The 72,089-nt window shown below is 37.9% G+C and overlaps 3 protein-coding genes and 1 pseudogene across 3 annotated transcripts in view; all 4 read right to left on the reverse strand.

Moving 5' to 3' along the window:
* Nucleotides 1-5,266: 5,266 nt before the first annotated feature.
* Nucleotides 5,267-41,638, reverse strand: LOC131955467 (uncharacterized). Its single transcript, XM_059319605.1, has 24 exons — nucleotides 41,613-41,638; nucleotides 41,156-41,280; nucleotides 36,366-36,525; nucleotides 35,565-35,631; nucleotides 34,861-34,966; nucleotides 34,129-34,217; nucleotides 33,686-33,809; nucleotides 32,525-32,653; nucleotides 32,079-32,360; nucleotides 30,578-30,781; nucleotides 25,698-25,838; nucleotides 25,496-25,605; nucleotides 25,189-25,292; nucleotides 24,418-24,542; nucleotides 23,383-23,512; nucleotides 22,702-22,835; nucleotides 15,393-15,521; nucleotides 14,401-14,571; nucleotides 13,622-13,753; nucleotides 13,186-13,368; nucleotides 12,235-12,334; nucleotides 11,535-11,621; nucleotides 9,985-10,084; nucleotides 5,267-5,458 (listed from the first exon to the last, which is right to left on the reverse strand). Exons 1-24 carry the CDS (start codon nucleotides 41,636-41,638, stop codon nucleotides 5,267-5,269), a joined length of 3,150 nt encoding a protein of 1,049 aa, XP_059175588.1.
* A 275-nt stretch (nucleotides 41,639-41,913) lies between these two features.
* On the reverse strand, nucleotides 41,914-42,960 carry LOC131955473 (E3 ubiquitin-protein ligase RNF113A-like). The gene is given in 2 exon segments (XM_059319612.1): nucleotides 41,914-42,480; nucleotides 42,483-42,960. Coding segments are annotated over 2 exon segments (981 nt in total). The 5' UTR covers nucleotides 42,958-42,960; the 3' UTR covers nucleotides 41,914-41,974.
* Nucleotides 42,961-55,940: 12,980 nt separating this feature from the next.
* The window catches only part of LOC131955472 (uncharacterized), a 22,919-nt gene continuing 6,770 nt past the window's right edge, over nucleotides 55,941-72,089 (reverse strand). The window contains exons 7-25 of the mRNA XM_059319611.1: nucleotides 71,683-71,771; nucleotides 71,294-71,417; nucleotides 70,303-70,431; nucleotides 69,212-69,493; nucleotides 66,692-66,895; nucleotides 65,577-65,711; nucleotides 64,889-64,998; nucleotides 64,538-64,641; nucleotides 63,109-63,233; nucleotides 62,637-62,766; nucleotides 62,138-62,271; nucleotides 61,760-61,894; nucleotides 61,443-61,613; nucleotides 60,321-60,452; nucleotides 59,419-59,601; nucleotides 59,226-59,325; nucleotides 58,604-58,690; nucleotides 57,706-57,805; nucleotides 55,941-57,489 (exon numbers count right to left, since the gene is read on the reverse strand). Of these exons, the coding sequence (XP_059175594.1) occupies nucleotides 57,298-57,489; nucleotides 57,706-57,805; nucleotides 58,604-58,690; nucleotides 59,226-59,325; nucleotides 59,419-59,601; nucleotides 60,321-60,452; nucleotides 61,443-61,613; nucleotides 61,760-61,894; nucleotides 62,138-62,271; nucleotides 62,637-62,766; nucleotides 63,109-63,233; nucleotides 64,538-64,641; nucleotides 64,889-64,998; nucleotides 65,577-65,711; nucleotides 66,692-66,895; nucleotides 69,212-69,493; nucleotides 70,303-70,431; nucleotides 71,294-71,417; nucleotides 71,683-71,771 (2,666 nt within the window). The 3' untranslated portion in view covers nucleotides 55,941-57,297. The remainder of the gene's footprint in view (nucleotides 57,490-57,705; nucleotides 57,806-58,603; nucleotides 58,691-59,225; nucleotides 59,326-59,418; nucleotides 59,602-60,320; nucleotides 60,453-61,442; nucleotides 61,614-61,759; nucleotides 61,895-62,137; nucleotides 62,272-62,636; nucleotides 62,767-63,108; nucleotides 63,234-64,537; nucleotides 64,642-64,888; nucleotides 64,999-65,576; nucleotides 65,712-66,691; nucleotides 66,896-69,211; nucleotides 69,494-70,302; nucleotides 70,432-71,293; nucleotides 71,418-71,682; nucleotides 71,772-72,089) is intronic.
* LOC131955474 (putative rRNA-processing protein EBP2) lies at nucleotides 67,668-68,910 on the reverse strand (annotated as a pseudogene).

Consider the following 72,089-nt stretch of genomic DNA (forward strand, 5'->3'; position numbering starts at 1 on the left):
GACCGTCCATTACAGCACTCATTAAATTAGAAATATCGGCCGTCTACTACATTACTTTTAAAACTAGCAATGACGGCCGTCTACCACGTCTCTGTTAAAACTAGCAATGACGGCCGTCTACTACGTCACTAGTGAACCTGGCTGTAATGTCCGTCCACTATGTCACATTATAACCTTTCTAAAATGGCCGTCCACTACTTCGTGACTCATTTGCAAATTACAGTTAATAAATCTTCTGTGTAATAAGTAATAGGATATAATACTGGTTAGAACATTCTACAATTAATCCACACATTTAATTAAACTACTGGGTAATTAATTAAAATTCCAAAGCGAGAAAATGTCGAAATGAGCAAGTATTACAAAGGTCTAACCGGTTGTTAAATGATACGTGTCGTACTACCATTGGTACATTTGTATGTAAGCTTGACAAGAATAGGCGGATCCAAATGATAAGTAAATGAGTGGCTTAGCGAATAACCGTCCCGAATGGCTAGCCCGTTTTGACCCATACAGACCGAGTAAGCAAGTTAAATAAATGCTTGTAACAGTGGCGTAGCGAGGTCGGGTGTCATCCGGTGCGGCACTTAATGGTGTCACCCCCCCAGAGGCATAGAGACCCTTCCCAGGGACAAACTTTCGATTTGCACCCCCCCTCGAGTTTTCGATTTGCACCCCCCCCCCCCCCTCAAACTTTCGATTTGCACCCCCCCCCCCCCCTCAAACTTTCGATTTGCACCCCCCCTCGAGTTTTTCTCTATATATTTTGCTATTTTTTGCCTTGGTGTCACCCCCCTAAATGGTGTCACCCGGTGCGTTCCGCACCCCCCCGCCCCCCCCCCCCCCCCCCCCTCGCTACGCCCCTGGCTTGTAATAATACAATGTTAGAACAAAAAAAAATCTCATTGTTCGTAGTTTGTGCTAAACTGAGACAGAAATAAAATTTAGGAGATGAAATCAAACAGTTTTCAATTGTCTAAAAATTTTAAAATCAATATTTTATATTGTTAGTATTCGGATCTCTATTTTCTCTTTAATCAGTAATTTCAATGGGTTTTGAAAAAGAATCGAGTTGTTTGTTGTTTTCAATTAAAACATCAAAATGCAACTTGTGTTTGTGGTTTATCGAAAAACATGTTTAAAAATATTTAAAATATATATTTTGCATGATATTTATCAGAATAGTGTAGAAAATTGTTTAAATTCATCATCTATTACCGTCGATACCCAGGTTAATTGGAGCCGCTAGAGATAGCCAGTCTCGTGGAACTTTCTCTGCTTCTGTCAATAGTTTTCTGCAGTGTGTATCTAAGTCTCTCTTAGCCTTCTCAGTCCTCTTTGATATGGACAAAAGAGCGCCATTGCTGTAACTTCGTCTGGTCTCATCTTTAGTACATGGCACATCCAGCGCCATCTTTCTTCAGTTAATTCAGTTTCTAAGTCCCCTAGTTTCTCTTGAGCTATTGAAGATTTTGCAGGGCCAGTGAATGTCATTTATCATTCATTGGTACTTACTGTGTTGACGGAAGAGATGGTTGCTTTCCAGTATTTATCGATATGCAAAAGAGCTGTTAGAACATTATTTATGAAAAAATCTGCAATCGTTTTTTTTTTCTTCGATAGCCGGGTTAATTTTTTTTTGGGGGGGAGGGGGGGGGGGATAACTAGCTTGGCCTTAGATATGCGTGTTTTATTGTCAGTAGTGCAGTTGTTATCATAATTGACAATGCTGTCTAAATATGTGAAATAGCATATATATATATATATATATATATATATATATATATATATATATATATATATATATATATATATATTGCTCACTTTAGTATCTATTGGATGCCTTTACTAATATTTAGGAAGAGACCCACGCTTTTCTTTATAGTGATTTAAATAGTAGTGTCTAATATTTAGGAAGAGACCCACGCTTTTCTTTATAGTTATTTAAATAGCAGTGTATAATTTATTTTCTACTTTTTAGTGCATTATTAAATAAAAGCTTGTTATTAAAACTTTTTAATGAATTTTTTGTCAGTACTTAACATGTTTTACTTATAATAGAGTTACATTACTAAAAACCATTGCGCGCCTATTGAACGTGAGGACGCGCTTTTGCCGTGATGACACGTTTTATTGCCTTTCTCTGCCCTGTTTTATCGTAGAGCCCTCCTGGCTCCATGCCCAAGAGGACCCTTATGACGAGGTTGGATAAAGTATTATGGGATGGCGTGGTCTACTTGTAAAGAACTAGACTGCTGACCCGACTAAAAACCATTGCGCGCTTATTGAACGTAATGACGCGCTTTTGTCGTGTAGCCCCCCCCCCTCGCTCCACGCCCAAGACGGCCGTGATGACGCATTTGGACAGAACTGCCTTCTAATTCAGTCCAAATTTTAATTAATTCATAAAAAATTAATTTGGCGACCAATTAAGTCAAATTGAACGTCACGATGCATTGTCTTCATGTCTTGACCCACGTACCAACTACGAATCGTATCTGTCAGTTAGAAGTGCCTGCAATTTCACACGGGCGTTTCGATCTAGACAGACAGACAGACTGACGACCGACTGACGACAGTGGAAGTGAGTTAAATAAACGCTTGTAAAAATACATTGTTATGCCAAGAGAATGGAAATACGGAGCCCGGGGCGATTAAGCTCACATTGTGTACAGCATACTTCCAATATGTGTACGGTGCATGCTCAAATTGCGCACGGTACAAAGCGTGTGTGGTATTTGATTGAAGTGTGTATGCCATTTAATTGTGTAACATTGATAAAAAACAGTATGTACCGCGTATACCTGCAACATGTATTTTATGAGCAGTTTTAAACTGCTTCTACTGTACACAACACAAAGGCTAGCCAGTGGGGGAGCGGGGAGGGGGTGGTGATCATTTCCTTGAATGTATTTATGGAAGGTGGCATTTATTCGAAAAACATTGTTTAAAAACTAAAAGTATCGCAAGAGTTGGAACTCACTGTGTAGAGATGGATTAGGGTAGAGGTGTGCGCTCCGTGTCGTGTGTAATTCGTACCACAAGCATGTCGCTTAATCTGATCGATAACAAAACCCCAGGAAAACGTTGAAATTATTCCATTTATTTTAATGAGGGGTAGGCGTGCAGTTTCTATCAGGGCATCTCGTTGGGTATGAGCACATATCCCCCCCCCCACCCCACACCCCGCCGAAGAACATCTACCACCCCCCCTCCCCCATCCCCATTCTTCGATGGAAATATAATTTATATTATAATTTATAACGAAAATATATACTTTTAGTGTCAGACCCCCATATACCACCCCCCCCCCCAAAAAAAAAGTATAGTGCCCCCCCCCCCTTCCCCGGTGATGAAACGATTGAAAGAAACACGATCTGCATGGTTGAAGGGTCTACCTTTTGTATGTATGACCTACAAATGCAATCAGACTTTTTCCTCACAGGAGAAGAAGGGGTGGAAGTTACTTGAAATTTTCGGAGGCGGATTGACTAAATTTTCTGGGGAGGGGTTGGACACTGGGAAAAGTATCTTTCCTATAAAATAATATTTTGTTAATGGGGACGGAAGGCCTTCTTCGGGGTGGGTGGGTCTGGGTGGGGCTCCGCTCCCCAAACCCCATTTTATCTAACTGCCCCCCCCCCCACCACATTTCCGTAGAGTCGACTGAAATAAAATCTAAATGCGACTTTGTCATGTTTGAGCTTAGGTGCGATGTTTAGCGCTATGACTACGACTATATTTAGTATCAATGTGCAATAACTACGTGTAGATCAAGGTTAAATCCCGTTAAAATGTCGATTAAAAAAATATAAAAGTATAAAAATCCATTTTCAATAAGATTTTTCGTTTTCGGTAAAATTTGAAGTTGTGGTGTTAATTTTGGTTTTGGTTTTGGTTTAGAGTTTAGAGAAAAAGGCAACACTATCAACATAGTGAGCGCCCGTTGTATTTCTCCCACAAAGGGCCATTTATATCGTCCTATAAAAATGGGGCTAAATCTACAGAGAGAAAATAAAATGCGATGGCAGCAAACTGAACAAAGGCTTTGAACACTATGGATATGTTACATTTGTCAACAACTCTGTTTTGCTAAAAATTAAATCAATAGAAAACAGCGATAGAACAATGTGACCTACTTAGGTCTAGTAATGTTTTATTTTTAGTTTGACTTTTGTTATAATACCATATATGGTTGATGGTGCAACAACCGGTTTTTTTCCGCTGTCTTACTAAGAGAGTCTTAGACTCAGTAATTTTCCATCGAGAGATGATTGATTGTTTCAGACCAGATGACCACCTCAACCAATGGTCTTACGATCTGAAGGTGACCTTCCATGTTACCTAAGTCTATAAATAGATCGCCCACAGGTATCTCGGGGCAGTCCATTTTGACAAGGCAGTCCATTTTGGCCAGTTGATTGTGAAGGCAGTCCATTTTGACCATTTTGAACGTGAGAGAGCTTATGTCCTGAGTGTGCTATATATTATTAAGTTGTTTAAGTATTCTAGTATTATATTACTTGTGGCCAAGTGATTCTTGATGCTATAGCAGTGTTATGTGACCTGTGGCTATTTTTATAAAGTGTTAGAATCTGTGATAGTATTTATTCTTACGCTTTGTAAGTTGGGTTTTGTTATTTCTAAACTAAATATTTTATCTTGTTTAACCTAGTGTTCTGCCACAACTGTGTTCACTTATTAAAGGTTGTTTGCAGATTGAATGAGTTGTTAACTTCAATAGTTTCACTAGTTTTCCCTAGACCTCGAAATCGAGCCCTAGTGAGTTGTTGAGTTAGTTTTCATTCATTTAGGCTTTAGGTCATTTGCATATAACCCCAAGAAAGAATCCGGGAGCGTTCACCATCTATCTGGCTGGTAGATAGGTGTCCGTTACAACAACGTAACAGACATTACAAGTACTTAATTTACTGTTTTACTTAATCCATGTGTTTTCAACCAGTGTTTTTTTTTATCTGACTTTTTTCTCCTTAGTAGGAGGGGGCACTTGAAGTTTTCGTGAGGAAGGGCAGTTACTGGTAAACTATATTTCCTATATATTTTCTATTTTCGTTTAGGGCAGGGGGGTGGGGTCGGTACTTTTTTCAGGGGGGGGGGGGGGGGGATCGGAGAAACGTGTGTCGCTGTGTAGCTGGAGTGTCTGATTTAAAAAACACGTTATACATAAACAACATGTCGTCTACAAAATTAAAATTCAAAGACAAAAAAAAGCAACATATTTTTTTTTATTGACAGCCAAACGACTCTAGTATGGCTCCACTCTGAACCCCATGGAGGGCACCAGGCACTGCTTGTTCTTGAACTTTGTTTTCAACTTCAGCACAGGAAGTGACTCCACGATCTCGGCGGGAATCGACATGACCTTGACCTCTGCTGAGTAACAGTTGCTGACGCTGAGTGTGTCGGGGTTGAGGGAGTAGGCGCCAACCACGTCATTCTGGTGGGGATGAGAAGAAGTGGGTACGTGTGTAGACAAAAAAAAGACGGTAATGGTAAGACAAAAACAAGGAAGACAACTTTATTTTAGGGCGCCTTGTCTCACTGCATTATCTCCCCTAGCGTAGAGCCGGCAGGATGAAGACAAAGGAGATTTAATGAAAGGTGAATGAATGACATTACGGAATCTACCGGAATCAGTGTTTCTTCCAGACTTGTTTCTCATGGGGGGGGGGGGGCACTTGAAATTTTGGGGGGTGGGCCGTTGACTTTCTTCGGGGGGGGGGGGACACTGTTAAAAGTATAGGTTTTTTATATAAATTATATAAATTTCATATCGTTCGGGATGCCTGGAAGAAACTCTGACTGGAATGTCAGTAGTAAACTCATCATGCATGGACGCGTTGTGGAGGATAAATTAAAGCCCTAACGACGCCACCCCCACCCCCACCCCCACCCCCACAAGAATATGGGACAGGACAAGGGGTGCGGGACAGAGTAGTGTATGGTAACGCATTATATTTTACCTAGGGTTAGGGGCTAGGACAAAGGATAAGTGTTAAGGTTAGGTTTTTGGTTACGGTTAGGTTTCGGGTTCGGTTTGGGATTAGGTTTAGAGGTTAGGGTTAGAGCTATGGATTGTTTAAGTAAATAATCTATATATATAAAGCAAAGTGGTCAGGTGCCCGAAAGGGCACTTTCCGGTGCCGCAGGCGCGTCAACTTTGGCACGATGGTGCCTGGGGGCGAAAGAACACGAGGGATGGTGACGGTTCGGCAAAAAGTCTACGGTGAGGGGGTCAAAACTGACCTCGACTGACCGTCGCCTTATATGGGTTATATTACGAAAAAAAAATTCCTCCGACGACCCCCCTTGAAATTTTGTGAGGTAGTAGGAGAACGCCTTGGGGTGTCACAAAAAACTCGGCATGTCCGGGAAAAGTCGGTAAATGGGTCAATACTGACCAGTCGTATTTCCCTATATAATCTTTGTATTTTATGGGGAAAACAGGGAAATTTCAACACAATTTTTAGGTTACTTAACGTCTGTACATCATGATAAGTTTTTGCATACACTACTATAGATGACTAGGCCGTTTGGAAAAACTGTTGGTCAGACTCAAAGCCCTCGACCAGGGCTAAAAGATGACCGTGAGTGAAATTCTCCTTATATGATATATATATATATATATATATATATATATATATATATATATATATATATATATATATATATATATATATATATCATGGAACCTGTGTAGTTCTAATTCCATTTTAGTTATACATTGCGTACTTTCCAATAATTTCTCTGAGAACGTAATTAAAACAACAAACAACATTTTCCCTAAAGTTTGCATTACTGTTTAAATTTAAGCACTTCACACCTCATCCATCGCTAAATAATTAAATATTCAAATTCTCAAATGTTTTAAAAAACCTAAGCGAAGCTAGGTAGTATGCCTAGTAAGTTTATATATTGTACATAACACAAATATGTATAGAGTGTACATAAAACACATGGTTATACGTTGTACATTACACACTTGGTAATAGAGTGTATACCACACATAATGGTATAGAGTGTACATTCTTTATGACTTGATTTGGATTCAGTTATGGTTCGTGTCAGGTGCCATTCATTTCACGGTTTGTAAACATTGATCCTTTTGTCGCGACTCATCAAAGGTAACTATTGTTCCATATTCTATTGCTCCAGATGTATGCTGCATACCTCACTGATTCATTATAAGCCAATTAGATCTGTTTTACACAAGGATAACTAGCACTGATAAAGACTTCCTTTGATGTTGTATAGAGTGTACATCTCTTTATAATAGTTCAATAATTTTCTTACTTCACACTCAGAAAAAGTGAAAAACAGACATACATACGATACTTACAATTTGGCGCACAACACATTTACACAATACATCACAAGCAGGTGTACATAACACTAATACACACCCCACATACAAGCATGTGTACACAAGACACAAAAACTGTGCATTTAGCACATAAGATTATATAGTGTACATCACTTATATACTCATAGAGTGTACAACAAACATGTTATAGAATGAACATCACACACATGGTTGTACAGTGTATATTACACATAAGTTTATAGAGTGTACATCACACATAAGGTTATAGAGTGTCGTTATACCATGGTTATGGATTGTACGTTACTCATACGTTTAAAGTGTGTACATTACACAAATGTTTATAGAGTGTTCATAACACACATTATTAAAGAGTGCACATTAAACGGAAGTTTAAAGAGTGTACATTACACAAGCTTATAGAGTGTACATAACACACATGTTTATAGATTATACATCAAACACATGGTTATACATTGTACATTACACGTACGTTTAAAAAGTGTACATTACACTTAAGTTTATAGAGTGTACATAACACATATGGTTATAGAGTGCACATCACTCATGGCAATAGAGTGTATACCACACATAATGGTATAGAGTGTACATATGACTTGATTTGGATTCAGTTATGGTTCGTGTCAGGTGCCATTCATTTCACGGTTTGTAAACATTGATCCTTTTGTCGCGACTCATCAAAGGTAACTATTGTTCCATATTCTATTGCTCCAGATGTATGCTGCATACCTCACTGATTCATTATAAGCCAATTAGATCTGTTTTACACAAGGATAACTAGCACTGATAAAGACTTCCTTTGATGTTGTATAGAGTTTAAGTTACACATACCTTTAATGAGTGTACATTACACATAAGTTTATAGAGTGTACATCAAACACATGGTTATACATTGTACATTACACATATGGTTATAGCGTGTACATCACACATGGTTATAAGGTGTACATCACACACATTGTTATAGAGTTTACATTAAACGAAAGTTTATAGAGTGTACATTACACATAAGTTTATAGAGTGTATATAATACATATGTTTATAGAGTGTACATTACACACTTGGTTTTAGAGTGTATACCACACATCTATCTATATAAAGCAAAGTGATCAAGTGCCCGATAGGGCACTTCCCGGCGCCGCAGGCGCGTCAAATTTGGCACGATGGTGCCTTGGGGCGATAGAACACGAGGGCCGGTGAAGGTTTGCCGAAAAGTACAAGGAGAGGGGTCAAAACTGACCTCGACTGACCGGCGCCTTATATGGGCTATATTACGAAAAAAAATTTCTTCCTACGACCCCCCTTGATATTTTCTGAGGTGGTAGGAGAACGCCTTGGGGTGTCACAAAAAACTCGGCATATCTGGGAAAACTTCGAAAAGGGTCAAAACTGACCAGTAGTATTTCCCTATATAATCTTTGTATTTTTTGGGAAAAAAAGGGTGATTTCAAAACGGATTTTAGGGCACTTACCGTCTGTACATCTGGCTAATGTTTTGCACGCTCTTAGGTAAATGGCTTGAACTTTAGGGAAAACTGTCGGTTTCACTCAAAGTCCTCGACGAGGGCTAAAAAAGTGACCGCGAGTGAAATTCTCTTTATATGAGATCTATTACAAAAAAAAATTTCCTACGACGACTCCCCTTGAATTTTTGTGAGGTGGTAGGAGAACGCCTTGGGGTGTCACAAAAAACTCGCCATGTCCGGGAAAATTCGGTAAATGGGTCAAAACTGACCAGTCGTATTTCCGTTTATAATCTTTGTGTTTTATGGGAAAAACAGAGGGTGATTTCAAAACGGATTTTAGGGCACTTCCCCACTTTACATCAGGCTAATTTTTTGCAAGCTCTTAGGTAAATGGAGTGCCATTTACGGAAAACTGTCGGTTTTACTCAAAGCCCTCGACGAGGGCTAAAAAGTGACCACGAGTGAAATTCTCTTTATATGAGCTCTATCACGAAAAAAAATTTCCGACGACGACCCCCCTTGAAATTTTGTGAGGTAGTAGGAGAACGCCTTGGGGTGTCACAAAAAACTCGCCATGTTAGGGAAAAATCGGGAAGTGGATCAAAACTGATCAGTCGTATTTCCCTATATTATCTTTTTATTTTATATATATATATATATATATATATATATATATATATATATATATATATATATATATATATATATATATATATATATATATATATATATATACGTACGTATGACAGCTGTAGGTACATTCAGGCCAAAAGAGGAATATATGTGAGAATTTAGTTTATTGTTTGTTGTATTACATCTAGATTAGAGTTGCATTTGTTAATAAATACTTGCGGTGTAGTATATATACTGGTAAATAATTTTGCGGATAAGTTTCGATATTTGAAAATGGTGTGGAGATTGTGTGGATAAGGTATGGCGATTGTGTAGAGATTGTGTGGAGATTGTGGGGCTTTTGGGGACACGGTGGGGTGCTTGTGTGGTTTGTGTAGAAATTGTGTGGCTTTTGTAAATGTTGTGTAGCTTGTGTAAAGATTGTGTGGTTTGTGTAACTTGTGTTAGATTGTGTGGTTTGCGTGGCTTGTGTTAGATTGTGCAGCAACCTTTCCACCGCATAACCTTTAAGCACTGACTCACCTGTTTGACCCGGACCTGACTTGCACTAGGAACGTTAAACGTCCTGAGCCACTTGGGCTCACACTCGACACTGTTGGTACCTAGATGGATGTAGTCTGACCTATAAGACGTAGGTCAAATAGTTAATGTTACGAAGTGACTACTCGGAAGAAGATTTTTCTCCCCAACGTCTCCACTTAGTCGGCAAAAGATAGCTCTGCGCATGCGCAATGACCTATGGCTAGGGTTAGGGTTAGAATTAGGGTTAGGGGTAGGGGTAGGATTGGGGTTATGGATAGGGTTAGGGATAGGATTAGGGTTAGGATTAGGGCTAGAGTTAGGGATATGATTAGGGTTAGGGTTAGGGTTAGGGTTAGGGATAGGATTAGGGATAGGGTTAGGATTAGGGTTGGTGTTAGGGATCTGCGGTTGTAAACACATGCGTATCGCATGCGTATCTTATTCCGGCTAGCATCGGCCTTAATGTTATACTGTTAATAGATCAAACGTTAAGCGTTGATCTCTTCCCAAAGAGAACTACGTACAGGTTCACTATTCATGTATTTTTATTATGAAGTGCATGCACCAAAACAGTTATCAAAAGTGAAATTATTTTAAATAGAATAATACGCACAAAATAGATAGTTAATGATTGTCAGAGATAATTGACTATTGGTTACATTAGTACATCCCCACCATAACAATTTAGACTTATCAACGAAAGTCAACATTTAGTTTTTAACTATACATGTAAAATAATTGGCTTAAGCCGTAGATGGCTTTAGTAAAGAGGAAAAACAGAAGAACTACCTAACACAGAACGAACCCTAAATCGTAAAAGAAAGATAGGGGGGGATGATAAAATTATTTCATGTGTTAGAACAAAGTAGTTTCCCTTTACCCTTCCGCACATGAAGACAATTAGGGCTGTCACACCTTAACGAAAAAATAAAACTCTTGACCAAGTAGGTCAATAAACAGTTCTATGGCTCATGCAGGCTATATTGAGCCGTAGCACAGATTGGTGACCTACTTACCAGCCCTATTAGATCAACTACATCTGGTTAAAATATTTGATACCGTTATTTTTTTATTAAAACAAATGTATTTGTAAAGATATTTGTTTCCTTAGTAGTTACAATTATGGATTTCAAGAATTAAACGTTTTTTATTCTTATGTCTTTTATTTGACAGGTTTTAGTATAGCTATAATTAAATTCATTTTATTTGTCATGTTCTTAACACTTACTAAGTTATATTTTGTTATAGGTACATACAGATTTTAAAATAATCTAGAACTACTTCAAAGCATGCACAAAAGCTGAATCCAGCTGTTATATGGGTAAACTCATTTTAAGTTTACCGGCTCTATAATTTATCTATAACCTACATCTTTACACACTCTTAGTAAGGTGATCTTGGAATGAAATATAGAGAGCTTAACTTATGAAACCGCCCAGATGCCTCACTCTACGGTCAGCTGAGATTGCAAATATACACGGTCTTAGCTCCAATATGACTTACTCAAATGTGATTGTAAAATACACAAATGTAGCTTAAAAATGTCTTACCCCGATGGTCTGAAGACAATAAAGTTCAGGGTTCCTTTCTTCTCGCAGTAGTAGTACCATCTGGTTATGATGCCGTTGAACGGGATTCTGTTGCAAGATAACCTTGATTAATTCATGGAATTGTGGGACGGAGTGGTCTAGCGGTAGAGAGCTGGAATACTAACCAGTCAGTCTCGAGTTCAAATCCGGTTTCAAGTCAGTAAACCGTCCCTGAGTCCACCCAACTCTGATGGGTACCTAACTTACGTTATTGGGAAAGTAAAGACGGCTGGGCATAGTGCTGATCACACTATCTCTTCATATGCCGAGGTCACAGAAACAAGTAAACTCTACTTCACTTGCCCCATAGACCGTCAGGGAGAGGGAAACTTTACTTTACTTACTTAATTCATGGAATTAACAGTAAAGGGAGGAAAATGTTGGGTTTTTTTGTTGTTGTTTATTGATGGGTGATTCAAAGCATGATTACAACGAAGATTGGTGGTTATTGCTATTTAAATAATATAAGCGTTAATCCAGGAATCTGATATTTAATATTGTCTTCAAAATGATTCAAATCCAGAAAGAAAACAGGTTGAAAAATGAAGTCAACGGCCTACATTGCGTACCACAAGTCGACACGTAATACTTAAATATGTTATGATGGAATTATTTACAATACGACAATTAGAAAGAAGAAGAAACTATGAACGCTTCCCACATGTAATCGTCGATGTCCATGAGAAAAGCCAGTTTCTCAGGTAAAGTCTCCCTGCGGTTTCTGATCTTCTCCAGGTGGATGTCAACAGGTAATGGTGTACCTGTACAGAGAGATGTGTGGTGTTTAACTGGAAACTTCCAACGATTTATTAAAAGGCGAGAGTGATCTCCCCTAAACTTTCTCAATATACTTATATAACACAACGGGCGATGTCAACTCGAAATTCAGGCATGATTTTTAATCCATGTTTACTTACTTAAACTTTTAAAAAATAGAATACAATCTCGTGGAAATAAAAATTACGCACCAAGTGAACGGCAAACAAAATGTGTATAATAGTTCAGAATATTATTATATCTAGTACTTTATGAATCCTTTTCGTTTTTTTTTTAAAATCGGAAAGTACTACTTCCGGTCAACGGAACTTACTCAAAATTTGATAGACGGCAGAAAACTAGATCTTTCATTTATGTGTGAAATTTCGTTTATCTAACTGAAACAGTACTATAGTTATAGGCTTTTAAAAAACAAAAAGTAGAATAAGTCCCATTTCCGGTTATCAGTAATATCTGAAAAGTTGACACATAACTAAATGTTAGATATACTACTTAAATGTGAAATTTCATTAACCTAGCTGTAACGATACTCAAGTTATCGTGTTTACAGACACACATACATAGATACACACACACAAACACACGCGCGCGGAAAGATTTGCAAAGTCCAGTTTTTCCGACTTGATTACGCGTAAAACGCCAAAATTTTGATAAATCAGGATTTAGAATTTTTGCCCGATTAAAATAAGTTTTCTATACTCCGTATATGATGAAGTACTGAGAAGTACAACGGTGAAAACTGTCAAAATTTCATGTGATTTTTGTGCACGATTACGATACTTCCTCTATAGGCCTACCCTGTATACGAGAAAGTTATATTGTAGATAATACGTACTTTGACAATATGGTTCAGTTCCCAGCAGGGCACCGGAAGTGGAACACGCCCTGTGTAAGTCACCATCCACGTGATACAAATTATAGTTACAGGTGAAGTTCATGACCTGACCAGGTGAGATAACAGCTGATCGAGATGTTCTGATGTAAGTTAGCCCTACAGGATCAGAGCATCGAGTAGCTTCTGTAACAGGAGCAAGGCGTGGGGCGCTAAGTTAGGGTTTTGTAACAAGGATTATTGTATTGTTTAAGGAAAAGATAATGAAAACAATGTTTGAGGTACCAATGAATAGCATTTAAAAAAAACGGTTAAAACCCTGATGAAAATAAAATTAAAAAAAACAAACTTAAAGCCCATCCTTGGTAACGCTACGAAGGTAACATCAAAACCATCAGTAAGACAGGTCAGCCTTTATTACAAGACCTGACCTTCCTACCTGGACACCCTCCACATGACCTCTTGCAGTAGGTCAAGGCCGAGTTATTCGATCTTTTGTCTGAGCAGAACTCCGGGAATTTGGCCAGAATATTTTCACAGTTTTGGTATTTATCCTTACAGGAGCCAGTGGCTGAAACAAAAACAAGATAAGACGTGCCATGGCTTGGCTAGATTTTGAACGTGTTTTGCTCTCCGTGTTTGGTAAAACGTGGTCAAAAAAATGATAATTAAAAACGGTAATCTATACAAAGTTGTTAAACGTAACTACTAAGGTGTCACGAATGAAAATTACTTTAAAAGCTTTAGTAGTTTTAGAGTTTTGAATCTGAATAAGTTACGAATACGTTGGAGGTCATGATAGGATCCTTTGTAAGGTTGATCAGAGATTACGGCAGTGGTGCATGTAACTGACCACACTATCCCTTCAGAAGAAGAGGTCGCATGCACTACTGATGGTTAGGCTGACATTTACTGACTTTGCTCTCATTAGAGTTTAAGTGTAGCTTTTAGACTTCAGTAAAAAAAAACAAGGGATAGTCTACGTAGAATAAAACCCAGTACTGGCAGAATACAAAAGTATCTATGTATTAATTTTTAGTTTATTAATTCATAAGCTAATGCGAAGGTATTATAATTGCCATTCCAGTCTAGACCAGTTACTGTTTAATTCGTTAGAAATCATGTCTTTTACATTGAATTTTTTTCTATGAATTTATTTGAAACATTTTTGCATAGACCCAAGCCTAATATTTTAGTGAAACAGAAACAAAATCAAACCTTTACAAGCAAGAGCTTGGCCCGACCATCCAGTTTTGGTACATCTGATTACGTTTACTAAAGAACCGGAAGTTGTACAAGTGACGTTGATGACCTCCCCTTCCTTGTACACACTCTTCAATCCTCCAGCGGCGTACACATCAGATGGTAGGCTGGGTGGGCTGCATTTGGCTGATTTGTTAGGGAAAATTTTTCAACATATCAGACGATTTGATCATCCTGCAACACAGCTAGACTCTACAATCAAACAAATGCTGATAAATCTCTTTGAATGGAAATACGACGGCAGTGATTTCAATAGTGTTTAGTAAATACACATCTTATGTAGGTAAGAACAGGTTATTGTTTTTTTATCAACAAATACAATGTAATGATGTGTGTGTGTGTCAACCCCAAAAATTTTAATCCATCACCCAGACATTACATCAGGACTGGACTTCTTAGTTAGTCCACAAAATGAGATTGAATCAGACATATTAATAGACGGGGCTGATACTCGCGTAGAAGACTACAAACAATGACTTAGAAATCAAACCAAATTGCTGGAATATCTAGATTATTTATTTGATACATGCCAACTATATCACAAACAATAACTTGCGCAATCAAACTTAACTGATTATCTGAATAAGCTTTTAATGTTGAACTCAAAATCGTAGAAATATAACGGAGATTATCAGAATCGTTGTTCACAAGAGACTGAACACAGCATATGTTTAAAAGAAAGTACATAATCAGTAAAGTTTGATTATATATATATATATATATATATATATATATATATATATATATATATATATATATATATATATATATATATATATATATATATATATATATGGGGAAAAGCTGAAAAACCCACGGCCGTTAACAGCTTACGCAACTGTAATTCAGGCGCATAATCTATTCAGGCGCATAATCCCCTCCTCTCACCCATTTAATCGACTGCTGTCTCCTGTGTTCAACTGAACCCGTTATTATCGGTTACTTACCTGGTTTATAATTATGTATAGGAAATTTGCACGTGGCGAAACATCCATGGCGTTCAATGGCGCTTCTGCAAAATTCTGGGACATTCTGTTTCAGTGAAGAACATGTGCTCAGTATATCTACTGGGGCCTCTGAGTACCAAGAATAAATAAATTATATATATATATATATATATATATATATATATATATATATATATATATATATATATATATTGTAACGTTAACCTATCTATCAGCCAAATAGAAGGAGAACGTCCCCGGATTCTTTTTTTGGGGTCATATGCAAATACCTTACGGCCTAAGTGGATGAACACTTAACACAACGACCCACTAGGGCTCGAATTTAATGTCTAGGGAAGCTAGTGATACTATTGTAATTAACACTCATCCAATCTACATACGACCTTTTAATCAGCGAACTCAGAAGTGGCAGAACACAAGGTTGAACTAAATAAAATATTTAATGTATAAAATATCAAAACCCAACTTACACAATGTAGGAAAAAACACTATCACAGATTTCTACACTGTCTAAAGAACAGCTACAGGCCACACAACACTGCTGTAGTTTCTAGAATTACTTAGCGACAAGTAATATTAAACTAGAAGACTAAATCAACTGAAGAAAGCAAGGCACACACAGGTCTTAAGTACTCTCACGTTCAAATGGTCAGAGTCTATAGCCGGACAATATGGACGGCTGCCTGATCAAGGTAAAACTACCTCGTAGACTGCCAGGTCAAGATAAACTGCCTCGTGTTGCGCGTGTGCAGTGCAATTAAAGACTTCTGTGACAGGGGAGGTTATCCTCAACTCATGTCGCCATTGGTTGGGATAATCATCTGATCAGAATCATTCAATCAGATTTTAATGGAAAATTTCTATGTCTCAAACACCTTAATAGTCAATGGAAAAACCCCAGGTGTTACACCATCATTCCATATAAGGAATTATACAATGTCAAAATAAAAATGACTCGACCTAAGTAGGTCACATCCCCTCCCTTTTTGGAAGTGACAGATAGGTTCCACAAAAACATACATAAGGAACCAATCTGGCAATGAAATAACAAAAATGTTTTACAAATGTAGGCAATCAAAATCATAATACCAGATGAAAATATCCCTGAACATAAAAGGGAAGTAACTCCAACTTTTACAATTGGTGAAAGGGGAGTAACCCTTCAAAAAGTAATTATACATCAAAATCCCTCAGAAAAGGGTATTACAATATTTCCATGTGGATATTAAAAGTGGTAAACCCGCCAGGGTAAGACCTTTATTTCAATGACTAGCTACAATATCAATTGAGTCATATGAGACATTTTATTATAAAAGATTACATATAATCAAAAACCACCTTTAATTAAGGTTCACCTGAAAACAAACAAAATATTCAACAGGATTGGAATTTTGAAAAAAATTCAAAACTCACACCACTCATTTTCATATGAGTGACACTCAAACAAAACCTGTTTATGGTCCTAATGAACCACAAAGCATGTCACATGATCAATATGTACAACAAGATTTTACATCCTTGACAAACAATCAGCCACAACATTATTACTACCCTTAATGTGTGAAATTTCCAGATTAAAATTTTGGAAATATAAGCACCATCTCAATATTCTTTGATTTGTCTGTCCTAACTTAGAGGTAAATTTCAGGGGATCATGGTCAGAAAACACTCTGACTGGATTGGTTGAAGAAGAGACATAGACTTCAAAATGTTGTAATGACAAAACCAAAGCTAAAGCTTCTTTTTCAATAGTAGAATAATTCTTTTGGTTCTCATTTAACTTCCTGGAAAAAAAAGGCAATGGGATGGTCAATTCCCATGTTGTCTTCTTGAAATAGGACTGAGCCAATGGCTAAGTTGCTAGCATCAATGGCAAGTTTAAAGGGCTTGCTAAAATTTGGTGCAGCCATAACAGGAGCATTTGATAAAAATGACTTAATGGTTAAAAAAGCTTCTTGACATTTATTGGACCATTCAAATTCAACACCCTTTTTCAACAATGCAGTAAGAGGTTCAGCAATAGCTGAAAAGTTTTGACAGAACCGCCTATAGTAACCAGCCATCCCAAGGAACTTTTTGATCTCTTTACAATTTTTGGGAGGTGGTAACCTTACAATAGCATCTACTTTAGCTTCAATGGGCCGAACTTGGTTCGTTCCCACTTGATAACCCAAATAGGTAATTGAAGCTTTACAGAAATCACTTTTATGTAAGTTTACAGTAAAATTAACTTCAGACAATTTTCTAAAAAGGTTAGTCAATTGAACAATATGTTCTTCAAAAGTATTAGAAAATACAACTATATCATCTATGTAGGCCTCACATTGGTCTATGTCAGCAATGACAGAGTTAATGACTCTCTGGAAAGTTTGACCAGCATTTCGCATACCAAAGGGCATGCGTTTGTATCTATAAAAACCATTAGGGGTTACAAAAGCAGATATTTCTTTTGCACGGTCAGATAAGGGGATTTGCCAGTATCCTGAAAGTAAATCAATTTTGGAAATTATCTTAGCTTGACCAACTTTATCAATAACGTCTTCTATCCGAGGCAAGGGATAGGAATCAGCTTTGGTGAGCGCATTCACCTTCCTAAAGTCGGTCACAAACCTGAAAGATCCACCGTCTTTCGGTACTAGGAGACATGGGGAACTCCAGTTGCTGAAACTGGGCTCAATGATATCATTCTTGAGCATATAATCAATTTCATCTTTTATCAAAGCAGCTTTTTCCGGGTTAACTCTATAGGGGTGTTGTTTAATGGGTTTTGCGTCACCAACGTCTACATCATGAGGTGGTACTTTCGCTTCTTTGGGGACATCCCCAAAAATAGAGGGAAATGTCTCAAATAACTGAGACAATCTCTGGTTTTTCTCTGTGGACAAGTGCATAAGGTGGACATTCAAATTATCTAAAAAGGAAGAATTTACCAATTTTGGGGGTTTCAATTTATCATGTATCACATCATCAGAAACATTTGAACATACAGGTAAAGTAATTTTAGCTGTGGATTGAAAATTGTTACAATTATCATAATACTTTTTCAGTGAGTTGACATGATACACTGTCTGTTTCTTTCTTCTGTCGGGCGTATTGACAACATAGTTCAAATCACTTAATTTTAAATGCACAGTAAAGGGTCCACAATATCTCAAGGATAACGCATTGTTCAGATTAGGTACTAGCACAAGAACTTTGTCGCCTGGATTGATTGTTCGTTTACAAGAACTCTTATCATACAGTTCTTTCATTCTAACTTGGGCCTTTCTTAAGTTCTTGTGAGCCATTTCGCACACGGCTTTCAGTCGAACGTGAAAATCGTCGAAGTTTTCCACTGGATGATCACTGGTACCTGTCCAACGTTCGTGTATCAGCTTCAGGGGGCCACGGACAGAATGTCCAAACACAAGTTGAAAAGGCGAGTAGCCTAAAGAGTCCTGGACACAGTCCCTCGCGGCGAAAATAATCCAAGGAACAGACTCATCCCATTGGGTGTTACTGTTAGCGAATGTCCTTAGCATGGTTTTGAGGGTTTGGTGGAACCTCTCAAGTACGCCTTGAGACTGAGGGTGGTAGGCTGAGCTGGTGGTGTGGGTAACGCCTAGCTTGGCTAGCGCTTCCTGAAAATGGTGACTGGTGAAGTTGCTGCCTTGATCTGTTTGCACGATTCTAGGTAATCCAAAGGTAGTGAAGAACCGGGTCATGGCTCTGACTACAGTCTTTGCCTTAATGTTCCGTAAGGGAATCGCCTCGGGAAAACGGGTACTTGAACACATAAAGGTAAGTAGGTACTCGTTGCCCGCCTTGGTTTTAGGCAAGGGACCTACACAGTCCATGACGATTTTAGAAAAAGGTTCTTCTAATACAGGAATCGGACTCAAAGGGGCCTTAGGAATTGTCTGGTTTGGCTTTCCGGCCAACTGACAGTTCGTGCAACTTCTACAGTAACGCGACACATCTTTTCTCATTTTGGGCCAAAAGAACAGTTCTTTGATCTTCGCCGTCGTTTTAGTGACACCTGGGTGCGCTGACATTGGATGGTCATGTGCTAGTTTAAGTATTTCATGCCGATAAGGTGGAGGAACCCACAGCTGGTTTTTACCCAACCATGGTTCGGCTGGTGAGGCAATCACTGGTATAGCGCGACGAAAGAAGAGGCCGTTCTCGGAGAAATATTCTCCATCGTCAGATGATAGAGATTTTTCGACCGTTGCTTTGAGTTCCGCGTCGACTTGTTGAGCTTTAATGATGTCTTCCTGAGATATTCTCAGGGGTAAGCCCAGACTTGTGTTCTCTGGAAGCATAGACTCCAGTTTGGGAGTCGAATTTCTTGACGATGATGGCGGGTGTGGTTCAGACGTTGTGTCAGCCAATTGTTTGGTCTGGCTTCTTGTCACCGCACATGCAGGATACAGTTCATAATCATTATCTGGAACTGTTGACAAAGGGTCTGAAACCGTACAGGGGTATACTTTGCTTCCCGCAAGGTCATTCCCTAGAAGTAGGTGTACTCCTGGGACAGGAATACTATCTATCACACCTAAAATGACCTCACCTTCGACGAGATGATGTTTCAGGGCAAACTTGTGTAGAGGGACGACAGTAGATTTTGTCTCCACTCCCTGGATAATGGAAATCCTTCCGGTGTTCGTCTCTGGTGTAATGTCCATTGAACTTTTCAAAAGGAGTGATTGTGACGCTCCTGTGTCTCTTAGAACGGTGATATTCTTCTGAGACAACGGATCACCTGGTTTGCTAATGATGGCTTCGGCAATAAAAGATGAAAAGTCAACTTTTCTCGATCTCTCGAGATCGGTAGACTCGGAAGAAACTGGATGGTGGCGAGAACAGTCAAAATGTGACTGCACATAATGCGTGGAGACTTGACTACCTTCTTGCGGACACTTAGGGTTAGAGTCCTTTTGAATTCTAGAGTTCATAGTTGAACTGGCTGCTTGAGGGGATAGAGCATAGTGCGCGTAAGTACGCACCACCTCTCTGTTATATTGACGACGTTTGTAACAGTCCTTGACAAGATGACCAGGCCTTTTGCAGAACTGGCGTACTGCTCGACGATTGAGAGTTGATCTTGGTTTCTCTCTGGACTGTGATGCCTTCAAATGTTGGCCAACAGGATGATTGCTGCCAAAAAGGGGAAGCACGGGGTTGAGGCGGTTTCCTGACACTGGTGGTTTCTTATGCACCAACATATATGTGTCAGCCGACTCAGCAGCCTTCTGGATGTCAGTTATCTTGTTATCCAGTATGTGTAGTCGTATCTCTTCAGGCAGGGACGATAGGAATTCTTCCCTTAGGATAAGTGACCTGAGTTTCTCAAACTCAGAAACTTCTTCAGAGTGTAGCCACCTTGAGAATATTTTCTCCTTTTCAAAGAGAAATTCCACATATGATTGTGTGGGTAACTTGCGGAGTGTTCGGAATTTTGTCCGATAGGCCTCGGGCGTCAGTGCGTAGGCCTTTAAAATGGCAGTCTTGACCAAACTATAGTTATTTTGAACGTCGTGAGAGAGTGCCTGGTATGTTTTTGCAGCTTTCCCAGTAAGGACAGAACTCAATAAAGCAGTAATGGAGGTTTCGGGCCATTCACAAGTCTTCGCTAAACTCTCAAACGAGTTAAAGAAAACGACCAAATCTGTTTCATCAAATTTAGGAACTAATTTCCCAAATTTGGCAATCACTTGTCCTACCGACAACTTTTTTGGATCTACCAGAGAAGTGACATCACTAACTTGACCAAACTCTAATTCCAACCTCCTCTTATCTAAAGCAATTTTAGCCTCTAACTCCTGTTTCTCTAAAGCAACTTTCTCCTTCTCTAGAGTAACTTTCTCCTTCTCTAAAGCAATTCTAGCTTCTAATTCTACCTTCTCTAGAGTTTTCTCCTCGCGGAGCAACACACCAGCCAACAAACTTTCATCAAATACTCCTTCATTAATGAAATGAACAACAACTTTATCTCTCAACACCTCTGACTTCTGCGTAACAGAATAATCCAATTTCAATTCCTTAACAACACTAATCAAAACTTTTCTACTCAACTTTTCTACACCTTCAAAGGTAGGATTAGCCAAAAAAGACTCCATAACACTAACTTGAAAATCACAACAAGCCTAGATCCTTTAAATTAACACACCGTGTTGGGCCGTGTCCTTGACCTCTAAATGTAGGACGTGACACGTCTGCTTATTTGACCTAGATACTCTAGCCTGAGCGCGCGTTGTAAGAACACTGCGCTACTGGATATAAAAACAACTAAATCCAACTAACCTTAGTATTCAACTGATATAACCAACAACTGGAACGACAGATTAAATCCCGGACGAGCCCCCACTTTGTAACGTTAACCTATCTATCAGCCAAATAGAAGGAGAACGTCCCCGGATTCTTTTTTTGGGGTCATATGCAAATACCTTACGGCCTAAGTGGATGAACACTTAACACAACGACCCACTAGGGCTCGAATTTAATGTCTAGGGAAGCTAGTGATACTATTGTAATTAACACTCATCCAATCTACATACGACCTTTTAATCAGCGAACTCAGAAGTGGCAGAACACAAGGTTGAACTAAATAAAATATTTAATGTATAAAATATCAAAACCCAACTTACACAATGTAGGAAAAAACACTATCACAGATTTCTACACTGTCTAAAGAACAGCTACAGGCCACACAACACTGCTGTAGTTTCTAGAATTACTTAGCGACAAGTAATATTAAACTAGAAGACTAAATCAACTGAAGAAAGCAAGGCACACACAGGTCTTAAGTACTCTCACGTTCAAATGGTCAGAGTCTATAGCCGGACAATATGGACGGCTGCCTGATCAAGGTAAAACTACCTCGTAGACTGCCAGGTCAAGATAAACTGCCTCGTGTTGCGCGTGTGCAGTGCAATTAAAGACTTCTGTGACAGGGGAGGTTATCCTCAACTCATGTCGCCATTGGTTGGGATAATCATCTGATCAGAATCATTCAATCAGATTTTAATGGAAAATTTCTATGTCTCAAACACCTTAATAGTCAATGGAAAAACCCCAGGTGTTACACCATCATTCCATATAAGGAATTATACAATGTCAAAATAAAAATGACTCGACCTAAGTAGGTCACAATATATATATATATAATACATTTCTTTACTATTTGGACTGATAAATGATATTCTTAAAGTACAAAAGCTTAAGAGATTCTTTATAAATTTGTGTACAAGATTTTAGTAATTCAAATTAAATAACGTTTCCAAGGGAGTTGAATAAAATTTACTTAAGTTGCAGACGTCACAATAACGTTTATGACAAACGCTGCCCCTGACAAAAGTATAACACCAAGGCTGAAGGAGAGACCCGCCTGGATTTCTACAGCTACTTCCGCTTTCTAACAAGGAAATTCCTTTGAAACTGTAACAGAAGTACAGTCTTTACAATTCATGAACAGAAACAATACAATCAACAACCACAAAGGTAGTGATAGATAAACAAGAAGCATTTGTAAATAGTTCACCCCTGGATATTACACTATGGGTTAAATATTATAGTAGAAGTTTAAAGGAAAAGAGCCGTGTATCACTCTACCCTAATATCCATCATCATCTATTCCGATAAAGTAGAGCTCATCTGTTTCAAACACCTAGGGTTATTGTGGTTAGCATAACCGCCATAGCCTTTGTTTTCCCTAACGGGAGTTAGATACCCATTACAGCTGGGTGAACTCAGGGACTTTCAACTGACTTAAACCCGGGTTGTCAATATTTCTCTCAACCACTAGGCCACGCAGTCCATGCTCTAATATTACTCGAATTTTAAAGTAAAATACTCGGGCATCCTATATTTGCTATTCATGGCCTTCACGCCGAAGGAATTGTTTGCAGAGCTAAAAGCAATTAAATACTTCACTTTTTAACAAAACATAATATCTCCATTCATGCGATGTAATTCACCATCTTACCCATCAAAGGGGAAGTCATCACAAGATGTGGCTTTCTCCCAAGGGACGCAAGGCTCGAAAGTTTCTGTAACAGATTTCTCACCGTAGTAGTCTGCCCCTTTTGTCGCCACATCGTAACACATTTCCTCGGCTGGCATAAGGAAAAAATAATGAACGTGTAAGCAGTTTATTAACCTGCCTATTTATGCTAGGTACCTGAATCACGCTAGGAAAAGTAAAGGTGGCAGGACATAGTGCTGTTATGAATTTCTCAAGAAACAAATGAACTCTACTTCATGTGCCACATTTCATAATGTCAGACCATGTATTTATCCGAATGTAACCCTTACGCACACTTTGACCTTACATATTTACACTTAGACATGCACTCTAACCAAACTTACAAGATAGATCGTACACATCTACATAGAAATAGTTATTTAAAAAATAAACTGAAAGATTTCAGCAGGATAGACCACTCCATTTACTTTTTAACATCCGGGAGATTTAGTTGCATATTTAAGTTAGTTAGAAAAACATGTAAAGTGTGTCTGTCTCTATGTTAATGAAGTTAAATTTCTCCTGTCATGTGGAAGACTGAGAGGGTGGATCAAACTATCCCCCAGATCATACTAATTACAAGCTTTTATTTATCTTATTGTCTCAGTCTGTCTGTCGTCAGTCTTTCTAGATAGAAACGCCAGTTAGAAGTGCCCGAATTTTTGCTCGGGCGTTTTGCTTTAGACAAACTGACGACAGACTGACAAAAGAGACAATGAGTTAAATAAAAACAAGCTTTCATGTAATAATGTACTTAATTGTAGAAAATAAATTATACACTACTATTTAAATAACTTTAAACAAAAGCGTGGACACCCAACACTGTTATTTAAGAAGGGACCCACGCTTTTATTTATAGCTATTTAAATGATAGTGTATAATGTATTTTCTATTTTTTAGTGCATGATTACATACAAGTTTAAAAGTTTGTTATTAAAACGTTTTTTTTTATGATATTTTTTTATACTCCATAAAAGTGTTTAAGAATATTTTTACCGAGCACAACATCGACAGTGAACTTAATTCCCCTGTTGTTGGTTTTCTCCCATGAAGCCCAGTACTGTAGAGACAAGTAGTCTCCTTCACTAACCAACTGATAGGGTTGGTAGTCGCCGTTGATGCTGGAGAAACAAATCGTACATTTAACAGTCTTACAACGAAAATAGCGTTGCCATGGGTAACTGTGGTCAAGTGTAGATCTATGACGTTGTATACTAGACTGTGATGTCTAACAGACTAATTAGTCAACATAATAGCGGGACGTCGAGCAGAATAAGGTCATGGTGTTAACATGACGCCACACAGACTTACAGGATAGGGCCCTACCATGACGTCAAACAGACTTACAGGATAGGGTCCTGCCATGACGTCACAGATTTACAGGATAGGGTCCTGCCATGACGTCACAGACTTACAGGATAGGGTCCTGCCATGACGTCACACATACTTACAGGATAGGGTCCTGCCTTGACGTCACACAGACTTACAGGATAGGGTCCTGCCATGACGTCACAGACTTACAGGATAGGGTCCTGCCATGACTTCACAGACTTACAGGATAGGGTCCTACCATGACGTCACAGACTTACAGGATAGGGTCCTGCCATGACGTCACACATACTTACAGGATAGGGTCCTGCCATGACGTCACACAGACTTACAGGATAGGGTCCTGCCATGACGTCACACAGACTTACAGGATAGGGTCCTGCCATGACGTCACACAGACTTACAGGATAGGGTCCTGCTATGACGTCACAGACTTACAGGATAGGGTCCTGCCACTTGTGGTAACGTTTAATGAGAAACTCGTCGGTGACGTGTGGGTCAAATTTGTTCAAGGTCAGCTTCAGTCTGGAACCAACAGGTACCTGCATACAATAAGTATTTAACGGTTGTTTTTTTTTTTCTTTTCAACAAAGAATGTGTACAGATCAGCTGAACAAAACCTCCTTAAATAAGAGAACAATGTTTAATCCCTCTTTTATGAAAATATTTGTAAAAAAATTAAAATATTATAATGTCAGCATAATTAGACGGTCTCTTTTCGAATTCAAGTTTTAAAAAGTCTTACAGTAAAACTGTAAAAACACCGCCTGTCTGGCTCCCTCTTGGAACCGAACCCAGGTGTGGCGATGGTCACTGACTGTTTAGCCCTGTTCAGAGTGACGAATTGGCTGCAGCCTTGAGATGGGAGAAATGGTATGGTAAAAAACAGACATATATATGCTGTGTACAGTTTCGTATATTTTAACATGTACATATCGTAACCTCACCGTAGACAGGCGGCTGGTAGTGACACAGGTAATGTAGGAGCAGGAACTCCGTCTGGAAGAAAAAATTGAGGGGTGGTTTGGCACCATAGTCTAACGAATGATCTGTCCAAATTGTAATCGTGGAGTATGTGCTTTTCATACCTGACAGAGGGAAGAGATGATTGAATCACCAAGAAACTTTTAAACCTCATGAACTATCTTGAATTGTAAGCAGTTTACTTTTTAATTTAGAAAATAAAACAATTTTTAAACTTGTATTTTTATTGTGCTATTTTAGTAATTTCAAATGCAGATTCCAATAAATTTATAATAATCTATACAATAATAACGCACTAATAATATATTTTTAAAGACTTTGAATTATTTAATGTATTTTTAATGTTTTTTAAAAAAGATTATTATAATTATTTAGTGCTAAAATTACTTAAGTAACAAAAATCAACATTTTGAGGTAGCAGTTCACAAATTCAAATTGGTTGGTAAACATAACTCTCTAGTGTTAAGTACGTTTTTTAAGAAGAGACCCCCGATTTTCTATATAGTAATTTAAATAGTAGCGTATTATTATAATTATATTTAAAGAACATAATTTACTTTCTTCTTTTTAGTGCATTATTAAAGCTACTTATTAAAACGTTTTTATGCAATATGTTTCAGTACTTTACATTTTCAATAGTTGCATAATTAAAAAGTACTGCTCATCAAATGAACATGATATTGCTCGTATAATAGTGCGGAAAGGTTAGTAGCACAGCCTACTAATTTCAGAAAATTTAAATTAATTCATAAAACATAAATTAGGCCTCCAATTAAGTCAAATGTAAAGTCATACTATACTGCATTTTCTTCAAGTCTTAAACACGTGCCGAATTTCAGAGAAATTGGTCGGTTAAAAGTGTCCGAAATTTCGGTCGCACGTTTTGTCTATGACGACAGACAGATAGACAGGCACACAGAGGAAGCAAGTTAAATAAAAACGAGTGAAAACTAAACAAACAATATTTTGTTTGTAAAAATGTAAAAAATGTCCTAAAGAAAGTATGCAAACAACTACCCATCCCTATCTGCAAAATATAATATATACTCAACATTGTTCAATTTCAACCCAAGGTGACCCTATACATCAAGGGTTGACCCTCCACATTAAGGGTTGTCCCTCCACATCAAGGGTTGACCCTCCACATCAAGGGTTGACCCTCCACATCAAGGGTTGACCCTCCACATCAAAGGTTGACCCTCCACATCAAGGGTTGTCCCTCCACATCAAGGGTTGACCCTCCACATCAAGGGTTGACCCTCCACATCAAGGGTTGACCCTCCACATCAAGGGTTGACCCTCCACATCAAGGGTTGACCCTCCACATCAAGGGTTGACCCTCCACATCAAGGGTTGACCCTCCACATCAATGGTTGACCCTCCATATCAAGGGTGACCACCACATCAAGGGTTGACCCTCCACATCAAGGGTTGACCCTCCACATCAAGGGTTGACATTCCACATCAAGGGTTGACCCTCCACATCAAGGGTTGACCCTCCACATCAAGGGTTGACCCTCCACATCAAGGGTTGACCCTCCACATCAAGGGTTGACCCTCCACATCAATGGTTGACCCTCCACATCAAGGGTTGACCACCACATCAAGGGTTGACCCTCCACATCAAGGGTTGACCCTCCGAATCTACTCGTCAGACTCATGTTCTACCACGACATTTATCTATCTAATACTACTAAAACTCTACTTTGTTTACATGTTTGAATATTTTTTTTTGTTTGTCTGATCGATTATTGTGAATTGTTCTACTCTATCTGGAGAGCTGTAAAAAAGTATGTAGGTAGAAAATAATTTTTTTATTGCAGACAGACTGTTAATCACACGTTTATTTAAAGACGTTAATTAATTTATTGATTTATTCATAGGTAGATTAACCACATTTGTTTTAAAGTTTTAGAACAATGGCTTAACTTTGACTGAATAGTGATGTTTGATAACTCATTTTTTTGTTTATTTTTTTTTTCTGATTTGTTATTGTGGAGAATCTTCATTATGTGTAGAGCTGCAAAAAGGTATTTTGAGTGGTAGATATTGTTCCTTCTTAAACACACTGTTAATTACAAACTAATTTAAAGCCGTTTATTGATATATTCATGGGTAGATTAACCACAATTTATATAACAGTTTAGAACAATGACTTTAGTAATAGTAAAAAGATATATTTTCTTTTCACAACAATGTTTTCAATTATTTTTCCTAAGGCCTACATGTGAATGATAAGGTTGACTATCAGGACCAAGCGGGGCACAGGGCAGGTGAAGCAGAGTGCACCTGTTTGTTTGTCCTAAGCATATGAAGGGATAGTGTGGTCAGAGACATGCTCGGCTGGAATCGTTTTTTTAAACGATAAAAACATGTTGTCTGAGACTTGGTGGGACAGTGGGCAGGTGAAGTAGGGTTGAGTAAGTCACCTGTGACGTCAGTATATGAAGGGATAGTCCGAAATCGTTGTTTTCGGTGTTTTTAAAAAAAACAACATATTTTTGAATGTGGGGTCTGTTTTTTTTTTGTGACGATAAGTGACACTGCAGTAGCGTAGCGACGAGGGTGGGAGCGGTGGGGACATATGTCCCCGGGCACCGACCTTAGGGGGCACCAAAATGGGTTGGAAAAATAAATTGAAAGGTTGAGGGGGGTGAAAATCGAAAGTTTGAGGGGGGTGCAAATCGAAATCTTGAAGGGGGGGGGGGGGTTGGTGCACATCGAAAGTTTGAGGGGGGTGCATATCAAAATCTTGCCGGGGGGTTCAAATCGAAAAGTTTGTCCACGGGCGCAGAAAAGGGTCGCTACGTCTCTGAGTGACAGACGTGATATCATTTATGGATGAACCCCCCCCCCCCCCCGAAAAACACAGTTATCTAACTAGATAACGGGTAGTCTAGTATACTACTACAACTCAAGTTTGTTTACATGTTTGAATATTTATTTGTTTGTTTGTCTGATCGAGTATTGTGACAGCTGTTAATCACCAATTTATTTTAAGACGTTAATTAATTTATTGATTTTTTCATGGGTAGATTAACCACATTTTTTTAAAAGATTAAAAAACCACTAGACTCGACGGAAACAGTGACGTCACATGATGTGTTTATTTTTTACATCAATAATGGCGGCCTATCGAAGAAGATTGTGTTCCCATTACAATGTTTAACGCGTTCTAAAGCTAATTTTCTGTCGGCTTTAACTTTAACAATACGTCCGTTTGCTGTATTTATTACGTTCCAACACTTATATCAATTTTCAACTGTCTTTTTCATTTAGTTTTACGATAAATTTCTCTAGATCTACAATCTGTCCAAGAAAGTTATTTATAGATCTAGATCAGGAATCTAGGTCAAATCAAAGATTTATTAGTTATAGATCTAAATACAATCCAAAAAAAAAACGAGACTTAAGCAAACCAGTCGTAGATCTAGAATATAGATAAATCTATCTAGATTTAGATAATAATGAGTTTCTATATACTAAAATATTTTAGACCTTTATTATTTTGTATAAATCTTTGTTTCGACTATGCAAATTCTGAAATGCTGGATCCAGGGCCTATTTGCGTAGCTTAAGATTCATACGCGGCTTCGATACCGGTAATTTTGCTAAATTATAAACGTAAATTCTAAATATAACTCAGTCGTAGAGCTAAAATATAGATAATTCTATCTAGATCTAGATAATTTCAGACCTTCTTTATTTTATATAAATCTTTGTTTGGCTAATTTAAGATAAAATTTAATTTGAAAGTTACTACTACTAAACTTAGATCTAGATCTATGCGCGTAAATCAAGTTGCATAAGGAGACTCAAAGTATCAATGTATAGTATAAAAATTCATCTGTGACGTCACGAGTAAATATCTAAGATGATAGTGTAATCAGCTCACATGCGTGTGGCACAGGTTCTAGACCAATAGGTCAATGATAATTTTTTTTTTAAATTTTTATTTTATTTTTTAGATATGAATGATAAAGTTGCCTATCTGAACTTGGTAGGATACAGGGCAGGTGAAGTAGAGTTCATCTGTTTCTTTGTCCTAAGCATATGAAGGGATAGTGTGGTCAGAGACATGCTCGGCTGGAATCGTTTTTTAAACAATAAAAACATGTTGTCTAAGACTTGGCGGGACACTGGGCAGGTGAAGTAGAGTTGAGTAGGTCACCTGTGACGTCAGTATATGAAGGGGTAGTCCGAAATCGGTGTTTTCGGTGTTTTTAAAAGAAAAAAAAACATATTTTTGAATGTGGGGTCTGTTTTTTTGTGACGATAAGTGACACTGCAGTAGCGTAGCGAGGGGGGGGGGGGGGGGGCATATGTCCCCGGGCGCCGACCTTAGGAGGCGCCAAAATGGGTTGGAAAAATAAATTGAAAGGTTGAGGGGGGTGCTAATCGAAAGTTTGAGGGGGGGGGGGGTGCAAATCGAAATCTTGCGGGGGGGGGGGCTCAAATCGAAAAGTTTGTCCCCGGGCGCCGGGAAAAGTCGCAACGCCTCTGAGTGACAGACGTGATGTTTTTTGATGGATGACCCCCGAAACCCACAGTTATCCAACGGATGACGGGTAGTCTAGTTATACTTACTAATTGCCTACTGAAACTAGTACCTACTTTCAACTACAGTACACCATTTTCTATTTGGAACTATCTTGAACTATCGAATACTATGATATACCTTGAACTACAGAATACTATTTTCTATTTGGAACTTTATAAAATTTATAATTTGTATCATCTACTTTGAAATAGGTGACGCTAATGATATTTATCAGCTACCTAGAACTAAACGACACTAATGATATTTATCAACTACCTTGAACTAATGATATTTATCAACTACCTTGAACTACCGGACACTTGTGATATTTAGCCACCAATTTGAACGGCTCTGAGTTGGGCAGTTCGACCACTAGCCCGTAATGTTCCTTGTCCCTACAGCAGTAGTTGATCCTGACGATGTTGCCGTTGATGGTGATGTTGCCGATGTCTCCTATTGGGTGGCTCTCTTCAAAGGTCTTAAATTCTAGACCACCGTCCTCAAAAACTGAAAGAAAAACATAATTAAACTCTAAACCAAAGTTTTCAAAAACTGAAAGAAAGTATAACGAAACTCTAAAACTGTCTTCAAAAATTGAAAGAAAATATAATTAAAATCTAAACCGTTGTCTTCAAAAAATAAATTAAAAATAAACCGGGAGTGATCTCCCCTAAACTTTCTCGAATATTCTTATATAAAATAACAGGGGATGGGAACTCGGGCTATAGACATGATTTTTAATCCATTTTAAATACTTAAAGTTTTAAAAATAGAATAAAATCTCGTAGACAAATTAATTGCACACCAAGTGAACGCCAAATAAAAAAGCGCATAATAGTGCGCAATATTATTAGTACTTTTAAAATTTACATTAGTTTTTTGAGAAATCGGAAGTAGCGTAAATTACTACTTCCAGTCAACGGAAAATTTAACACAAGGTAGAGAATTAGATCTTTTATTTACATGTGAAATTTCATTTATCTATCTGAAATAGTACTCAAGTTATAGGCTTTTGAAAAATTCAAAGTAGGAAAAGTACCACTTCCAGTTATCGGAAATCGCTCAAAAGTTGATACGGATCTACGATTTTGATAAAATACTTATATATGAAATTTCATCAACCTAGCTGTAACGGTACTCAAGTTATCGTGTTTACACACGGACAGACAGACAGACAGACAGACACACAGACATACGGACAAGATTGCAAAATTATGTTTTTCCGTATCAGTGAGGTGTAAAACGTCGAGATTTGTAAAAATCTCGATTTTTTTTTTTGCACGATTACAAGACTTTCTCTATACTTCGTATATACGAGAAAGTAATATTTAAATTCTAAACCACCGTCCTAAAATATACATTTTTAACTCAAGCCTTAGGTTCTCACAATCTGAAAGAAAGAGGTGTTCATGCTTATCCAACATCCATCACAAAGAGAGAACCAGCTTAAATTCAAACCCTCCGTCCTTAACGAATGTCGTAGAAAAAAATTAATTGTTCATAACCGTCCACAAAAAATTAAAAAAAACCACTGTTTTATGATGTTCGATTTATAATTCAGAGTATAAGAACTAAGACGTTTGTTGTAATGTAGTTTTTTTATAAAAATTATATTAATTTTTTTTCATTTAAAAAAATTTAACTGCTCTACTGCGTGTAAAGAATATATATATATATATATACCCATGAAAATATGAGAACGTTTGGGGGGAAATATGTGAAATAAAATATAACAAGTAGCAAAATACTTCGTAGGCAGTCCTTTTTTTTAACCCACAATAATTTTTTTTCATGCAAATGTTACCTCCCCCACACTTTTGTCCCTTAGGTTTGACAATACAATAGTCGCCTCCCCTGGGCCATGTATTCCACTTGACATTTGCCGGGTTTACTGGGGTCGATTTTTTACACATGAGGAAGGTCATGGTTCTGTCCTTCTTAGAATATTTGTCTGGCGCAGAATCTATGGTCGGTGCCCACCGTCCTGACACTGGCAGACGGGCTGGTGTAGGATCGAATCCCGTCGGGCAGCGCTCACTTCCATACAGGACAATTTGAGTTTCAGGCCACGAGACGTTCTTTGATGCTGTATATATATATATATATATATATATATATATATATATATATATATATATATATATATATATATATATATATATATATTGTTTATTGAACGAGTAGTAACATCTATCTAACAGAACCGTAATTTCTATTGCCAGTTGAACATTAAACAGTATTATAACTCACGTCCATTAATGTGTGTCCTACAATTGGTGTTGTAATCCAACTCATCCGGACAGACACAGCGACACCGTCCATTGATCAACGTGTGGTAGCCTGGGCCACAGTCCGTCTGGTCGTTGTTGCAGAATAGTTCTGTGGGGAGGGGGGTGTAAAATCTATAGATATGTCAACCAAACTTAGACATCATGGGTAACCGTGTTAATTCTTTTTTTAAAATTCTGTCATTGAGCTGATTTCTGGTTTGGGGTTAAAGTTTGCCGTTGATATTTATTCTAATATTTAAAAGCGTGTGCTGAGATTTTGCTTCTCGTGTACCGACTTAACGCTTTATTCCACACTTTTAATTTTTGGAATGGTTTAACAATCATAGTTAAACTTGCAGGTGTGAATCACTGTTACACAGCCCTGTATATGTGAAACACTCTTACACCTGTATATGTGACTCACCGTTACATCTGTATGTGTGACTAACCATTACACCTGTATATGTGACTAAGAATTACACCTGTATATGTGACTCACCGTTACACCTGTATATGTGACTAACCATTACACCTGTATATGTGACTAACCATTACACCTGTATATGTGACTCACCGTTACACCTGTATATGTGACTAACAATTACACCTGTATATGTGACTCACCATTACACCTGTATATGTGACTCACCGTTACACCTGTATATGTGATTCACCGTTACACCTGTATGTGTGACTAACCATTACACCTGTATGTGACTCACCGTTACACCTGTATATGTGACTAACAATTACACCTGTATATGTGACTCACCATTACACCTGTATATGTGACTCACCGTTACACCTGTATATGTGACTCACCGTTACACCTGTATATATGACCTCACCATTACACCTGTATATGTAACTCACTGTTACACCTGTATGTGACTCACCGTTACACCTGTATATGTGACTCACCGTTACACCTGTATATGTGACTCACCGTTACACCTGTATATGTGACTCACCGTTACACCTGTATATGTAACTCACCGTTACACCTGTATGTATACCATTACACCTGTATATGTGACTCACCATTACAGCTGTATATGTGACTAACCGTTACACCTGTATATATGACTCACCGTTACACCTGTATATATGACTCACCGTTACACCTGTATATATGACTCACCGTTACACCTGTATATGAGGGTCAGTTCGTAGAAAACCACATTTTCAGCTGAAAACGGCGGTGCTGAGTTGAAGAAATCATCTCTAATTGGCATGTATGTCTCCAGGCCCATCAAATGCCACGCCTGGAGATAAGACACACCTTTAAACTATAGCGAGAAAGTAATAACTTCTCTAATATACAGTTTTGATAGGAAGTAAAAACCCAGACACAAATAAACCGTGATTGATCTCCCCTAAACTTTCTCGAATATTCTAATATAACACTACGGAGGATGGCAACTCGGGACATAGACAATATTTTTAATCCATTTTTAAAAACTGAAACATTTTAAAAGACCGACAAGTTTTATAAAACAACAAACTACAATAACAGACATGTGTAATTTTTTATTGAAAACCAGTCACATAATGATAAAGGTATAAAAATTATGTACTCGTTACCTCGTCAGGGTACATCATAATCGAGTCCGGGTCAAAAAAAGAGTTCACCAGGGTTGGATCGGAAATTTTAGCATAGTTGTATACAAAACCTGTTGAGAGAGAATACGAACAGAGTCTGGTAATCGATTAACCAATCAGCCTACAGCTAACAGACAAAGCAATAATGTTTTTTTTTTGTCATCCATGATGTGCTTGGTCGGTGAGGAAGTGGGGAGATGGGTGGGTAAAGGGGGTAGGGTGGTTTTTTACTATGGTTTAGGGGGCCCTGCCCCCTGCCTGTTCACCCCCCCCCCGCTCCCTATTTAAGTATGTAGGCCTACGACATGATGTCTAAGGGCTTAATGGGCTGACAAAGTTGTACCCTAGTGTTGTGGAGAAGTATCCGGGTAACACACGGGAGAGATAAATCCTGTTAGTCGCTTTTGTAAGCTTCTGCTGGTGGCCACAATAGGGCTGGTAAGTAGGTCACCAACCAGTTCCACGGCTCAATAAAACCTGCATGAGCCATAGAACTGGTTGGTGACCTACTTACCAGCCCTATAGTGACGGCCATGTAAAATATTTTAAATCTTCGGCACTTTCTAGCTTTCTAAAACACTATTGTAAAATTAGACCTCTATCGAACAGGCCACCGTTTATCTTTTTTTTTTTTTTTGTTGCCGTCTATGTACTTATAAAAGAATAACGTGTATAAAACCATTTAAAATGTCTACGTCTACAGCATCAACTCACTCTGCCGGATGTCCGACTCGTGTATGGTCATGTAGAGGTCTCTGATGGGGGCAGTTTGGCTGTGGATGACCCCGAGGGAGTGAAGGATCTCGTGGAGGTTGATGCCCTACAAACAGACTATACCATATTACACACACACACACACACACACACACATATATATATATATATATATATATATATATATATATATATATATATATATATATATATATATATATATATATATATATATATATATATATACATATACATATCTTTTGTCCGTGAGATATTTTGTCCTGAGATCATTTGTCCTGAGATCATTTGTCATGGAACCATATATATATATATATATATATATATATATATATATATATATATATATATATATATATATATATATATATATATATATATATATATAAGAAATTTCTATGTGGAGATACTGAGATGACTTAATATATACAAAGAATCTTTAGACGGTTATGGTAGGCTTATAATTTATTTTACATTAGTGGACAAAACTAATTGAAGTAAAAAATAACAAATGTCCTATTAACTCAACATCCAATATGACAGTTGCTTTGAAGAACCTTCCTCGCAATTTTGTGACATCTTACATCAGCTGACAATTGAGCTGTAATTCAAACTAACAAAAACGACACCAAACACAATATACTAGTTTAAGAAAGAGAATCCCGTCAATGAACGAGGAAACTTACAAAACCACTACAGGGGCTGACATCTTGAGGTCCCTGACTATAGCCCTGACCGTAACCTGAATAACAACTGAGATCAAAATGTTAGTGTCAGGTGTTAATTTAAGTCAGGCGTGTGTTCAATGAGATTTGTCAGGTGTTCATTTAAGTCAGGCGTGTGTTCAACAATATTTGTCAGGTGTTAATACATGTCAGTCGTGTAAAATTTGTCAGGTGTTAATTCATGTCAGTCGTGTGTTCAATAATATTTGTCAGGGGTTAATTCATGTCAGTCGTGTGTTCAATAAGATTTGTCAGGTCTTTATTCATGTCAGTCGTGTGTTCAATAATATTTGTCAGGGGTTAATTCATGTCAGTCGTGTGTTCAATAAGATTTGTCAGGTCTTTATTCATGCCAGTCGTGTGTTCAATAAGATTTGTCAGGGGTTAATTCATTTCAGTCGTGTGTTCAATAAGATTTTTCAGGTTCCCATAATAAGATGAATTAAGTTGTCGAACTCGTTAATTACAGCGTTGTGTGTGTTAAATAACTATTGGTATATGTTTAGTACGAGGTATTATAATGTTAACTAACTTATCCATTTATTTATTACGGAAAGTTAAATGCTAACTAAATATTGGCATATATAATAACATATATAACATATATATATAAATATATTGGCTTATAATGAATGTGTGTTATTAACTAACTAAAACCATTTTAAAAAAAAACAACTATTTGTACTTTCGCCTTTACACCTGGCAATATGACAGTGCTAAAATAGTTAAGTACTAAACAAGAATAAGACGTATGAGGCTTACCCAGCTCCTTGTATGAAGTGCATGTACGAGTTGGTTTTGAACCCGTGGCTGGTGAACCATGTGCGGTCATTGGGGTCGTAGGTGTTGGTGACGTCATGGAAAGTGAGACACAGGCGGCTAGAGATGTAGTCCATCACAAGTCTCAAGGTCACGCGGTCACCTTGACACAAAAATAAAGGTGGCTTGTATTTTACAGGTAAGTTCGTCAAATCGAGATGCAAAGGCAGTGATGGCTACAGCCTACCCCACGAGTGACTAACTCACCACCTGATTAACTCACCACCTGACTAACTCACCATCTGACTAACTCAACAACTGATTAACTCACCACCTGATTAACTCACCACCTGACTAATTCACCACCTGACTAACTCACCACCTGAATAACCCACCACCTGACTAACTCACCACCTGACTAACTCACCACCTGACTAACTCACCACCTGACTAACTCACCACCTGACTAACTCACCACCTGACTAACTCACCACCTGAATAACCCACCACCTGACTCACCTACCACCTGACTAACCCACCACCTGAATAACCCACCACCTGACTCACCTACCACCTGACTAACACACCACCTGACTAACTCACCACCTGACTTACTCACCATCTGATTAAATCACAACCTGACTAACCCACCACCTGACTAACCCACCACCTGACTAACCCACCACCTGACTAACTCACCACCTGACTAACTCACCACCTGACTAACTCACCACCTGACTAACTCACCACCTGACTAACTCACCACCTGACTAACTCACCACCTGAATAACCCACCACCTGACTCACCTACCACCTGACTAACCCACCACCTGAATAACCCACCACCTGACTCACCTACCACCTGACTAACACACCACCTGACTAACTCACCACCTGACTTACTCACCATCTGATTAAATCACAACCTGACTAACTCACCACCTGACTAACTCACCACCTGACTAACTCACCACCTGACTAACTCACCACCTGACTAACTCAACACCTGACTAACTCACCACCTGACTAACTCACCACCTGACTAACTCACCACCTGACTAACTCACCACCTGACTAACTCACCACCTGACTAACTCACCACCTGACTAACTCACCACCTGACTAACACATCACCTGATCTAACCACCACCTGACTAACTCACCACCTGACTAACTCACCACCTGACTAACTCACCACCTGACTAACTCACCACCTGAATAACCCACCACCTGACTCACCTACCACCTGACTAACCCACCACCTGAATAACCCACCACCTGACTCACCTACCACCTGACTAACACACCACCTGACTAACTCACCACCTGACTTACTCACCATCTGATTAAATCACAACCTGACTAACCCACCACCTGACTAACCCACCACCTGACTAACCCACCACCTGACTAACTCACCACCTGACTAACTCACCACCTGACTAACTCACCACCTGACTAACTCACCACCTGACTAACTCACCACCTGACTAACTCACCACCTGAATAACCCACCACCTGACTCACCTACCACCTGACTAACCCACCACCTGAATAACCCACCACCTGACTCACCTACCACCTGACTAACACACCACCTGACTAACTCACCACCTGACTTACTCACCATCTGATTAAATCACAACCTGACTAACCCACCACCTGACTTACCCACCACCTGACTAACCCACCACCTGACTAACTCACCACCTGACTAACTCACCACCTGACTAACCCACCACCTGACTAACTCACCACGTCACTAACCCACCACCTGACTAACCCACCACCTGACTAACTCACCACCTGACTAACTCACCACCTGACTAACCCACCACCTGACTAACTCACCACCTGACTAACTCACCACCTGACTAACTCACCACCTGACTAACTCACCACCTGACTAACTCACCACCTGACTAACTCACCACCTGACTAACTCACCACCTGACTAACTCACCACCTGACTAACACATCACCTGACCTAACCACCACCTGACTAACTCACCACCTGACTAATCCACCATCTGACTAAATCACAACCTGACTAACTCACCACCTGACTAACTCACCATCTGACTAACTCACCGCCTGACTAACTCACCACCTGACTAACTCACCACCTGACTAACTCACCACCTGACTAACTCACCACCTGACTAACTCACCACCTGACTAACTCACCACCTGACTAACTCACCACCTGACTAACTCACCACCTGACTAACTCACCACCTGACTAACTCACCACCTGACTAACTCACCACCTGACTAACTCACCACCTGACTAACTCAACACCTGACTAACTCACCACCTGACTAACTCACCACCTGACTAACTCACCACCTGACTAACTCACCACCTGACTAACTCACCACCTGACTAACTCACCACCTGACTAACTCACCACCTGACTAACACATCACCTGATCTAACCACCACCTGACTAACTCACCACCTGACTAATCCACCATCTGACTAACTCACCACCTGACTAACTCACCAACTGACTAACTCACCCCCTGACTAACTCACCACCTGACTAACTCACCACCCGACTAACTCACCACCTGACTAACTCACCACCTGACTAACTCACCACCTGACTAACTCACCACCTGACTAACTCACCACCTGACTAACTCACCAACTGACTAACTCACCACCTGACTAACTCAGAACCTGACTAACGCACCACCTGACTAACTCACCACCTGACTAACTCACCACCTGACTAACTCACCCCCTTGACTAATCCTCTACCAATGTTAAAACGTTCGTGACGCCTTTAGACCAATCAGTAATAACGTTTGGCCGACGTGGGCAAAACACCCATGCACTTTACCAGTGTATACTAGCTATTTAGACATTTCTCTTTTAGCCATAATATATTATCTATGTTTGCAGCCTTTACATAATTATCTTTATATTAAGCCATTACGTATCGATGATGTGTTTAACCATTATAAATACCATATGTATATACACACTTCACACCACCAATGTATTTAGCCCTTACATACCAACAATATTTTTAGCCGTCAAGCACCACCAATATATTTAGCCACTACCAACCAATATGTTTAGCCACTACCCACTAATATATTTAGCCACTACCCACTAAAGTATTTAGACACTACACGCAACTAATATATTTAGCCACTACCCACCAATATATTTAGCCACTACACGCCACCAATATATTTAGCCATTACACGCAACTAATATATTTAGCCACTACACGCCACTAAAGTATTTAGCCGCTACACGCCACTAAAGTATTTAGCCACTACACGCCACTAAAGTATTTAGCCACTTCACACCACTAAAGTATTTAGCCACTACACGCCACTAAAGTATTTAGCCACTACACGCCACTAAAGTATTTAGCCACTACATGCCACTAAAGTATTTAGCCACTACACACCAATAAAGCATTTAGCCACTTCACATCACTAAAGTATTTAGCCACTACACACCACCAATATATTTAGCTACTACACACCACCAATATATTTAGCCACTACACACCACCCATGTATTACATGAATCTATTGTACATCAAAGAGTGAGAACAGACTGTGAGATATCTGATCTCACAACTTTTTGATGCTTACATGGCTGCCCCATATACAAACAGGTGTTACATCTGGCTTTTTAAGATATAAGGCTGACAAGTAGGTCAATAAACAGTTCTATGGCTCATGCAGGTTTTATATAGCTAGTTGGTGACCTACTTACCAGCCCTATACCAACCAATGTTGAGTGATCTCGCTAGAAACTTGGGTTTCCTCCAAGATTTTGCTTCTCAGCACCTAGTTTGGACTTGAAGTCCAATACGGTCAAGGCATAACTGATAATCTCAGGACCGGGGTTCTGAACTCGTTACCTAAGGGTCAGCAAACAGGCGGTCTCCTACTAGACCAACCCGTTCCATTAAGCTCATATCACTGCTCCGTTACACTACATCATTACCAATATGGTCTCGAAAGTACAACATACATTCATATGTGTACGGAAAAAACATGGAGTTAGTAAAAAGCACCATATGTTGTATGGTGAATCAGTCTATTCCTTTTTACAATGTAAACTTCCTCTGTAAACAAACTAATTATTGTGATCCGTTATCGCTTTATTGAACATGTGCCTTATTAAAAACCTTTAGAAGTATTTACCTGTAAACTTCCTCTGTAAACAAACTAGTTCTTGTGATCCGTTATCGCTTCATTGAACATGTGCCTTATTAAAAACCTTTAGAAGTATTTACCTGTAAACTTCCTCTGTAAACAAACTAGTTCTTGTGATCCGTTATCGCTTTATTGAACATTTGCCTTATTAAAAACCCTTAGAAGTATTTACCTGTCTGTGTACGAATCATCCTTCTATAGCAGGGGTCTCCAAACTTTTCAGTCCGAGGGCCGCATTAACTATTAAATTTCAGTTCGGGGCCAGTTTCTTCTAGGCATGTCTGATTTTCTGGGCAAAGTTCCTCAGCCATCACCAACAAACGTTTTTTCCGTGGACAAAAAGATCTCCGCGGGCCGGATGAAAGGACATCGCGGGCCGCATTCGGCCCGCGGGCCGTAGTTTGGAGACCCCTGTTCTATAGCTTGTGACAGGTAAAATTATATGAAGGACACTATTAGATAGTATACCCAGATAGGAAAGATCTGACATCTAGTATGAGACGTATAGCTGTATTTCAGGTGATAAAGGTTATTTGATTATAGTGGTACGGCTAATCGGAAATGGTCTATGTGGTTTACCTGTAAACATAGCGCGTCCTCACCTGTGTACGCCTTGTGGATGACGTAAGGAATATCGTGGGGCCAGTTCTTGGCTGTGTCATTGAACGTCGCCCTTCTGGTTCGGTGTACGTGCTCTACCCACTCGACCACAATAGGCGATCTCGATCTGTACAAATTGAAAAAAAAATTAAAAATTATAAAAATACGTGTAGGCCTAAAACCAAGTTACAGAACAATTTTTTTTCCAGTAATAATAATTTATTTGATAGTTTTACACAGCATCAAAGACATGAACATCAATTGCATATATAATAATCAAAGGGAGAAAATAAAATGGCATAAGAACTAGACTAAAATAAGGTGTGCAAACTCAGTTTCTCTTGACTGCTTAGTTTGTTGTGCTCCGTCCTTAGCTGCGGAGTCATAAGTTCACATTGTAGCCACCCATGGACAGAAATAGAAGCGACCGTGGGAGAAGTGTCTCTGTAATACTCATACTGATCTATCATTCCAAAAATTTCCATGACATAAGGTTGACCCTTGGCGATGAGGGCACGCTACCTTGAAGTATCCGCCAGTCCGTTTGAGTGGGGGGAGGTATGTGTGTGTAGGGGGGGTGAGGTGTGTATCTCTTTCTACCATTCAGGTTGTGCACTTTTAAAAACCTGGTAAACAGAAGACTGTTAATTTACTTGGGGGCTGATCGAGTGATGTTTGGCTTGAGACTGTCTAGATTAAAATTAATATTTTTTTATTGCTTTCCTGTACAGAACAATTTTTTTTTTCATTTTAATAGTGAGTTTATTTACAATTTACAGTGGATCTGTGAGTGTGTGTGAGTGATGTGTAACATCATGATGTTAGCCAGCACCATCATCACTGTTGTTGTCTGGGATGTCATCTTTTTGTTTCATTTTCTCCAGCTTGGAAATCAGTTCTTTGGCAGGGTTGTAAATTCCACCAGTTGGTTCTCCACATACAAAACAACGCTTGGACTTTTTGTACAAATCTAAGGCACATTTTTCACAGAAGTAGTGTTTACACTTGGTGACAACAGGGTCTTTAAACGAGTTGCGACAAATAAAACATTTAAATGGGAAGTCGTCTTCATCACTGCTGATCTCATAGTTCTGTTCATCTCTCTGTCCATAAGTTCCCTGCTCCATCTCTCTCTCTGGCTGCCAGCCATGCTTGTAATCGGATCTGTAATGGAGAAACTTGCACGAATCTCCAAAGCCACAAAGTCCTGTTTCCTTATAATCTTTACATATATCCGGTTGATAATCCCAGCGGACAGTGGATCTCAGGTGAGCAGGAGCACGCAATGGACCGTATCTGCTTTTTCCACTTTCTGCGTTGCCCTGGAATCTTTTTTCTCATAATATTGGTGGTAGTTGTTGATTCCCCTGTAGATTTTGTCATCCTCCTTCTCTTTCAACTCCTTTTGAATGAGCAAGCTGCGCTCCAGTATAGCCTGAGCATCTCTGTCATTCTGTGTATCAACCTCCACCACAGAGGTGGCTCCCATATCATCTGGTCCCTCACGTTTCCCTGTCCGAGATGACTTGTAAGAAACTGTAACTTTGCTAACATCTTCCCTGTCACTGTCTGCATCACTGGAGGAGCTCAAGTGAGCACGTGTGGCTAACTTTATTCTTTTTGTTGACTGCACCATAGGATTGATTTTCTTCTGAGAGATTTTTTGCCTGACTGCCACATTACCATCATCACTTTCACTTTTTCCAGAATCCTGATTACTGCTGCTGTCATTTCGCTGCTTTCTAACCACCCGCTTTCTCGTAATTTTCTTGAAAGAAAAACTAGCTTTTTCTGAGTCGCCCATTTTGAAATTATTTGATCAATTTTTTTTTTATTCTTTTTTTTTTCTTTTTTTTTTGTGTGTGCCTCAGACATGTAATTTACAGCGTCAGTTGTGTGTTCGCTTTAGTATTACAGTTTTCATCACCGGCTTGTGAGGACTGATACAGAGTTACAATAGTAATATTTCTTTCTTACTTATAGCCTACTTTCATTTATTTAAGATTATTTGATCAATAGCTTTAAAACAACCCGTTTCATCATAAGAACTGAGCAAATAACTATGGAAAACCCTTTTTGATAAGCATATGTTTTGATTGATTTTGTAATGTTTATAATTAGTATTTTTTAAAATAAAAGAAAATAATTCTTAAGATTTAAAAATAAAAAAATACATAAACTTATATATTATTTTTTTTGCTAGTTTATTATTGGTCAAACACCCTACTTGATTAGAATATGTGTTTTTAATGACGATCAGAAACGAAATGTAATGTGCAGTTGCCTACTAATGCAGTCGTCTCCCATGTAGGAAAACAAGAAAAGGGAAATTATCTCATTTAGTCATTTTGTCTATTAAGCTGTCGATAGTACTCAAACTATCAACATTTTTTAAATACATTAAATGTTATCTTTAAATTAATTAAAATGACGGATTGATCAACTATTTAACTAGAAAATTGTATTTTTGATGTTGTGTGATTGAAAATGAATTCATCTGACAATCCATGATTCATTAGAATTGGGTCGATATTGGGGTACAATAATTTGACAACAAAAGTACAGACGACCCAACCTAAGATGTTATCAGTAGTAGCGTGGTACTCTTCAGGTAAATAAAATATTGATTGAACAGTAACGGGGAATGGAATTATTTTACTGCTAACGTTTGTAAATATTGCTGGTAAAATTGTATAATGTTGTTTAGTTGTTTTGTTTGAAAGGTGGTCTCCATTTCATTAACAATAGGTACAGCGGCCTAAAAATTCCTTATATATATAAGGACATTTACAAAGATCAACCACAATGATCTAAGGACATTCACCAGATAATCGACCATACTGATCTAAAAGCATCACACAAATATTAACTAAACTAATCGAACCATAAGTATCAGTTTGATAAAACTGATCTAAAGACATTCATCACAGATCCACCACACGGATCTAAAGACATTCATCACAGATCCACCACACGGATCTAAAGACATTCATCACAGATCCACCACACGGATCTAAAGACATTCATCAAAGATCCACCACACGGATCTAAAGACATTCATCACAGATCCACCACACGGATCTAAAGACATTCATCAAAGATCCACCACACGGATCTAAAGACATTCATCACAGATCCACCACACGGATCTAAAGACATTCATCAAAGATCCACCACACGGATCTAAAGACATTCATCAAAGATCTCCCACACTGATGTAAAGACATTCATCAAAGATCCACCACACGGATCGAAAGACATTCATCAAAGATCCACCACACGGATCTAAAGACATTCATCAAAGATCCACCACACAGATCTAAAAACATTCACCAATCGCAAACCAAACTAATCGAACCATAAGTATCAGTTTGATAAAACAGGTCTAAAGACATTCATCAAAGACCCACCACACTGATCTAAAGACATTCATCAAAGACCCACCACACTGATGTAAAGACATTCATCAAAGACCCACCACACGGATCTAAAGACATTCATCAAAGACCCACCACACTGATGTAAAGACATTCATCAAAGACCCACCACACTGATGAAAAGACATTCATCAAAGATCCACCACACGGATCTAAAAGAATTCACCAACCGCAAACCAAACTAATCGAACCATCAGTATCAGATTGATAAATCTCATCAAAAGGCTGCCGATGTTTTTCATTAGACATAGACATACCCTAAAAACATTACTCAGCCAGAAAACCAACATCTTATGATATGTTAATGATATGCTAGTGATATGCTAATGATATGCTAATGATGTGCTAATGATATGCTAATAATAGCTAATGATAGGCTAATGATATGCTAATGATACGCTAATGATATGCTAATGACATGCTAATGATATACATAGTAAAATGTCAACAAACCTGGAAACCCTTGTCGTGATGACCTTGAAATCGTGGTCTTCTGCATGGCCTTTCTGAAAGTATATATATATATATATATATATATATATATATATATATATATATATATATATATATATATATATATATATATATACATACATACATACATGTATATATATATATATATATATATATATATATATATATATATATATATATATGTGTGTGTGTAAGTGTGTATGTGTGCGTGCTTGTATAGGCCTGTATATTTAACTCTTTTTATTGCTCTATATAGCAGATGATATCCGCCCAGTTTATTCCCAATGTCCTCTTTAGTATTTAAATAAGTAAGGTCCTGATATGTTGTTTTTTTATGGTTGAGGTAGAAATTCTCCAAGTTTCCACTACAAACTTATGTACAGACTAGACCGTTTTTGTTGGACACATCAAGACTTCGGTCTTGACTTCCCATTTCCAGAGTTCTGATTTTTATACCTGCATCTGTACATCGCAATTTGTGTACCCACCGCTGCCCCCCCCCCTCCCCCGTGTACCGTCTAATGGTCATCTTCAAGGTCCAGTCAAAGACTGGAATGACAATCTATGTCCACAGTAGGAGGCCAGGTCTAACTCAGCGGCCTCATCAGATGTTAGGTACGATCTTATATCGAAAAAAAAAACGCACTAGCTCCCAACATGCACGTATTAACTCGAGGAATCCAGAAGATATTTTATCAAATCTGTGACATGTACACCGACATTTTCAAGTTCGGTCTCCCGTCATGATTTCTTAATACGCCCTTACTTTAATTTTGGTCAGGGGCAGTGAAAATACTGACCACTCAATCCTTACATCTTTAAACATGCTGAAGCCAAAGAAATAGATGAGATCAAATTGATCTCCTTGTTTAGTCTAAAATAACACACACTTTTTACAATTGAGTGACCGTATTATGAAGCACAAAAATAGTATTTTGTCAAACTACTCCCCTAAATACGTTATGTTATATATCAATAGTTTTTCACCACTACTCATTATTTTAAAAAATTAAAAAACCGTTTGCCCCATCGCAAAGAACAATGAACTACAAGATAACTGAATTTTTTTTGTGAAACGACTGTGACTACTACTCCCGTCTATGCTTTTTGTAAAAACTGACATATACCGTTCCTGAAAATCTTCGAAAAAGGAAAGATTTTTTTAAAAACGAGTGGAATATATTTTGAAAAATAAATCGACTTTTAAAAATGTAATAAAAGATAGCGCTTGATCTTTTCACAACACTCTTTTAAAAAATAATTTACTTTATATTTGAAGTTATTACTTTCAATTTGTAGCCTACTTAAATTCCCGATGTGTTAATGTCGGATCATATTTGTAGCTGTGGTGTTTCAATTGATTTTTGACGTTATAAAATAACAAATCTTCATGTATCTATTTATCTTAGATTTGAATGATAAATTAAGAAAATTAAACTAACGTTTTATATCAGTCGATCTCTATAACAAATTTTACTCATCAACTATTTTACTGATATATATATATATATATATATATATATATATATATATATATATATATATATATATATATATATATATATATATAATTTTTTTAAATGAGTGTTTTATTTTACTGACAGACGTATCTTGTACTTAAAGATGGGTTATTTTTTAAGTTTTATGAAAAACAAAATTTAGAAAAAAAAACGGACATGCTTTGAGACCTAAGTAAAAAAAAAGCTACAACTAGGGTTCAGATGGGGCCAGAAAATGTAAAAACGTCGTAACTCGCAGAGCTATCAAAAGAACAGAATATTTCGTGTCCTTTTTACTTTCTCGTATATACGAAGTATAGAGAAAGTATTGTAATCGTGCAAAAAAAAAATCGAGATTTTTACAAATCTCGACGTTTTAAATCTCACTGATACGGAAAAACATAATTTTGCAATCTTGTCCGTATGTCTGTGTGTCTGTCTGTGTGTCTGTCTGTCTGTCTGTCTGTCTGTCTGTCTGTCTGTCTGTCTGTCTGTCTGTGTGTAAACACGATAACTTGAGTACCGTTACAGCTAGGTTGATGAAATTTCATATATAAGTATTTTTTAAAAATCGTAGATCCGTATCAACTTTTGAGCGATTTCCGATAACCGGAAGTGGTACTTTTCCTACTTTGAAATTTTTAAAAGCCTATAACTTGAGTACTATTTCAGATAGATAAACGAAATTTCACATGTAAGTAAACGATCTAATTCTCTACCTTCTGTTAAATTTTGAGTCATTTCCGTTGAACGGAAGTAGTAATTTACGCTACTTCCGATTTCTCAAAAAATTAATGTAAATTTTTAAAGTACTAATTATATTGCGCACTATTATGCACTTTTTTATTTAGCGTTCACTTGGTGTGCAATTCTTTTGTCTACGAGATTTGATTCTATTTTTTAAATTTTAAGTATTTAAAATGGATTAAAAATCATGTCTATAGCCCGAGTTCACATCCCCTGTTATTTTATATAAAAATATTCGAGAAAGTTTAGGGGAGATCACTCCCGGTTTATTATTCAATTAATATTGCGAAGACATTACAAATTAATCCACTTTGTTAAAATTATAGACCTGTAAACTTTCACCACGCGTAGCATTGTTTACATGCGAACTTGAAATAAATAAACTTACATTGATGGGTTGGGGCCCCCAAATTTTCAGGGCCCTTGACCGCTGCCCGGTCAGCCTACCCACTTTAATGGGACGCGGAAGGGAAATAACCCAAAACTTACATCAGGTTCACCATGAGCCAAGCTTAAAAACCCACAACACACGAAGATGATGAATCCTAAGTACAACATCCTCACGTCTGTCATCTGTTAAAACGACGTCGGCATCAATGAACTTTTCAACAATAATTTTGTTCACTCACAAGCTGATGTTTTCTACAATTAATTTAATTAATTTCTAAACAAATTAATTTTCTAGTCTACAATAAAATAACTCAATAGTTAAATCACACTGTCATCAACTAATACAGCACTAGTAATGTACGTATTTTTGTAACAAAAACTGCTCCCTCTCCTACTAGTCTGAAGCTTTACTGTGCAGATAGCAGGAGAGAAGCTAGAGTTGTTTCCCCTGCTGTTGTGTTTTGTCGCCAGATATTTGATGTTGTTGCATCAAAGCACCTAGATAGTGTAGCTAACTGAGGCATAAACATGTTTTACAGGTTAAAACATGTTCAGGTGTTTCATGGGATCTGAGGTACATAAACTGCTGATTGATATAATAAAAAAATCTACTAGCTATGTGACAGACCGGCAGCATATTGAAAACGTAGAGTATTAGTGGTACAGTATAACAGATTTTTGGCTTAAACTGAACGTTAATTTTAAATGCATTTTCCATAAACAAAAAGGTCGCTTTACAGCTAGCAGGAGCAGCCGTAATTAAGGCATAATATAGAAGATGTAGTGTAACCTACATGTAGTTTGTCCTACTAGGACAGAGGCAGAGTGTTCTATGTAACTGTGCTCTGGGCTAGTTTCTCCAACTGTCCCCAGTGGTAACCGATATTTCTTGTGCTAGTTTCTCCAACTGTCCCCAGTGGTAACCCATCTTTCTTGTGCTAGTTTCTCCAACTGTCCCCAGTGGTAACCGATATTTCTTGTGCTTGTTTCTCCAACTGTCCCCAGTGGTAACCCATCTTTCTTGTGCTAGTTTCTCCAACTGTCCCCAGTGGTAACCCATCTTTCTTGTGCTAGTTTCTCCAACCCTCCTCAGTGGTAACCCATCTTTCTTGTGCTAGTTTCTCCAACTGTCCCCAGTGGTAATCCATCTTTCTCGTGCTAGTTAGTTTCTCTAACTGTCCCCAGTGGTAACCCACCTTTCTTGTGCTAGTTTCTCCAACTGTCCCCAGTGGTAATCCATCTTTCTCGTGCTAGTTTCTCCAACTGTCCCCAGTGGTAACCCATCTTTCTTGTGCTAGTTTCTCCAACTGTCCCCAGTGGTAACCCATCTTTCTTGTGCTAGTTTCTTCCAACTGTCCCCAGTGGTAACCCATCTTTCTTGTGCTAGTTTCTCCAAATGTCCCCAGTGGTAACCCATCTTTCTTGTGCTAGTTTCTCCAACTGTCCCCAGTGGTAACCCATCTTTCTTGTGCTAGTTTCTCCAACTGTCCCCAGTGGTAACCCATCCTTCTTGTGCTAGTTTCTCCAAATGTCCCCAGTGGTAACCCACTGTTCATCGGCTGTAATGTTGCTATATTTCGAGAACAAATTATTGTGAAATGGAGCGCATTTGAAAAACAAGAATAACACGTTTTTTCTCCGAAAGAAAGGTAATACATAATTGATGAACTTAAATATTAAAATGTGAGCCAGCACGTTCTACCTGTCGTTTCATATCAGGTGTCATATACTACATATCAGGTGTCATATACTACATATCAGGTGTCATATACTACATATCAGGTGTCATATACTACATATCAGGTTCATATACTACATATCAGGTTCATATACTACATATCAGGTTCATATACTACATATCAGGTGTCATATACTACATATCAGGTTCATATACTACATATCAGGTTCATATACTACATATCAGGTTCATATACTACATATCAGGTGTCATATACTACATATCAGGTTCATATACTACATATCAGGTTCATATACTACATATCAGGTTCATATACTACATATCAGGTGTCATATACTACATATCAGGTTCATATACTACATATCAGGTTCATATACTACATATCAGGTGTCATATACTACATATCAGGTTCATATACTACATATCAGGTTCATATACTACTTATCAGGTGTCATATACTACATATCAGGTTCATATCCTACATATCAGGTGTCATATACTACATATCAGGTGTCATATACTACATATCAGGTGTCATATACTACATATCAGGTTCATATACTACATATCAGGTTCATATACTACATATCAGGTTCATATACTACTGTAACAACATGAATTCTTTGTTGTTGTGGGTTAGCTTTCATACAGAAACACGAGCAACAGTGGCAACTTCAAATGACAACTTTATTTACACTATGTACAGATAAATCCGTGGTACATCCATATTTGAAGATCAACTGATATAGGTACAAATAATAATCACGACTCCAAGTCATGGAGACATCTTACATTCACTGCCATCGTTCCAGTCCCAAGTCCTAGCACACAACACCCGTTCACCTTTCGCTCTCTCTTTTATTCACCACTTTCTCTCCCCTTACGTCAATGAGCGATCTCACCCAAAACACGGAAAAACACATGACGATCGCTCAGACAGTCCTTCCGCTAGCCAGGTACTCTTCATTCATGCAAAACACAATATAATAAAGATACATAATAATACAGTCTGTGACACGTCCCCCCTTCGAATAAAATTTTGTGTAACAAAATTTATAAATACAATATTAGTAGGGCAGGATCATGTGCCAGACAACAAAATTTATAAATACAGTATTGGTAGGGCAGGATCATGTGCCAGACAACAAAATTTATAAATACAGTATTGGTAGGGCAGGATCATGTGCCAGACAACAAAATTTATAAATACAGTATTGGTAGGGCAGGATCATGTGCCAGACAACAAAATTTATAAATACAGTATTGGTAGGGCAGGATCATGTGCCAGACAACAAAAAATTGTGTACAACTCAAAGTAGAGTAAAATATATTCATTTTAGACTAAGCACTTGTAGTCATAAATTTATAGTGCATACAAATACAACAGTATGTAGTGACTATATCAGTGATAATTAAAATATGTCAGTGTTTTGAACAAAAACTTTAAATGTACAAGCATTATATGTAATATTTAATGTATCAATATACATTCACATAGGAGAAAAAACATTTCAATTACCCAGTAACTGTAGTATAAAAAAACTACATCAGTTGGGATAAATAATATACCAAACTAATTTGGTATAGGACTAAATTTCAAAACATAACACATAGTTAAAATACTTAAAGACTTAATTGAACTCATGAATTAAATATTCCTATGTAGTAAAAACAAAGACTTCCTTATCATCAAGGTATGTTATTACCACGCATGAGTAATATACTTTGTTGTCTCCCCTAGTCGACCCATTTCAGTCATATCTAGGTCACAACACAACAACATTGTTTTTCACAGGTATGACTAACACACAATTCATCATTGAGACTTCCGTCTTATTGTTATGCGGAATAAATAGTCTCTAACTTTTACTTGATTTACTTTATTCACTGTTAATTAATAGTATAGAATAGGTTTAACATAATACAGTTTTCATTCTTTTGAAATATTACACAATTTATATAATTTATATTTACTGATACAAAATGTTTGATATCCATATTTTACAGTTACAGACTGTATAATATTAATGAACTGTCAATTGATAATTTAATCTTAGCATCCTCTATAGCATGAGTAATCGTTCTCGTGCAGTTGACGATGACCTGTTTGCCATCTCTCCCTGAAATTGTATGTGTAGCTTTTAGCTTTGCTACCATAATGATTTCCTATATTTCGTGTAACTTGTGTTACTTCATTTGTTTTAATATTCTTCTCTGGTTTCTGAACAACGTCAGTAGTTATCTTGCTTTCTGTACGTTCGTTTGGTTCATCAACCAACTCAATATAAATATTATGGCATTGCTTTGGCCTTTCATAATACATCTTGCTTCGGTATCTTTCATTAGAACATGATATATTCTTTCTTAAATTACTATATTTCCCACATGACTTTCTTTGTACATAATTGTTTCTTCTCTGATTTGCCAACCTATGCCAACATTGATTTTGGTAATGACCTGTTTTTCCGCAGTAAAAACATCTAGATTTTGGCTTCTTATAAACATGGTGACTGTATTCATAGTTTGCTAAATTTCTTTTTCTTTCATTCTGTGCATTAATGACATTAATGACATTCTTATTAACATGTTGACTGTATTCATAGTTCGCTACATTTCTTTTACTTTCATTCTGTGCATTTTTATTAACATGGTGACCGTATTCATAGTTTGATAGGTTTCTTTTACTGTCAGTTTGTAATTTATTGACATTGTAGTTTGTAGATATTGTTTCATCTTTCTGAACTTCCTTGTGCTTCTTTATTGATTCTAGTTCACACATAAATTTCTGGGTTAATTTCTCCATTTCTTTGTTAAATTTTTTCTTGAGTTCTAGTATATCTTCTTTATAGTTTGACTCCAATTTTCGAAGTAAATCTTCAATAGGTACGTTCTCTTCATTGTGGCTTATTAAGTTCACTGATTCATTAATCATCATTAGTTTATCATGATTCCTGCCATTCTCCGATGGACTTATTAAATCATCACTGCCATTGACTGATGGGCTTATTAAATCATTTTGACTACCATTCTCTGATGTACTTGTTTCTTGTTGACTGCCATTCTCTGATGGACTTGTGATACAACTTTCAATAATATTCTCGTGTACCTGCGTTTGAGTCAATAAAGAGTCAAACTTAAGACATTCTAATGTATCTGTCACCTTTAAATCATTATTAAGTTCAACCTCTGTTTTATCCTTGGGTTTCAATTCTTCCTGGACTATGTTACTCTGTTCTTCATTCCAAAGGTTGCCAATATTTACTTCTTCAAGTTCTGCCTGTTGACTTTCTAATTTTGGTTCATGTGTGTATGTAGCATCTCTTAATCTATCACGCATTATTTCTATCTCATCATCTAATTCTCTAATTACTTCTTCATGAACTAGTCGGGGTTGTTCTGTTTCTTTGTCTAATGCTTCTTTTTCTCCTTCTCTGTCTTGTTCAAGTCGATTGGTTGCCCAGGCTATCTTCTTCTTCATCTTCTTAATGCCTAGATCCCTCGCCATTTCCATATATTCTTCTAGTCTTGACATCTTGACCATCGGAATGTCAAGCTCCTTCATTAGCTCTTTAAAATATGTACGACTTGACATTTTGATATATTTTGTATGACATAAAATATAAATACATTAGTTGACAATAGATAAATGTTAATTAATTTACAATACCCTTTCTTGGTTTCTGGCTTGTTTTAGTTGATTACAGACATCTGGTAATCCAAGAAAAGTTCATAGTACATAAATACGTCCAAAAATAGTTCACTTTGTTGATTCCAAAAAGTTGAAAAAATTCAAAATAGTTTTAGTAGCCTGTTACAGAGTTGAAATTTGTCCAGTTTTAGATAAGACATCTTTAGGAACAGTTTAGGAACAGTTACAAAAATAAACTTGATCTGCTAAATCCAAACAGTAGAAAAACTTGAACAGCTAATCCATATAGAAAAAACTTGAACAGCTAAATCCAAACAGTAGAAAAGAAACACTAAGACTTGATCGGCTAAATCCAAACAGAAAAAACACACAGACGATATTTACTCGACATTGGTGAGACAATATCGAAATAAGGTGATAAAAATTATCACGTTGATGACTTGACTTGAACAAAACGTCTGACTTGACTACAGCAACCCTTCTGACTTGAGTGTAGATAGATGACTTTCAAGAACTTGACGTACTTGGTAAACAGTGGAAGACCACAGACTGTAATATCTCCATTTCTGACATATGTAGCACCAATTCTTCAACCACTTGTGACATCATAAGTAACAGTAATACAATGTAGCAACATCACTTTATTGCCTCCACTTCTGACACCATATGTAACAACATGAATTCTTTGTTGTTGTGGGTTAGCTTTCATACAGAAACACGAGCAACAGTGGCAACTTCAAATGACAACTTTATTTACACTATGTACAGATAAATCCGTGGTACATCCATATTTGAAGATCAACTGATATAGGTACAAATAATAATCACGACTCCAAGTCATGGAGACATCTTACATTCACTGCCATCGTTCCAGTCCCAAGTCCTAGCACACAACACCCGTTCACCTTTCGCTCTCTCTTTTATTCACCACTTTCTCTCCCCTTACGTCAATGAGCGATCTCACCCAAAACACGGAAAAACACATGACGATCGCTCAGACAGTCCTTCCGCTAGCCAGGTACTCTTCATTCATGCAAAACACAATTTAATAAAGATACATAATAATACAGTCTGTGACAACTACATATCAGGTTCATATACTATATATCAGGTGTCATATACTACATATCAGGTTCATATACTACATATCAGGTGTCATATACTACATATCAGGTTCATATACTACATATCAGGTTCATATACTACATATCAGGTGTCATATACTACATATCAGGTTCATATACTACATATCAGGTTCATATACTACATATCAGGTTCATATACTACATATCAGGTTCATATACTACATATCAGGTGTCATATACTACATATCAGGTGTCATATACTACATATCAGGTTCATATACTACATATCAGGTTCATATACTACATCTCAGGTTCATATACTACATATCAGGTGTCATATACTACATATCATGTGTCATATACTACATATCAGGTTCATATACTACATATCAGGTGTCATATACTACATATCAGGTGTCATATACTACATATCAGGTGTCATATAATAGGTGTCACCCTCGGGACGGGTGTCATATACTACATATCAGGTGTCATATACTAGGTGTCACCCTCGGGACGGGTGTCATATACTAGGTGTCACCCTCGGGACGGGTGTCATATACTAGGTTTCACCCTCGGGACGAGTGTCATATACTAGGTGTCACCCTCGCGACCGGTCACATATACTACATATCAGGTGTCATATACTAGGTGTCACACTCGGGACGGGTGTTATATACTAGGTGTCACCCTCGGGACGAGTGTTATATACTAGGTGTCACCCTCGGGTGTGTCATATACTACATACCAGGTGTCATATATTAGGTGTCACCCTCGGGACGGGTGTCATATACTAGGTGTCACCCTCGGGACGGGTGTCATATACTAGGTGTCACCCTCGGGACGGGTGTCATATACTAGGTGTCACCCTCGGGACGGGTGTCATATACTAGGTGTCACCCTCTAGGTGGGATGTTGTAGGTGTAGGTGTCACCCCTGTTTACACAGTTTACCACTGTCCAAATCTCATGAATCCAACCCCTCCACACCCAAAATTAGTTTCAAATCCCATATCACACAACCTACATACCGTGTGTTTCAAATCTGTTGAAAGATGGCTTTTTATTTTTAAATAATGTTCATATCCCAAATATGCCAGAAAAAAAAATGTATTTTTATATTTTTTAACATAAAAAATTGTCACACATACATCATGTCAGATATTAGAAACGTGTTGTATGTTATGTTGTCCCCGTTGAACATTATTTATATATGTATATATATATATATATATATATATATATATATATATATATATATATATATATATATATATATATATATATATATATATATATATAGCAATGTGGTCGGGTGACCGATAGGGCACTTCCCGGCGCCGCAGGCTTTTCAACATTGGCAGGATGCCGCCTTGAGGCAATAGAAAACGGGGGCCGGTGCCTGTCGGCCGCAAAGTCCACGAAGAGAGGGTCAAAACAGACCTCAACTGACCGGCGCCTTATATGAGCTATATATGGAAAAAAACTTTTACCGAACGACCCACCTTGATATTTTTTTGAGGTTTAAAAAAAAAAACACTTAGGGGTGTCTGAAAAAAACTCGCCATATCCGGGAAAGTCTGCAAAGTGGTCAACTGACCAGTCGTATTTCCCGATATAATCTTTGTAATATATGGGGTGACGCTTTTTACAGCATCAACTGTTTTTGTGGAAGTTCAGATCGCAACAGAGCGTAGAATAAGGACACACATAATTTTAAGATAAAAACTGACAATTTTTAATTCACAGTCAATTAATTTATTTTATTTCATTTTATGTATAAAATAATGCAAACAAAAGCTGTTTTATTTTCGTTTTCAATGCAAAAAAAAAATCAAGCCAAGTTAACGTTGAGTCCACAACGACCTCAGATAGATGTAACTCATACAGCTAAATTAGCTTATTAAATCAATTTCCCAATTAATTACTAATTATTAATAATTGTTTTAATTGCCGAAATCCGCATCTAAATATGATGGAGATATAGTTTTTATACACAAGGGCTTTGAAGTTTTATGTACGGTTAGTGTGTATTTAACTCTGGGAGTACGTGGATGAGAATCTGCATACATTTTACCGTGGTGAGTAATTGGTGGTGTTAGGTTTCTCACGCTCACTGTGGTGGTATCGTGTGTAAAGTGGGGGACCTCGCTCAGTGTGTACGGTACATGTTCAAAGTGTGTACAGTATATAGCAGATGTGTGTACGGTGCATGCTCAAATTGTGATCAAAGTGTGTGTGGTATTTGATTGAAGTGTGTATGCTATTTAATTGTGTAAGTTTGATTTTTAAAAAAACATGCAGCGTGTATTTTATGAGCAATATTAAACTGCTTCTACTGTACACAACACAAAAGCTAGCAAGTGGGGGAACAGGGGGGCGGGTGATCATTTCCTTGAAAGTATTTTATTTATTCGGAAAATATTGTACTAAAAGAATCGCAAGAGTTTGTACTCACTGTGTAGATAAGAAATAAATTATGGTAGAGGTGAGAGATCCGTATCGTGTGTAATTATACCACATGTTTTGAAACTTTTCAATGTTAACTGTCTTTTAACGGTACTATTCTGTTTGTATTGTTTTGTTATTATTTATTTTTAGTAAGTAAGTATTAATCTATAACAAATGTAAGGAATTACTACTAGACAGATACAAATCAGAACATATAATCACGTTTTAGTTCAAAATTAAATTGAAAAATTCATATATTGTTAAAATCTGCATCTAAGGCCTGAATAGTCCAACTCTCAATAGTTAGGGTTTTGGGATAGCATTTGGTCTATAATTATGATAAGTATTGGCTTGCATGATGTATCTATCTCCTTGCTGACGATACGGGCTAATCAAATGAAAATCTTCGACACTTTTTGGGAGACCGGTAATTTTATTAAAGACAGTAAATTAGTTTAATTTTCATACTTTCGGTTAAAGCCTATTTTTAAAATGTTTTTATATTGTTTTTATAATTTGTATCATTTTTCGGTCAATTGTTTTTGCGTGTTTTAAATCAAAATCATTTCGATCAAACTCTTTGAATGTGTAACTCTGTGTGTATATAGAAGAGGTGTAGAGAGTGTTCTGTCGAAGTATTGTTGGAATGTTTGTTTTGACAAAACTTAAAAACCAAAAAGAAAAAAAAAGATTGATATAAAAAAAAATAAGATTCTAGTTTGGCTCCACTCTGAACCCCATGGAGGGCACCAGGCACTGCTTGCTCTTGAACTTTGTTTTTGACTGCAGCACAGGAAGTGACGTCACGGCCTCGGCGGGAATAGGCATGACCTTGACCTCTGCTGAGTCACAGTTGCTGACGCTGAGTGTGTCGGGGTTGAGGGAGTAGGCGCCGACCACGTCATTCTGGTGGGGATGAGAAGGGAAGGGTAGGGGGTGAGCTAAGCAGTTGGGTTGATATAATACATATGGGGAGATTGAAAGAGACAAAACAAGTACTTTTTGTACTGACCCACTCTTTCACTGCTCCACTTTTTTGTACTGACCCACTTTTCTTTTGTTCTGACCCACTTTTTTGCAGTGATCCACATCTTACGCTTACTTAATTGTTCATAGACTGACCTTTTTGACCTGTATCTGACTCCCCACAGGAACGTTGAAGGTCCTGATCCATTTCGGCTCACACTTGAGACTGTTGGTACCGAGGTGGGTGTAGTTTGACCTGAAGTATAGGTCAAAAGGTCAATCTTTTACGGCTAATAACTCAAACGTTGGTCGTTGAACACAACCCAGAGACATCCATAGTTATGTCTATGTTACGATTGTTTTGATTATGATAGTAAATGTCAGTTTCTAACAGTGAAATCATTTAAAATAGCTCGAAGCATTTAGTCGCACAAAAATATTAAGAACCACACCGGTCAAAGGTTATTTGCAACGGGTGGTTTTATTAAACTCCCCACCCTCCCCTACCTTTAATTATTTGAAAATAACTCGGGAAAAAAGGTGGGGAGGAAAAAGTAATTAAATAATTTCTCGTTGTGAGACGGAGTACTTTCACTTTTGCACGAGCATAAAAACATGGCTGCCGTGATATTACCGTAAAAAATTTCTTGACCAAATAAATTAAGAACATCTAATATAATTGTTTAACGCTGTTTTCATTAAAACGTAGTTCATAATGAGATATCTACTATTTAGTTAAAAACGTCAATAATTGATAGCAATGTGCGAATCTTGTGAAAGATCTAGCCACTTTCTCTAAATTTCCGCCAAAATATTTTGATATACATTAAGGCTCCACCACTCTATACAAACTTAACAGATAGATCCATCTGTACCATTATAGAAGTTCATTTTAAATGTAGTGGCTCGATTGTTTAGTTATACACTTTTTTTTATTGTAACTAGTAGAATAGACTTAGAATAACAAACATAGAGTTGAAGTCATGAGTAAAAGACCACTATTGTAAACAAATGTGATTGTAAAATACACAAATGTAGCTTAAAAATGTCTTACCCCGATGGTCTGAAGACAATAAAGTTCAGGGTTCCTTTCTTCTCGCAGTAGTAGTACCATCTGGTTATGTTGCCGTCGAAAGGGATTCTGTGGAAATTAGTATTGAATGAGCAACAAATGACATAATCAACGTGATTTGTTCACGCAATAAATTATGGACGGGAGGAAAATTGTATGTTTATTTGGGTTATTTACTGAGGGGTGATACAAAGCATGGTTACAACGAATATTTGGAGGCAGGGTTATGTAGAAAATGTATGTGCAGAAATGATAGTGGGTGGGGGATATATGACACGACCAAAACAAGTCTAGTGAGTGTGATCAATGTAGAAATTGTTAACTCCCCTTAGTAGTCGGTACGATTAGCAAAAATTGTTTTCCCTTTGCAAGATCATGTGATTCAGTTTATATCAAGCTATAAAGTAAACATCCTTGACTTGAGCTTTTCATCGGTGATGAGAGAGAAAGCTCAAACATCGGCAACATCTGGCTCTTCTCATCCTACTGCCCAGGAGATGCGCATTGATTTCCATAGCGCCATGGTCGAATCGTTTATCAGAGAGACATTTATATATTTTAACAGGGGATTTTATATTTAAATATTTAAATGAAAGTATCCCACGTGTAGTCGTCGATGTCCATGAGAAAGGCCAGTTTCTCAGGTAAAGTCTCCCTGCGGTCTCTGATCTTTTCCAGGTGGATGTCAACAGGTGATGGTGTACCTGTACAGAAAGGTGGTTTCTGTCAATCTGGAATCTTCGAAACGGCTTATTAAAAAACTAGAAACTTAAACCACAAATGTAGATTCTACGTACTTTGACAAATGGGTTCAGTTCCCAGCAGGGTGCCAGAAGTAGAACACGCCCTGTGTAAGTCACCACCCACGTGATACAAATGATCCTTACAGGTGAAGGTCATTGCCTGACCAGGGGAGATAACAGCTGATTGAGATTTTCTGGTGTAAGTTGTCCCTACAGGATCAGAGCACTGGATGGCCACTGCAATAGATCAAGTCCTACGAGCTAGGTTTGGGTTAGGATTATATTGCTGGGTACGATACAGTTTTACAACATTAGGTTTGAAATATTTTACTTGGAAGGTGACCAATTCAGTTGTAAGAATTTTGACAAAACAGCACAGACATCGTTGGATTTTCTTGAACATACTAAAAGCAATGAGCTATTAACGTACCATTTAATAAAAACAATGTCAGCTGTACACAATGAATGACAGATTAAGTTCCTATTCAGCTTGAAACCTCAATAAATATTTTTTAAATTTGATGATACCAAACATGAAATCTTTACTCAGATAAAAATGTCACTCCCACTCAATAATCACCTGCCATCCTAACTAGATTGAAACACTCTGTATCGATGCCCCATAAGGACCTTAATTCGTCATCATCTTCGTTCTTAATTTTAGTGTTGCAACACAATTAAGTATACGTGTCATTTTATTATGCGCCATTGAGGCAATTGACTCTCATTTCAGCCTGCTTTTCTTTTTGGATTTGCTTCCATAGCCTTTGTCCAACCAAGAAAAAACTACAAGGCAGCAGTTGTTTGATTTTGGAGTTGACTCTTCTAGAAGAGTGGCTGTCCCCAGCTAATGAGCCTCATCTGCTCGAAGGTTCGAACTCGAGACTTTACCAACTCGACCACTCCGACCCCCTACCTTAATTCTAATTGTTTCGTTTAAGACCTGACCTTCCTACCTGGACACCCTCCACATGACCTCTTGCAGTAGGTCAAGGCCGAATTCTTCGATCTTTTATCTGAGCAGAACTCCGGGAATTTGGCCAGAATATTTTTACAGTTTTGATATTCATCGTCGCATGAGCCAGTCGCTGAAAGCAATACAAGTTATCAGATTAATCATAACAACGGGAATTTGGCCAGAATATTTTTACAGTTTTGATATTCATCGTCGCATGAGCCAGTCGCTGAAAGCAATACAAGTTATCAGATTAATCATAACAACGGGAATTTGGCCAGAATATTGTTACAGTTTTGGTATTCATCGTCGCATGAGCCAGCCGCTGAAAGCAATACAAGTTATCAGATTAATCATAACATCGCCTGTCTTTATAATGAAATCTTTCACTCTCACGTATACTAAAACCTATGTAATAGATTTTTTTAATTTAAAATAATTTTTGGTGTCAACAATTTAAGTTATTTTTACACATCTATTAGGTTTAGCATTTGACAATATTTGAAATAGTTAGGGCTAGGATTATTAAAAGTAATGTTCATCATATGTTCCCGTTCGTGCCAAAGAAACATGGGGCAGATTAAGTATAGTTCAACATGCTTCAAGGACCACGGCATATTATGGAAATGTGTGGTCAGCACTTAGCACAGCCACCTTTGCTTAACCTAACAAGAGTTAGGTACTCATCAGAGCTGGGTGGACTCAGGGACAAATGTACTCATCAGAGCTGGGTGGACTCAAAGACAATGGTAATCATCAGAGCTGGGTGGGGGGGGGGACTCAGGGACAATGGTAATCATCAGAGCTGCGTGTACTCAGGGACATTCTACTGAAAAACGTAAAGGTTATGTATACTAATTAGGTATTCTGGATCGTCTTTATTCCGCTATATTAATTCTAAATGTGTTCACTGCATATTGTGTTAACTATTTAAAATACGCAAGCAAATCTTAAAACATTATAAATTTTGATCATGTTAATTGGGCAGAAATGTAAACCTTAAATAACAATAAAATGACTTAGTATAATTAGTGCTTTAGTTTTCATACAAAATTAAACATTATTGTAGTGTTAATAGCTGGGTATTGCAGTCCTATTGAAACAGTTTAACACAAAATCTCACCACTACAGTTTAGCGCCTGACCCGACCAACCAGTTTTGGTACATCTGATGATGTTGACTAAAGAACCGGAAGTTGTACAAGTCACGTTGATGACCTCCCCTACCTTGTACACACTCTTCAATCCTCCAGCGGCGTACACATCAGATGGTAGGCTGGGTGGGCTGCATGTGGCTGATGAAGACATATTTTAAAAAGCTGTCTTTATACCGAAACCCTTCGTTCAACACTCATTATGTGTATGAGATAGTTTACCTGATGAATGCATGACAACTCCACATTATCTATATCATCCTGGCTTGTTTATATGGCCTACTAACCTGATATGTAATTTGGGTTAGAAAACTCGCACGTGCTAAAGCATCCGTAGCGTTCAACGGCGCTGCTGCAAAACTCTGGAACATTCTTTTTCAGCGTGGAACATGTGCTCTTGCTCAGTATATCTACTGGGGCCTCTGTGTGCAGATTTAAACAATTATATATATATATATATATATATATATATATATATATATATATATATATATATATATATATATATATATATATATATATATATATATATATATATATATATATGTATATATATATGTATATGATCAGACTGAAAACTAGTTTTCTTACAGTACAATTGAATTATTCAATGAAAATCTAAATTGAATTTTAATTGTTCCGAAACACAGAATAAAACAACTTACTAAAGCTGCAGACGTCACAATAACGTTTATGACAAACGCTGCCCCTGACAAAAGTATAACACCAAGGCTGAAGGAGAGAGCCGCCGGGATTTCTACAGCTACTTCCGCTTTCTAATAGGGAAATCCCTTTGAAACTGCAACAGAGACACAAACATAAAGTATATGAACAAAGCAAACGCGTTTTAAACAGCTGTGCATCGCTTAAGACCGGACTAACTATTTGGTGTTTTAAGTTAATGAACTTTAAATCGTTAATTGACGATACAAGCCCTTAATCCGCCTGCAGTGTTTCTTCCAGACTTTTTCTCCGGTGGGGGGGGGGGGTGCACTTGATATTTTCGGGGGGGGGGCGGTCAACATTTTCCGGGGGGGGGGGGGGGGCTCTTACTTGAAGAAACTCTGTCCGCCTGAGGCATTGATAGTAAAGTTTGAAATGTACACTTATTTGAATGATCACAAAATTTAGATAGAAGTATGTACTTAATTTCTCTGCACTTACCCATCAAAGGGGAAGTCATCACAAGATGTGGCTTTCTCCCAAGGGACGCAAGGCTCGAAAGTTTCTGTAACAGATTTCTCACCGTAGTAGTCTGCCCCTTTTGTCGCCACATCGTAACACATCTCCTCAGCTGAAAAAGAGAACAACAAACAATGCAAGTGTCTAAAGTTTTATTTCAATTAGGTGGCTCTAAGCAAGCATTGTACTTATTTATTATTATTACTTATTTAAATAGTACAGACCAAATATGTGTCAAATCGAGACACTAGCGCTATCGCAGATTTAATCAACTGCCCCAAACCAAAAACCACTTGTCTTTCTAGAGCAATAGCTCTTAAACTCATGCAAATATACAATTTCAATAGAATAATATCAGACAAAGCAACACAATCTAATTCACTATGACTTCCATACTTGCATATTCAATAACATAAATAATTTTCTATAATAAAAAATGTCTGGCTGTTTTTACCGAGCACAACATCCACCGTGAAGTTAATTCCCCTGTTGTTGGTTTTCTCCCATGAAGCCCAGTACTGTAGAGACAAGTAGTCTCCCTCACTGACCAACTGATAGGGTTGGTAGTCGCCGTTGATGCTGGAACAATTTTCATTTAAATAGCTTAACTAAAATTTTATAAACATATGGTAAGAATCTTGTTTCACTGATTACAGTTCACATACCATCCTTCACTAACCATATGACAATAACTCACATCTCACAGTTTCTAAGATTTCTGAGCGGATCACAGTTGTCCACTTGTCTTAGTATACCACTACAACACCACGCATGGACTGGCGGCATGGGGGGGGGGGTCCTACCACCATGCCGTCATACAGTCGTAAAAGCATAAAGCTCTACAAAGAGATTTACATGACAGTGTTCTGCCGTGATGTCACGCATACTTGCATGATAGGGTACTGCCATGACGTCACGCTTACAGGATAGGGTACTGTCATGACGTCACAGACTTACAGGATAGGGTACTGTCATGACGTCACAGACTTACAGGATAGGGTCCTGCCATGACGTCACGCAGACTTACAGGATAGGGTCCTGCCATGACGTCACACAGACTTACAGGATAGGGTCCTGCCATGACGTCACACTTACAGGATAGGGTCCTGCCATGACGTCACACAGACTTACAGGATAGGGTCCTGCCATGACGTCACACAGACTTACAGGATAGGGTCCTGCCATGACGTCACACAGACTTACAGGATAGGGTCCTGCCGTGACGTCACACAGACTTACAGGATAGGGTCCTGCCATGACGTCACACAGACTTACAGGATAGGGTCCTGCCATGACGTCACACAGACTTACAGGATAGGGTCCTGCCATGACGTCACACAGACTTACAGGATAGGGTCCTGCCATGACGTCACACAGACTTACAAGATAGGGTACTGTCATGACGTCACAGACTTACAGGATAGGGTACTGTCATGACGTCACAGACTCACAGGATAGGGTCCTGCCATGACGTCACACAGACTTACAGGATAGGGTCCTGCCATGACGTCACACAGACTTACAGGATAGGGTCCTGCCATGACGTCACACAGACTTACAGGATAGGGTCCTGCCATGACGTCACACAGACTTACAGGATAGGGTCCTGCCATGACGTCACACAGATTTACAGGATAGGGTCCTGCCATGACGTCACGCAGACTTACTGGATAGGGTCCTGCCGTGACGTCACGCAGACTTACAGGATAGGGTCCTGCCGTGACGTCACACAGACTTACAGGATAGGGTCCTGCCATGACGTCACACAGACTTACAGGATAGGGTCCTGCCGTGACGTCACGCAGACTTACAGGATAGGGTCCTGCCATGACGTCACACAGACTTACAGGATAGGGTCCTGCCATGACGTCACACAGACTTACAGGATAGGGTCCTGCCACTTGTGGAATCGCTTGATGAGGAACTCGTCCTTGACGTGTGGGTCAAACTTGTTCAAGGTCAGCTTCAGTCTGGAACCAGCAGGTACCTAAAAAAAAACCACATGTGTTGGAGGAAATTCTTTCTAGCATCACAACTAAGAACAAATAAGAAGAAAAAGAAAATTTGAAGAGATTTTTCGAGAGAGAGATAAGGGAAGATGGAATTTCAATGTTGAGTTCAAATACTCGTCTCGTCCATATGCTAACCACAGAGTTACGTCATCAAAAAGTCGAACAATGCCAAAAAATGTAACCAGCCGGTAGGTGAGAGCAAGTAAAAAAATTAAGGCTTACAGTAAAACTGTAAAAACACCGCCTGTCTGGCTCCCTCTTGGATCCGAACCCAGGTGTAGTGATGGTCACTGACTTGTGAGTGCTGTTCAGAGTGACGAATTGGCTGCAGCCTTGAGATGGGAGAAATGATATGGTCAATAACACATACGAGACTGTTGTTATAGAATATATTTTAATATGGTGTATATATAACGCCTAAATGACAGATGCTATTAAATATATATTCATCTATTTAACATCTATGTAAGGCCTAAAAGATTGCTGCTATACAAAAAAAATTAATCTATTTAACTGATAAGGCCTACATGATTGCTGCTATTAAATATATGTTTAAATCTATTTAACTTGTAAGGCCTAAACGACTGTTACTATCATAAAAAATTTAATCTATTTATCATATAACGCCTACATGACTGCTGCTATAAAAAAATTAATCTATTTAACATATAATGCCTAAATGACTGATGCTATTAAATATATTTCAACTATTTAACATGTAAAGCCTAAAAGACTGCTGCTATCAACAAATTTTAATCTATTCAACATATAAGGCCTACATTACTGCTGCTATTAAACATATTTAATGCAGCCTTGAGATGGGAGAAATGGTATGGTAAAAAATAGACATGTATATGCTGTTATTGTGAACAGTTTTGTCTATTTTAACATGTACATATCGTAACCTCACCGTATACTGGCGGCTGGTAGTGACACAGGTAGTGGAGGAACGACGTCTTGTAGAAGAAACTGAGGGGTGGTTCGGGGCCGTACTTTAGAGAATGTTCCGTCCAAGTTGTAATCTTGGAGTAGGTGCTTTTCATACCTGACGGATATAGGAGAGAACTTAGTTGTGGGACGGAGTGGTCTAGCGGTAGAGAGCTGGACTGCTAACCCGTAAGTCTCGAGTTCGAATCCGGGTTCAAGTCAGTAGACAGTCCCTGAGTCAACCCAACTCTGATGGGTGCCTAACTCACGTTAGGGAAAGTAAAGGCGGCTGGGTATAATGCTGACCACACTATCTCTTCATGTGCCGAGGTCACAGAAACAAGTGAACTCTACTTCAATTTCCCCATAGACCGTCAGGTTTTAAAGGGTAAATTTAGTTGCTAGGATTATGTAAACCTGATTATTTGTTTGTACTTTCTAAAAATTTTACCTATTCTGCTCTATTGCGACCTTGAACTACACGACACGTCTGATATTTATTTACTACGTTATCCTACACGACACTTATTCTATTTATCAACTACCTAGAACTACCGGACACTTGTGATATTTAACTACTTTGAAATAATGATATTTATCAACTAAGTAGAACTACCTGATACTTGTGATATTTAATAACTATCTTGAACTAATGATATTTATCAACTACCTTGAACTAATGATATTTATCAACTACCTTGAACTACAGGACACTAATGATATTTATCAACTACCTTGAACTATAGGACACTTGTGATATTTAATAACTACATTGAACTAATGATATTTATCAACTACCTTGAACTACAGGACACTTGTGATATTTAATATCTACCTTGAACTAATGATATTTATCAACTACCTTGAACTACAGGACACTTGTGATATTTATCAACTACCTTGAACTAATGATATTTATCAACTACCTTGAACTAATGATATTTATCAACTACCTTGAACTAATGATATTTATCAACTACCTTGAACTAATGATATTTATCAACTACCTTAAACTAATGATATTTATCAACTACCTTGAACAACAGGACACATGTTATATTTATCAACTACCTTGAACTAATGATATTTATCAACTACCTTGAACTACCGGACACTTGTGGTATTTAGCCACTAGTTTGAACGGCTCTGAGTTGGGCAGTTCGACCACTAGCCCGTAATGTTCTTTGTCCCTACAGCAGTAGTTGATCCTGACGATGGTGCCGTTGATGGTGATGTTGCCGATGTCTCCTATTGGGTGGCTCTCTTCTATCGTCTTAAATTCTAGACCACCGTCCTCAAAAACTAAAAGAAAAAATATTTCAATTCTTATCTTACTCATTGTCCTCAAAAACTGAACGAAATAAAATAAAAATATTTTTTAAATTATTTTCAACTTTGTTCAATTTTTCATCAATTTTATTTCTCTTTTTTTCAACAGTTTAAACTCGTGATTTTTTTTTTAAATGGTTACTTCTTTTTACTTTCTCGTATATACGAAGTATAGAGAAAGTCTTGTAATCGTGCAAAAATAAAAATCGAGATTTTTACAAATCTCCACGTTTTACACCTCACTGATACGGAAAAAAAATTATTTTGCAATCTTGTCCGTATGTCTGTGTGTCTGTCTGTTTGTCTGTCTGTCTGTCTGTCTGTCTGTCTGTCTGTCTGTCTGTCTGTCCGTTTGTAAACACGATAACTTGAGTACCGTTACAGCTAGGTTGATGAAATTTCATATATAAGTATTTAATCAAAATCGTTGATCCGTATCAACTTTTGAGGGATTTCCGATAACCGGAAGTGGTACTTTTCCTACTTTGAATTTTTTCAAAAGCCTATAACTTGAGTACTATTTCAGTTAGATAAATGAAATTTCACATGTAAGTAAAAGATCTAATTCTCTACCTTCTGTTAAATTTTGAGTAATTTCCGTTTGACTGGAAGTAGTACTTTACGCTACTTCCGATTTCTCAAAAAACTAATGTAAATTTTAAAAGTACTACTAATATTGCGCACTATTATGCGCTTTTTTATTTGACGTTCACTTGGTGTGCAATTAATTTGTCTATGAGATTTTATTCTATTTTTAAAACTTTAAGTATTTAAAATGGATTAAAAATCATGTCTATAGCCCGAGTTCCCTTCCCCTGTTATTTTATATAAGAATATTCGAGAAAGTTTAGGGGAGATCACTCCCGGTTTATTATTCTTAATTGCTTTTCGTTTGTTTTTTCTTGGTCTTTTACTGTTTTTTCCTTGTGGCTTGCTCTTAAAGTTTCTTTTTCCTGGACCTCTTGAAAAGTCTCTAAGATCAGCTGAACTCTCTGCTGTATTGTACTTTGACCTCTTTTTTTGCCCACCAAAGCCAAACTTTTTGTTTTTATACTCTCGCTTTTTGTTAGGCTTGAACTGTTGCTTCCCTTGAATTTGTTTTCCTTGGTTTTGTTGCTTAGGTTGCCTCTCAATTGTTTCCAGAGGCGTAGCGAGGGGGGGGGGGGGCGGGGGGACACATGTCCCCGGGCGCCGACACCTTAGGGGGGGGCGCCAAATTAAAAGTTTGAGTGGGGGTGCAAATGAAAAGTTCGAAGGGGGGGGTGCAAATTGAAAGTTTGAGGGGGGGGTGGAAATGAAAAGTTCGAGAGGGGGGCGCAAATCGAAAGTTTGTCCCCGGGTGCCGGGAGGGGTCGCTACGCCTCTGATTGTTTCATCAAAAATATCAAGCTTATCAACTTGTCCTTTCCTAAATTTCTTAACAGATTCAAGCATTTCTCTCTTTTCTTTTTGTCTTTTCTGTAATACTTCCAATTGCACCTTTTTACCATATTTTTTCATTTCTCTCAACTTCTTTGCCTTTTTAAATTTTTCCATAGAGATTTTCTTTTCTAACAACTTGGAACGAACTTTTTTCATGTGTTCATTAGATTTTGCCATTTCAGCAAAATAAGTCTTCTGGCCTTTTGGTTGGAACAGATAATTTGGCAAGTCGTTTAAGACCCTCTAAAACAGTTGCTTGTGCTTGTCTGTAGAATTTAAGTTCCCTATTAAAATCATCATTTTGCAGCTGATCACCATCCGTTTCCCCAATGTCAACTAAGGCATCATTTTGTTTGCTAGACAGGACCAATCTTTCAATCCATTTCAAACTGTCCAATGAAAATTCTTAAATTTGTCCTTTAGCCCATCCTTGTTCTTTCACTCTTGCACTATAAGTCCTGGTTGAATTTTACCTGCTGCATAAGCTTCCTATATCTCCTCGATGTCCGAATCTGATTCATTTTCGTCCATGTTCATCATTCACCTCGTGTTGTTGTATTTACAGGTTTAAACTCGTGATTAGAAAGAAAACGATAGACTCGTCTTAAAGCACTGCGCAATGAACATTTAAAAACATTGTTATTACTTGAAGCTAAAGGTACATCAAGAGCGAAAATGTTTTATAAGCAGAGATATTCATGCTCATAAAAATAATGTAAGCTAAAACTCCTCTTTTTAAATATATTAAAAATAGTTATATATAAATAGCATTAAAAAAAATAACAGTTTTGCAGGAAGAATTTTAAATGTCTACCAATAGTCTAAAACAGTGCAATAATATTTTTTTTTTAAATTAAGTAGAGTTACCTCCCCCACACTCTTGTCCCTTAGGTTTGACGATACAATATTCGCCTCCCCTGGGCCATGTATTCCATTTGACATCAGCAGGGTTTACTGGGGTCGATTTTTTACACATGAGGAAGGTCATGGTTCTGTCCTTCTTAGAATATTTGTCTGGCGCAGAATCTATGGTCGGTGCCCACCGTCCTGACACTGGCAGACGGGCTGGTGTAGGATCGAATCCCGTCGGGCAGCGCTCACTTCCATACAGGACAATTTGAGTTTCAGGCCACGAGACGTTCTGTGTTGCTGTATATATATATATATATATATATATATATATATATATATATATATATATATATATATATATATATATATATATATCTATATATATATATATATATATATATATATATATATATATATATATATATATATATATATATATATATATATATATATATATATCTATCTATATATATATATATATATATATATATATATATATATATATATATATATATATATATATATATATATATAATATATAATATATGGTTTGTTTTTTTAATCATATATAAAATATATTTTTCTCATCTATATATATAATTCTCTTCTGGGAGCCGTTAGAAAACAAGCTGCAAGCGCGCCTTACAGTCCCCTCTCCTCCTCTCTATCGCTACCACCCCCTACCCTCCACCCCCTCACATGGTCTGGTGAGCTGTGGTTGACGCTGTTTACATTTTACAATCATAGAGACGGGTTTGGTGACGGCTATTAGGGGCAGATAATTTAGTTTGAAACGATTTTAAACTTAGAGGAGGTAACTAAGAGGAGGCTGCTTTCACGTGGGGGGATGGGGGGGGGAGGGGGGGGGGGTGGTGTTTTTAAGCAAATATTTTCAATGGCAGCATTGGTACTGTTGAATTCGTAAATTATAAAATAATGAAAAGTAGAAATAAAAAAAACTAAATAGCGGCGTATGATACGCAGCGGGTCGGCTCGTATATTATAATATACATGCATGATTTGTTGGTCTAAGAGTATACATCTCTTTCTAACGGTATTACCAATGTTATGGTGCACAGAAACATAAGAAAAATAGAATAACTCACGTCCATCAATGTGTGTCCTACAATTGGTGTTGTAATCCAACTCATCCGGACAGACACAGCGACACCGTCCATTGATCAACGTGTGGTAGCCTGGGCCACAGTCCGTCTGGTCGTTGTTGCAGAATAGTTCTGGAATGGGGGGTGTACAGTTATAATTAGCACAGCTTAGATATCACACGTGAGAGAGTTAGAGGTGTTAATTATAGCAGGTCGTCATTGAGTGATTTGATACGTCTTTGATTGGGCTACCAGATATTACTTGTATGTGAGGCAGGACTTCATTTAGACATTTTGTCATGTCCACAGGGTGGACCTAAAATAATATTTTCCAATTCAGTTTCGCGTGTTTTTGTTTCATCTGGGGAGTTGGTGAGGTGCTAGATTTGACGGAGGGGGTGAGGGGGTGAGGGGTGGAGGGGGGAAGGGGGAGGAGGGGGAGGGGGTGAGATTGAGGGGTGAGATTGAGGGGTGAGATTGAGGGGGTGAGGGGGGAGGGGGTGAGATTGAGGGGGGGGAGATTGAGGGGGGGAGGGGTAGAGGGGGGAGGGGGGTGATGGGGGAGGGGGTGATGGGGGAGGGGTGATGGGGGAGGAGGAGGGGGTAAGGGGTGAGGGGATGAGGAGGTGAGGGGGGGGAGGGGTGAGGGGCATTTCATGAAAGAAACATCTGGGGTTTTAACATCGGCCAATGATTTCAATATGGCCGTTATTACACAAATGTGTTTGTGTGAATTTTATCTTCTTTCTTCTAGACTACAGAATAGACGCTTCATTCCTCGATTATGGGAAACGAAAGCATAGCTTTATGATAAGTAGTTGTTTTACTATGTCCAGTTTCATTTACAAATGTGTCTATGTGACTCTTTTATACCTTTATGTATATGTGACTAACCGTTACACATGTATATGTGACTCACCGTTACACCTGTATATGTGACTCACCGTTACACCTGTATATGTGACTCACCGTTACACCTGTATATGTGACTCACCGTTACACCTGTATATGAGGGACAGTTCGTAGAAAACCACATTTTCTGCTGACATTGGCGGTGCCGAGTTGAAGAAATCATCTCTAATTGGCATGTATGTCTCCAGGCCCATCAAATGCCACGTCTGAGGATTAAACTAATCTTTAAACTAATGCAAAATATAAAAAAAACAGTTCGAATATGGATTTTTGTTTTGAGTAAAAACCAAGATAAAATTTAACAACTCATTTTACTAAATCGAGAAAATTGTACACCGTATCAAATATAGATAATTTCATATTTTGATACTACTTTTATAAGTGTACAGTTCCTGATATTATTGATAAAATAATTTGATGAAAAGAAAAAAAAACGTAGTTATGAAATGAATATAAAAAGATACGTGTTACCCTGTCAGTATACATCATAATCGAGTCCGGATCAAAGTAATCGTTCACTAGTGTGGTATCGGTGATTTTCTCATAGGCGAATACAAGATCTGTCGAGTATAACATTGAGGTCTAGTATACAGCTGGTAAGTAGGTCACCAAATAGTTCTATCGCTCATGCAGGTTTTATTGAGCCGTAGAACTGGTTGGTGACCTACTTACCAGCCCTATACCATTTTTTTTTATAATCTTTAGACTGCCAGTTTTAAAGAAAAAAAAATTGTTTTTAGCACTTGTGATGTGAGTGGGTAGGTGGATATGGTGGTGCGGGGTGGGGGTGGAGGGGGGGGGGGTTGGTGTAATTGGAATGAACTGTTACTTTTTAACTTTATAAGCTGCGGCCTAACTGGTAAAAATCAGGATGTGAA

This window comes from Physella acuta, unplaced genomic scaffold (genome assembly GCF_028476545.2).
Source record: "Physella acuta isolate Inbredline_101_S28 unplaced genomic scaffold, ASM2847654v3 ptg001068l, whole genome shotgun sequence".
In the NCBI taxonomy this organism is placed as follows: domain Eukaryota; kingdom Metazoa; phylum Mollusca; class Gastropoda; family Physidae; genus Physella; species Physella acuta.

Excerpts from the sequence above, each read along its gene's own strand:
- LOC131955467 (XM_059319605.1), bottom strand. The coding sequence starts at position 41,638 with ATGGAAATTTTTGGAATGATAGATCA. Across the intron at positions 41,281-41,612 it reads ATTTTTGGAATGATAGATCA|ATCGAGATCGCCTATTGTGG; the intron begins GTATGAGTATTA and ends CAATTTGTACAG. Across the intron at positions 10,085-11,534 it reads ATTGTCTTCAGACCATCGGG|GTCAGACTACATCCATCTAG; the intron begins GTAAGACATTTT and ends TACGTCTTATAG.